Consider the following 72,089-nt stretch of genomic DNA (forward strand, 5'->3'; position numbering starts at 1 on the left):
TGGGTCAAAATTCTGTTCCTTTATTAAAGGGATACTCCACTTTTTTCGGAAATATGCTCATTTTACATCTCCCCCAGAGTTAAACAGTTGAGTTTTACCGTTTTAGAATCCATTCAGCCGAACTCCGGGTCTGACGGTACCACTTTTAGCATAGCTTAGCACAGATCATTGATTCTGATGAGTCCAGTAGCATTTCTTTCAAAATGACCAAAGAGTTTCAATATTTTTCCTATTCAAAACTTGACTCTTCTGTAGTTAAACCGTGTACTAAGATCGACGGAAAATGAAAAGTTGCGATTTTCTAAGCCTATATGACTAGGAACTACTCTCATTCCGGCGTAATAATCAAGGAACTGTGCGGCTGTACCATGAGTGCAGCAGGCGTAGTGATATGACGCAGCGCCTGAAAATAGGTCTAATAGGTTAGACAAACTTAGTCCCGGTCACGTTGGAAGAAGTTACCGAGCTGGGGACTATTTTCAGGCGCTGCGTCATATCATTACGCCTGCTGCACCCATGGTACAGACACACAGTTCCTTGATTATTACGCTGGAATGAGAGTAGTTCCTAGTCATATAGGCTTAGAAAATCGCAACTTTTCATTTTCCGTCGATCTTAGTACACGGTTTAACTACAGAAGAGTCAAGTTTTAAATAGGAAAAATATTGAAACTCTTTGGTCATTTTGAAAGAAATGCTACTGGACTCATCAGAATCAATGATCTGTGCTAAGCTATGCTAAAAGTGGTACCGTCAGACCCGGAGTTCGGCTGAATGGATTCTAAAACGGTAAAACTCAACTGTTTAACTCTGGGGGAGATGTAAAATGAGCTTATTTCCGAAAAAAGTGGAGTATCCCTTTAAGGGCCATATCATGCCCAGCATTCAACTTTGCTTCAAAAATTTGTTATTTGTTATTTTTTTCCTCCAAAATAAATGATACAATGTTTCATTATGTAGACCACAAAATGTACAAAATGTAGCCTATCAATATCACAGTTAAGTCTGTTAACAAGATAATAATTGCGAGACTGTCCTCCTACAAAAAACGACCATCAAGGTCGTATGTGCAAGCAGCTTATTACGACCTATACTTACGTTTTAAAGTTAACCGCCCTCTAGCGCTCCTTTTAATAATGACGGTGTCGTGTGTAATGAAATGGCGTTTACCGTCATTACCAATCAAAATAGTATTTGTTTTATTATTGCATTTACTTGAGATTAATACAGAAAACTGAGATGTGTAGGCCTAAATTTATTTAGGCTATATATTTTTTATGTATTTGATGTGCAATTTCTTCTTCAAAAAAACGTATTGGAAAGTAAAGAACCACATCAAAATAATTCAACTATTATCCTTTTTTTTTTAATAACTTAAGATAAACCTTTTGTAACAACAAAGTAAAAAAAAACGATGATTTAAAAAAAAAAACTACAGATGATAAAACCGTGACATATAATCATATAGTGATTTTAAAACATTTTCAGCATTTTTATATTGATTTTTTTTCAGTTCAGCTAAAGTTTTTAACATATCACCATTTGACCACATTCGTGTGGCGCTGAATAAATAAAAAAAAAAAAAATCAATGAACCAAGAAGAAGAAGAAGAAGAAGAAGAAGAAGCCGGAGGAGTGGCGTGGCCAGGTTTTTTCCTGACAGTCCCAGTGCGAGGTCGATATAGGTAAGGTGTGAAAATATATATTTATAAGTAGTTGTGTGTGTTTTTTGTCATTTATGTGGAACTAAATGAGTGCATTTTGACGTCTGGGTTACAAATCAGTTGCGATAACTGTTAGCCATTTTACTCATTAAGAAAGTAACTGTTAACGTTACGTTATTTCATTGCCACCTACTATCTAACGTTAGCTTCATCGCTAGCAGCATGTTGCTATTTCACATGCATCTGCAATTTCTGTCATATTGCCACAAAATAATTTCAGCCTAATGTATCCAAAACTGTAACGTTAAATGTTTTCTCTTAGAGAAAAAGGTAGTTTCAGCATTATATAAATAGTATGAGGTCACAACAGTTTTACAGCTATCCAAATTATTTAAATTCAGGGTATCAATTCAGCTAGGTATAACATTTTAAAGAATTAAAAATATGTAGTTATGGCAAAATCGGTTGACGGAATCAATTGTTCATTGTACATTCATTGTTATTGCCTATTTTAGGTTATAGCCACGATTTCACACTAAATACTAACTTTAAAATGCATGTGATCTGGTCAAATGATTTGACCCTCATGTTCAAATAATGAGAAAAATAACGTCCCTTAATGATTTGACACGCTACGTATTAACGTCAGGCCTATTCAATCTTGAATAGACGATATAGGCTAATTATGTCCAGTAACAATAATCCATCTCTTTTTATTAATGTTAAGTCGATAAATATGAATAAAAGCGAAGTTTAATGTCACCTGTGATGTTCACGCTGTAGGATAACTTTTCCATTTAACGTTAACTGTTAGGCTAACGTTACGTTAGATATTTCATTGTGTTTCTTATTTATTCTCAAGTAAAAACCTCTAACAAGTTAAAAAATCACCACAAAGCAAGATGAAACAGCACAAGCGCCTTGCACATTATTTTGTTCAAAAATTATCATATTATCAAGGTTATTATCAATATAGCCTACCTGTATTAGCCACGGATTAGGCATCTCGTAGAAAACCCACAATGCATCAAGGGCAAGGCGACTCTGCGTGGCATATCTCCCGCCGCCTATAGGGGCACTATTTTAGGAAATGATGCAGTGGGTCGTATTTAAGGAAAGGTGCAAACGACCATTATGGTCGTATAAGTTGGAGGACTTGATAATTGCATATGTAATATTTATAGCCTAAATGATTTTAAGCGAGATTTCTTTGATTGTGTTTGTGATTAAAAATGTATGAACTGCCAGAGTCACATGATTTCAGTAAACGAGGCTTCATTACGTCATAACTGTTTCGAAACACTTGGAAATTTCAATGTTTCACCGCTGGGGGCGATGATCTCTGTCCACCCATGAATCACTGAAAAAGTGTCTGTGGGTTTTACTTGATCTCTGATTAGTTTTATACATTTGTAGACGTTTTAATTAGTATAATTAAAATGAATATGGTAGTTTATAGTCTCGTATTGGCCTGTTTAGCTGAGCCATTCATAGAACAAACTAAACAAACCCTGCAATAAATAAAATAACATAAAGACACTTGATAATCTTATTGATTGGTGATCATTGCATTTGAAAGATTTTACTTTAAGTAAAAAACAATTGCAATAGATTTGTAAAAGGTGTTTTTTATGCATGTTTTAACCGGGGTTTTGTTGCATTTACACTGTTCTGTCCACTAGGGGTCACTGTGGAGACTTCACCGTTATTTTTAACCCTTAACTGTCGCAAAATACAGTATATCACAGATCATCAGGTCATCTGTATGTATCCGCTTGTTTTACATTCTTTAACCACCAGGTCGGATTGTGAGCAAATGAAGCCTGGAGAAATTAACCCTTTTGTGAACCACTTGGCTGAAAAGCTTCAGTTCTTCATGGGGCTTCATCTCACCATCACTACCAGGAAGAGGAGAAGAAGAGGAGCATCTCAAAGTGCAACAGATTGCAGTCTCTATTTATAATCTTTATCCTTCTAGCACCTACTGGTAAATGTTGTAACTTCTGGGAAGAAAAAAAAAAAACAGAATTTTTTGGAAAAAATAAATAAATAGGTAAATGTATAATGCAAGTATACTAGCCAGGGAAATAAGTTGTCACACACATCATAGTCACTACTTATCGATAACTGAATTATGAAAACTCTATTAAATCGATAACATAACATTAATTACTTAAAAATATTAAACAATAAAAAATCTTTACCTTCACTAAAAAACACATAACAATTGATTTCAACATTTGCATATGCCTTCCATACTATATGAGGGGGTGAGTTTTTACTTGGTGCATCCTTTGGAACATGTTGAATCTAAAATAAACTGTTTTACAAATATCATTTTCCAAAAAAAAGAAAAAAAAAAGGAGTGGTCTCTTGGCTTAACTTACCCCCATTGAGGAGTAGGAAGACGATAAGTTGAGCCACATGGGGGTAGACTGTGCCACTGATTAAGCTGGCTGATAACATGGCTTATTTTTAAATTTCAGAACAAAATAATGTTCAAATTGAAGAAAAAAATATATATATATTGACTGCAATTAACCTTACAGAACTGGGCTAAAAAATATATATATATTCCACTTATACAAGGCCTATTTAAAATTATCAGAACAAAATAATACAAATAATAACAAAAATTCATGAAATGCAATGTGGAATTGCAGTAAAATCATCAGAAATCATCAGAAAACCAGCTCAAATGACCCTACTTCTACCATTTTATCAAACTTGTATCATCCAGTAGTTTAGAGCTAACACAATGCTTAGAATATAGCCTCATATTATAACATGTAATTTTATGTAATTGACAAGTAGCATGTAACATTCATAGTATCCAGAAAACAGCAGGCAAAAAGTACCTGGATGATACTACTTCCAGTGAGAGGTGAGAATAAGATGTTCACTGTAACAGTGCTGGCATGGAAGCAGATGAAGACAATGGTGAAGAGAACCCAAGTGCAGTTCATTTACAGTGTCCAAACATCCAAAAACATGAAAAAAATAATAATATATAAACAAAATGCAAAATTGTGAAACAAACCATAAAAAAAAAAACTTAACTATGAACAGCCCTGGCACATTGAATCATGTAACAACATATATACTTCAAAAAGATATGAACCATGACCAACAACAGACATGACAGTCACTATACACACACATACTATAATATACAGTAGTATATTGTGGATAAAGTCCATCTGAATTTAATTCATACTACACACGTGTAGTGAGGTAAGTTTTAAACCAAATGTATATTACGTACGCAGCATTACTCTCGTATCAAGCAAAGCATGCTGGGAACTAGATTGACTGTCCAGTTAGTTATGAAACCAAAAATAATTATAAATAAAACAAAAAGATTAAGTTAGCCTTAAATATAAAAAAATGAAAGGTATAGTGTAGGTATTTTTTTACATTTATAAACACTTTTTGTTATACTGATTGAAACCAAGTGACAACCTTCTGGTCTTTTTCTTGAGTCCAACACCATATTAAACATATCATACACATTAAAACAGACAAGAGGAATAAAATGGACTAAAATGTCAACCCATTAAAGCTCTAATATACATAAAATCATCATTATATATATGTGTCATGTGTGACAGTGTCACAAACTCATCCGTTAAAATGTTATTAAGTCTTAAAGTTCTGCATAATTAAGGGCGTGGCCACTTGAGTGACAGGTGGATTGCCGCTGCTGTCACTACTAATAGTTCGTCTGCTGTCTGTTAGCGTCACGTCACCTCAGCTAATCCCGCCTCTTTGCCCGTTTTCCGTTATCCGGGACTGACGCATGGTAACAGGCAGCCAAGATGGCGACTGCCTGCACCGCTCACTTTGGGCTTCAAAAATGCTCTTCAGAAACCTGCAGGTGACGTCATGGACACCATGTCCACTGAAACTCTCTTCACAACCTGATATTAAAGGGGTGGTATAATGCCCCTTTTTACAATATGTAAAATAAGTCTCTGTTGTCCCCAGAGTGTGTATGTGAAGTTTTAGCTCTAAATACCCCACAGATAATTTTGTACAGCATGTTAAAATTGTCCTTTTTGAGGGTCAGTAAAAATGTGTGTGTCCCTTTAAATGCAAATGAGCTGCTGCTCAGAGGCACAGAGGGCGGAGCTTCAAGAGCATGTGTGTGTGTGTGTGTGTGTGTGTGTTAGCAGCTCCAATTACCTCAGACAAGCACTAAAATGTCAGAAACTGTTCTGCCTTTTATGTTTAAACTGGAGTCAGACAATGATGGAGAGACTCATGACAACATGTAGAATGCAACAGGACATTTCTGAATGATTAGTTGATGAATTTACGTTGCTGATGTGGAGTTAACTATCTTCAATTAGCATATTCTGTCATGATAATCTATAAATCAATTATGTGGGTACTGTTGTAGATGCATACAGAGTGACATGCTGTTGCATTTGTGTTACGTACTGTATTGCATGTGAAAAGACGGATGTGAAAGCTTGAGCAGACTCACAGATGTGCTCGACTACAACAACTCTTACTCTTCTCAACATGGACTGCATGTTTCTGGGGGGCGGGGTTTATGTACATTTTAGGGTTAGTGATGTCACAAACCCTTGTTGTAGTCCTTAAAAAATATTTCTTTAAAAGCAAATATCTCCCTTTGTTTTGAACTTTGAGCAATGTAACTTTGCAGATATTGTTTATGCTCAAATAGCAACATTACACACTAACTAAAGTTTGAAAAGTGAAATCATAATCAACCACCCCTTTAATCAATAAAAGAAGTGGTCTAAATAAGGTGCTGTATGAAAGTTTTTGACTGTACTAAAGCATAAAAATAGCATAATATGTTTGCAGTTATTCAGGAAACATGCTGAGTTCACATACTCATTTCTCTGCAGTTATTCTTCTTTGAAATGTGTGTTCCGTGTTGGAATGTCTATTTAAGTTTTGGTCTGTGTGTAAAACACCGCATCAGCCATGGAAGCCAGCGAACAGACTGGGTCAGAGATCACAGATTTTACCTGACCTGAAAAAGCCTCAGCACCCAAAAATCTCTATGAATGGGAGCATATTAAAATATCAGCTCATCATGAATCAATAAATCAACTCATCAGCTTACAGTGTGTAAGTCTCCTCGCCTTTCATCGTCAATTCAGTGTCCTCAATCTGGCAACCCGCGTGAGCATATGGAGTCTGAGGAGGGCAGGGGAAAATAACTCTCTCCAATACATTTTGAGTATGGACTGCAGTACCCATTTCAACCACTAGCTGTTAATCTGACATACTGAACCTTTAAAAGATGTACATATATCCTCTACGTTCCATAAGGCTATGCAGAGTTGTAGACAGACCGAGCTCCGCAAACAAACAGCAGCCGACTTTTACAGTTCTTCCTGAACCTAAACGATCTTACGACCTTATGCCTACCCGGAGCTGTTCATGTTCTCAGACTCGGATTTATGCATTATGTCTAACAGTATCAATGGCTAAAAGAATCTGCAGCAGTCAGGTGGTATGAGTAGAGCTCTTTAAGTTGTTTACGTTCATTATTATTGAAATGTTTTGTGCTTTGAGACATGAGGTAATTTGACGCTGTCTATCGTGACGCTTTGCAGACTCTGCTGTGTGTGTTCATGTGTTTTGAAGGAAGCGTGGCTTTAGAGACGCTCTGAAAGGAGGGTGGGATCTCGCACTTTCAAAGCTAACTCGCTATTGCTAAACTCTGTGAAATTGCCTACCCTACCTTTAAGTGAATTGAACATACTAAACATTCTTTGACAAAATAATATATTTTTAACAAAATAATAAATTGAACAAGCAGCTAAAATCCTCAATTTCACTGCATTATTTAGTGTGTTTATCTAGACTGGACTATTGTAATGCTCTCTTGGCAGGTCTTCCAGCATGACTGTCAAACCTCTGCAACTGATCCAGAATGCTGTAGTTATAGTGATGTTTAATAAGCTGAAGAGAGCACATGTCACACTCTCCTCATAAACTTAATTAATTGAATCGCATTCAATTGAAGGCACTGATGTTTGCCTACAGAACAACCACTTGCTCTGCACCTCCAGAAGCTTGCATTATCTAGTGAACAGCGTTTTGTGGTGACATCATCCCAAAGAGGCACAAAATCACTTTCACTGACATTTGACTGTTCCCTGCCTAACTCAACAGAACTGCTGAGTCTTTATTTTCAAGAAACTGCTGAAGATGCATCTTTTCGGAATCACTTTTATCTATTTTTTCTTTTTCTTTTTTTTCTTTTTTTTAAAAATGCATTTGATGCACTGATTCAGTATTTTATTTTACTGTAAAGCAGCTTTATCTAGAGAGGAAGTCAGACTTTGAGGTTCATAACAGCAGGACAGGAAGAAGCCCTTCACCTACAAACTAAACACACAACAAGTGGCCACATTCAAGATGTTTGTCCATCCAGCAGATCAAACCACGTTTCTATAGAAATCAGACCACAGGTTTCAGTTTGACTCAGATGTTGCACTGCTAGAGTCACACCTCAATAATACTGGCATTGTGAGATAGCAGACAGTTTTACCTTTCTGTTTTGATTTTCTATAAAAACAACAATTGATTGGCTATATGGATAACTTTAATTGAATGATAAAACCATTTAGATTATTATAATTTTTTTTTTTGTACCGATGTAATTCAAGGAGATTCATACATGTACTTTTGTGTATTAAATGCATAACATCATACATTCAACATTACCAATGTTACATTATTGTTTTAAAATCCATTATTAAAACAGTTAAAGTGTTAATAATAGCCAAAAGATGATTTTGATTTAACTATAGGCTATATGACGTGTTGAGATTGTGTGAACTATAGGAGGGTTAAACTCTGTCGTGGGAGGATTCACACCAGCTTGAGTGTTTTCAGTGTTCGGTCAGTCATTTGAAGAAACAACTGAATAAAATGTTCCACATGTTTGTTTTGTTCTGTTTGTGCTGGTGGAGACTGACAGGTAAGTTTTAATATTTAATATTTATAGGCTTAATATTTCAGAACAGTGTAACAAACTACTCTTTATTATTGTACTGTAGTTACAAACTACTACATTTTCCTCTGATAGATCAAATCAAAGTGAGATATTATTGTGTGATCTGCTCTGCAGTCAGGACTCTGTTTGACAAATCAATATAAAATTGTGAATTACAGGTCTGGACAAGTCAGGGAAAAGTATTAAAATGTTAAAAGTCAGGGAAAGTGGCTCGGGGTCAGAAAGTGAGCTGTTTATCAAATGTCAGGCGGGTTTTTTGTGGTTTTAAAAAGTCATTTTAATGATTGTTTCTGGACATACAAATACAAATAGCAATCTCTAAAAAAGATTTTAAAGATAATTCTGCAGTAATCATGAACAACAACAAAGACAAAATAAATTCAAAATTGCCCATTACCGTATAATTTCAAACTAAAGTTGACTTCGGGGTTTGTAAACCAACAGAAGGCTAATCTGTTCCTCTTCATGTTCTTCAGGTGTCTTTGCTGCTGAAACAAATGAAATACAGTCAGTGTCAGTGATGGAGGGAGATTCTGTCACTCTAAACACTGATGTTACTGAAATACGTGAAGATGAAGACATACTGTGGAAATATGGCGCTGAAAAGTCTCTCATAGCTAAAATCAGCATTGAGAACCGAATCTCCTCCACATATGATGATGTTCCTGATGGGAGATTCAGAGACAGACTGAAGCTGGACGATCAAACTGGATCTCTGACCATCACAAACACCAGAACTGAACATGCTGGAGTTTATAAACTAGAGATAAGGGGAATGAAGCTGACAATAAAAACATTCAATGTTTCTATCTATGGTGAGTAGAGAGCATTTGTCTCGTCCTTCACATGATTACAAGTTAAACTCAATCCGCAGCATTTATGGCATAATGTTGATTGCCATAAAAAATAATTTAGACTCATCCCTCATTTGGAGGTTACGGTGAGGCACTTATAATGGACGTGAATGAGGCCAATATTTGAAGGATTTAAAAGAATATCGGAAAGAAAACTTCAGAAGCACTTTAATATTTTTACATGTTATGGTTTATGCCATTGTTGTCATGGCAAACAAGTTGTAGAAATTGGATATAACTTTACACAGAAAAGGTTAGTAGGTGTTTTTTTCTTACAAAAATCATGTTAACATTATTTTTCACATCTTGTGGCTGTTGGCTCAGGCTGCTTTTGAAACAGTGAGTAATTTAACATTTACCGATTGGCCCCGTTCTATGGAAACTTGTTTAAAAATAAAAACGGTAATTGTCACCTTTATCTCACAATTCTGACTTTTTTTCTCAGAATCGCAATTCTGTGAAAAACAAAAACAAAACAAAAAACCTTTTCCTCAGAATTGGGCTTTTTAGCTTGCAAGAACGTCAAGGAAAAAGTCAGAATTGCGAGATAAAGAGTCAGAATTATCTTTTACATGTTTTTATTCCGTGGAAGAAACAAGCTTCCACACCATTCAGTGCTTCACTGTAACATAGATTTTTGCTTTTCTGGTGGACAAATGGAAATACATTTTTGTGGCAATTAACATCATGTCAAAAATGCATCACATTGAGATTTACTTGAAATTAACCCACAATATTCCTTTAAATATTTATATACTGAAATGTTTCATTGCTTTTTGAGAAACACTCACTGACCGTCAACACACTACACTTAAAGTAAGCTTGATGTTCAGATTTATCCATATTTATGTTAATTATCTTGTTTTCCAGCTCCTCTGCCCACTCCTAACATTACCAGAGATTGTTCATCATCATCATCAAATTGTTCATTGGTGTGTTCATCAGTGTTGAATGTGTGTGATGCAACTCTCTCCTGGTACAAAGGAATCAGTGTATTGTCCAGCATCAGTGTGTGTGATCTCAGCATCAGTCTCTCTCTACCTCTGGAGGTGGAATATCAGGATAAAAACACCTACAGCTGTGTGCTGAACAATCCCATCAGCAACCAGACCACACATCTGGACATCAACACACTCTGTCACACATGTACAGGTATGTTGGTGTTAATATTAACATTGATTAATAAGCTGATCTATTAAGTTATAGTGCTGATGATTTGATGCATGTGTGCAATTTGTCCTTTGGCCAAACCAACAAAAATTCATGAACGTTGTAGTATAGGACAGATAAAACAAGCCCTTCTAAGATTAGACACACACAATGGCGACAACTGTCGCATCTGTTGTAGACACAGTGTAATATATGGCCGGTTGCAAAGGTTGCCCATCCGAATGAAAAATTTGACTGGAGACCAATTTCCTTAACTTCTTGCATTCGTAAAAGACTCCATATATCAACCCGTGAAGTAATTTTCAGTGATGCACTAGACACGGCTTATGTAGAATATCACGTGCTATGAAGTTAAAAGACAAAGAAAGAGACAAAATAAAATAGAAATGGAGGCACATGCTTTGTCTTTAGAAAAACTATGCTTTGTAAAATTTCCAACACAACCAGCACTACGCAAATTGGATGGTTACTGTGGTATTGTACACCTTGTCAACCAACTAAATGGAAATGATCAAGCACTGTAAAAAAAAAAAAAAACTTCTAATTTTACACAAAATAACACATTTTTTCCACTCTTATTATTTTTTTAAATTGTACTCAAAACTCTGAAAAATTACAAACATTATCTGTAAATTAACTCAGCTGTTATTTTAAGTATTAATGACATTAATGACAAATTACAGTAATTCACATTTTCTATACATAAAATATTACAGTATTTTTTACATACAAATGTATTTAAGATGACAAAAATTATCTGTAATTAAACAGTAAATTATTTTTTGATTAAATGATAAAACCGTCAAATGACTGTCGGCCCCCCAAAAACCTGTAAAATTAACGTAAAACATCCTAATTTAAATAAACCAAAAAACACTGTTACAGTAGTTTACAGGTATTTTCTGAATTATTAAGATCAAACATCTTCGTGTTCATTTTTTTTTTTTTTTAATGGTCACATGACTGGCAGCAGCAGTGTTTTTCTGGAAAAAGTGAACATTTCTGTAAAAATTGTTTTGCGCTTTATTTAAATTAGGATATTTTACATTCATTTCACTTTTTTTTTTTTTTTTTTGCAGCCATAGCGAACAGTTTTTTTTTTTTTTTTTTTTACAGTGCTTAGTCAAATGTGTAAAAAAAGATATCCCAGTGTCTTTATTTCTTGAAAGTGTTGAAGTGTGGAACACAAAACTTCTGCTGATGATTTTGTTAGTATGCATTTTTTTTCACCTGATAAGATCCTGTCTATGCAAATGTCTTATTAGTTGATTGCACAGAAAAGCAAGCAGCTTCATTGGAAAGAGAAAAGAGCTCAACGGATTAGTGGATGAACTAATACATCATCTACCTGATCTGGAAGCTCGGAAAGAGCAAACGCAAATGTCTCAGAAAGTTCATCCCCTTCACAATGACCATATGACAATATTAGCCCGGTTCTGTCAACACTGCACTGGCTCCCTAGTAAACATAGTATACATTTTAAAATATTGCTGACTACTTACAAAGCACTAAATGGTTTAGCTCCGCAGTACTTGAGCGAGCTCTTAAAGGGATACTTCACTTTAAAATGAAAATTCTGTCATCATTTACTCTCCCTCAAGTTGTTTCAAACCTGTATGAATTTCTTTCTTCTGCTGCACAGAAAGATAGATATTTTGAAGAATGTCAGTAACCAAAAAGTTAACTGGAACCATTGACTTCCATAGTAGGAAAAAAAAGTAAAGAAATTCATACAGGTTTGAAACAACTTGAGGGTGAGTAAATGACAGAATTTTCATTTTAAAGTGAAGTATCCCTTTAACGCATTATAGTCCTTCACGTCTATTGCAATCTCAAAATTCCGGCCAGTTGACAATACCTAGAATATCAAAATCGACTGCTGGCAGTAGATCCTTTTCCTATTTAGCACCAAAACTTTGGAACAGTCTTCCTAACATTGTCCGGGAAGCAGACACACTCTGTCAGTTCAAAGCTAGACTAAAGACACATCTCTTTGACCTAGCATACACATAATACATTATAGACTTCTATAATTCAATGTTAGGCTGCATTGTTTAGGTCAGCCGGAACCGGGAACACTTCCCATAAATCCTGATGTACTTGTTACATCAAGAATGGCGTGTACGTTAATATTGGTCTCTCTGTTTATCCAGAGGTTTAGCGCAGTCCGCCAGATCCAGGCTGTATCCAGATCTGATGAAGGACCTTCGCCTGGACGCAACGACAACGCAGTCCTGAAATTTCAACTAGTCTCTTCCCTGTGAAGGCCTCCTTCCCCTCCCTTTCCTTTACCTATCTACAGATAAAGCGTTGTCGGGATAATTCTGGTTCGCGTGGCTACGCAAGCGTAACAAAAATGTTCTGTATTATACATTTTTAAGGCCAGAGAAGTAGTTTATTGAGGGTTGATTTGTAAAGAAGGACTACACTCCTGTGCTCATATACTGTATATATTCAAACGTGCATACCTTGGGACTGAACACGTAATGCGCATGTGCGCGAGATCTGCGTTTCGCTGAAGTTTGCGCAGAGATAATGGATAATCGTTTGCACCTTCAAACATATTTCAGAGAGAGTGTGTTCTCGAGAACTAGTCTAGTTATCACAAGTAGATGAGGAAGACATACCCGTTTACACCTGGTGTTTTAATCCGTCTCTTTTGTCCACTTTCAACCACTTCCGTCCTGATTTCTTTGAGGGGAGGGTCTATGAGGGGTTAAATGTATGGGCTTTTCAGATGTTTAAATTAATGGACAAAAAAAGCTCCTCTTAGGTGGTCTTTAGTGGCTTTTTGAACGCATTCGACCACATGAGCATTTACACTATGAAAGCAATCCGGTTGAATGTGTTTTCGTCTACCTCTGAAAGTGGACGAAAAGTTTTATACCCAGTTTACATCTGTATTTAGCGCCAACTACTTGTGATCCAATCGACAAAAGCGCATCTGAATACCATTTGTAAACAGGGCCTTAGGAATCACAGCAAGGACAACACATAATGCTAGGTCTACCATTGGTATTAGATAGTTCAATGAAAATAAGGTAGTTATTATAATAGGTTTTTTTGTTTTTGTATTGTACCCCTGAGCATGTTTTATACATTTCTACATTTATTTACATTTATTTTATATATAAATGTGTGTGTGAATGTGTATATATGTATCATTATTTTTTGGTATTGTACTTCTGACCATGTTTTGTATATTTGTATTCATCTGTTTTTATACTTCTATTAGTATTTGTATCTGTATTCATTTTACTTTTTTAATGTACATTCTGTATTCATTCAATCCTAGTACTGCTAAGCAGAAAAGTAAACAAACTTTAAACTTCTAACATAGTGTTAGCTGTAGATCAGATGAACAGATTCACTCACACTAATGGCTCATTTTGTCCATTACAGATCAAGGCCTACCTTTATTGTACATAGTGTTGATCTCTTCTGCTGCTGGATCTCTGATGATTGTTGTTATAGTCGTGATCTTCTGCATCTGCAAGAAATGTAGAAAAACAGGTCAGAAGAGCAAGTAATTATCTGTATAAATATCTATCTTTTTTATGACAGAAATTTCAATATAATATTGTAACTGTCGTTTTAACATATCTGTGGTGTTGTTAATGCAGTTGAGACCCAGGAGGAAGACAGAACTGATTCAGCATTGTGTAAACCAACAACACGACAAAAGGTAAGACGTTTTTGCAGTCAGTTAGTGTGATTGAAGTTTGCAGCATCAGACGCTCAGTGAACAGACGTTTGTGGCCTTTAGACTCAACTGTCATTATTACCTTCAGCAGAGAGCCGAACAAAAGGAGAGTTTTTTTAAATGGTATTTACACTAAGCCTATGAAGGCCACTATTTGCACCTCTGTGTAAGTTTTTCCATTCTGCAGATCTAAAAAAAGATGTGTGGCTCAAAGGTGATGCTCACTAGCACGTGTGCCACCAGCATCGGTCCATTCCCACGGCTCTCAACTTTGCCCTGCTTGCCACAATATATAATACATTAAAAATTTTATAGTTTTACAGTGCGTGTCCACTGGCGAGGAGAAGAGTGAGCATTTTCAATTAATTCCTACTAACATGAGAGCGTGAAGCTCAACTTCAATTGGAATAAACTGATAATGCTCGCTCTGCTCCTCACACCATAAAACTATTACATTTTTAACGGATTATATGTTGTGGTCTTGCTCTGTCAGTCTGGTGTCTACACCGGTGAATCGTTTGACTGAACTAGACCACTCCTCTTATAATCAATGGAGTTGCATCGTTACACATCTTTAGTTTTTTTGCTCATCATGTGATCTTTGGCCTAAATGATCTTTTGTTTAAAATCACATGTTATAGGCTGTGTGGTTTGTCATTTTTAAATAGCCTAACCCATACAAAATCAGGTTTTATTTATACCATTAGATTTTAATTGTAGAGAAAGTAGGACATTAGTTCTCTGAAAGTAGTTATTAGCTTGTCACCTCTGCTGAAGTGTGTCCTCTCTGCGGTTTATCATTATCTGAGGTTAGATGCAACTTTAGCAGCCATTGGTTGCTTTGTAGACGTGATGCAACAAGTGTCTTTGCACTGTTCTCTTAATCTGTTTGATGATTTAACGGTTTGAAAAGTCATGACTGATGTCATTTCCTCTTGCTGCTCCATGTTAGCATCTAGTAGTAGTTTTTTTCAAAACAAAATTGTCAGTATTTGTATTAAGATTTGCACAGAGAATGCTAAGTTTGTGCTCTTGTTGCCTGTTGCGTGAGCAGTTTCCTGAAAGTTTGTGTTTCCTTTCAGAAATCGAAGACGGAGTCTGTGTATGAAAATGTCCCCAAAAAACGATGATCAAATACTTATCTACTTTAACTTTTGTAAGAGCTCAAATGGGACAATTGCTCACATTTTGGGTTTTATTTACATTCATTCTCTGACAGGATGTCTATATTTGATTTTGCACATGCTACTATTGTATTGTTTAAAATGTTGTTGCTTTGTATTAGTTTAATAGCATCCAAATGTTATGGGGAATGATATATACTCAACTAAAATGTTATATTTTCATCTTGTGAAATGTATCTAACTTTAATTATTAAACATTGGACCATGTCTGGTTTACTATCTTTGTGGGGACTCTCCATAGATGTAATGGTTTTAATATTGTACAATCTGTATATTCTATCCCCTTACATTTTTACATACACAAACAATGCTGGCAAATGTTACACAAGCACATTACATCATCACTCTGGAGTCTCTCTAAGAATAGCGCTCTTTTTACCGATAGGGTGCGCTATAACATATTGTCATACTGTTCAGTTCTCATAGAAAAGCTGCATGCTAATAATAGACACATTACCTGATCATTGCGCTTCCTCCTAGCCTGTTTGAATAATAATACAGTTAGGCATAGACTATATCAGCTTTATACAACGGGCTTGAATGCTTGATTCTGATTGGTTGGTGCAATTATTTTATGGCCACTGGCTGCATTGTTTTTCTAATAGCCTATAGTTCAACGGCTCGTTGTCAATTATTCCTTATATAATGCTTACTATCTGTCCTGCTTGTGTAGTTTCTACGGTGATAGTTATCAGCAGTAGACCAGCAGAACAACACATTCCTGCTATAGAACCTGAAGACAGTCCTGAAAATATCAATATCATCATTTAGTGAACGGATGATATTGGGTTATAGGCCTTTCATTCAGTCATTAATTGGCTGATTGTATGTTTCTATTTCAGGCAAGTTTATTAATAAATATCATACATATACATAAACATAACCTAGCCTACTGATATTTTTGACTGATAGCCTACTTAACTTCCTTAATCACTTTTATGATATTGATGATACACCTGACAAAAGGCGCCATCTGTTGTTGATAAAACAGCATCATATAGCTCTCAGGGGCGTTTACAGGATAATTTAAAAGCATCATGGACTATTCTTCTCTGTTGTACATTGTGAGTCGGCCCATTGCTACGTAAATATATAAAAATTAATTATGGTAAGTACAGGCTATCCATCTAGCGCTCAAGCTCAGTTTAGCGGTCTAACCATGGGTCTAACAGCGCTCGTCGATGTCAACATGTTTAGCCAATCATTTTGAAGGAGGCGGGGTTTATTGTTCACAGAAACTGGCCTTGCATTACCATTGCGTGTGCAAAACTGCATTATTTTTCTAACAATTCTATGGCCCGTCGTCAGTTATTCCGTATTGTTCACAACATAGTTTGAGATTTGAAACTAAATGGCAATGAACAAAATGTAAAAGACAGGCATGCTGATCTAAATTTGGAAAGTTCTGGTCCAGTCGTACACTTGAAGCTTTTGCCATCACACCCACTGAAGCTAAGCAGGGTTGAGCCTGGTTCGGAAACCTCATGGGGAAACCAGGTTGCTGCTGGAAGAGGTGTCAGTGAGGCCAGCAGGGGGTGCTGTTCATCCTGCAAGTGTTGTGTAGCCAAGAGTGGTGTCCCATACTCGGAATTTGTGCTGCATTTCACCCATCCAGGTGTGCACACACACACACACACACACACACACACACACACACACACACACACACACACACACACACACACACACACACACACACACACAGCAGTGAGTATTGAACACAGTGGACACCTCATTGTAGTTCTTGGAAAGTGCATTATGTTTAATAAAACCAGAATATATTATATATCACATAAAACCATCTATCACATAAAGAGAGATATTTCATGTTTACTTCCATTGTTAGAAAATGTGTGTGTGTGTGTGTTTATTCTTCAAAAGTGCAAGGCATACAATTATTTTTCTCTTATGTCGTGTTTTTGATTTAGAGGAGTTTGAGGAGTTTTGGCAATATTGCAGTACTTATGTTCTAAAAACAGATCTGATAAAATTAAACAGGATAAACCTGTGAAAGAGAGAGAGATTTGCACAATTAGAAATATTTTCCATATAGTTCAGTCAAACAGATAATGTTTAAAACAAGTCAACCATACTTTACCTGTTCAAACTTCTCTCTGCAGCTCTTCAGGAAATGTGGCGGTAGAGACCAAACTGACCAGTTAATTGCAGGTCATCATTTCCATCACACAGTGATATATTCTACAATACAAACACATCAAGGAAATATAAATCACATGATAAAATCACACAGAAAAAAAAGTTAAGAACTGACACAGACAAAATGGAGGTAAATAGAGGGATAATGTTACAGTATGCTTTACCTTGAATGTCCCACAGGTCTCCATCATCCTCACATCAAATACAAGAACTTCACTGTAAAAAACTAATCAGCAAAACTTACAAAAGGCAGAATGATACACTTTACAGATTTTTTGCAACAAAGGAAAACTCACTTTTACACATTTCAACATTGAATATATGAAATCTATAATAACAATATTGTTTTACCATGAAAATCATTCAGATGCTTAACACTATTAAAATGCTTGTGCAGCAGTAACAGAGTATATATAACAATACAATACACAATACATAAAAAACATATTTGACATTTATGTACCTGCAACAATTCACAATTCAAGTCGTTCAGTGCATTTTTACAGGTTCACTTCCTGAGATTCAGAGTTTGATCAAGGACACAATGATAATTCGGATCAACTCTTACTGAATTTGAACTGCCTTTTTTAACCACAAAACTTTGTTAACCAGACATTCAAGCATCGGTGTGGAGAATGTACAGAGAAATGTATAATTTTTCAAGTATTCCTGGTAAAAAACCCAGTTAAAAGTTAACAAAGCTGGTTGAACAAGGGAGGTGGTTAAATGAGCTGTTCCGTGAACGATGTATAAATAACGTTTTTGTGCAAACATTTGGAGAACAATCATTCTATTACCAATACTGGAATAACCCTGAGAGAACCTTTCAAGAACATTAGCTGAGTTCTGAGATTAACATTCCCTGATAGTGTAGCCTAGATGACAATGCTAAAACTGTACAAATGTAACATAATCAGGCATTCTACAGTGTCAATAGTACAGACTGAATTGCATTTAAATGCTCATTTGCACGTATAGTCTATTAAGAGCACTTGCATCTTGAAAACATATAAATTTTCCTAACCAGTTCTAAATGAATGTAAACAAACAGATGATATGTCAAGATCACGTTTACATGCACCCAAATGATCTGTTAGTAATCGGACTGATGGCTCAGATGGATTGACAAGCCTTCATGTAAACACCTCAATCAATCAATTTCCATCAGACTGAAAAAGGGTTGTGTAGATCTGAAATGCTCGTATCAACAGGGAAAAAAAAACATACTAATAATAACTTATTACTTGTCTTGAATCTTATGAACTAGTGATGGATGAGAATGAATATTTAGTAAACCTTAGCTCTTCTATGCTTTTCTTCTTTCTTTTTTTGGTTTGTTAATTCTCAGGAATTATACTTGAGGCAATATACTTGAGACTTTCTCCTGTTCTGAAAACACATCAAGGACCCTCTGCACATTTCCCCGCTTCTCAGAAGTGGAAGTACTCATGGTTGAGTAAACATGTATAGTGAAAAGATCTACGATAGCGTTTCCACGACTTTGCGAAATAGGAAAATAATGTGGTATTTTGACTGTTTTTCAGATTATCTTCTTCCAATTCCTTTTTCTTAACTTTCTCATCTCTCTTAATGTTCCTTTTCAGTGCCACTGTTAAAATAATAATGTTACTATGGAATCTCATTATCAGCTCCAGTCAGCGGCCCATCAGTCTGACCAGTGGACGTCCCGTTAGCAGCACCGTCCTGTTGATTGTGGATCGGTTGAAGGGGCAATGTTACACCATTCTGATAAAAAAAAAAAAAAAGTTTGCAGAAGGTAAAGCAAATGTTCAGTATTGATGATTCAGTTACACAAACACAAAACAGTGATTTTTCTCTCTGATGTTTGCTGAATGTCAAGAGCCCTGTTCTTCATTCTGAAGTCGAACAGCACAAGATCAGCGCTCTCTTAAAGTGTTACTGTGCTGATTTTCAACCTGCTTTGTACTGTTATAATGACGGTAATATATGTAAATGAACAAAGTTTACTCGTTCTCCATGTTACCTGGACCGAGAAATTCATGTTTATTTGTCAGCAAAAGTCCGCCGGATGACACAAAGCACTTTTGACAGCTCCAGGGCTTTTCATGACAACTAAAGATTGTACTTCTGGATGTTTGTATCCGTGCCCATCAACAGTCGGACTGACATAGGGTTATTAACAGAACAGTTATTGTAAGGGTTTATCACTGAAAACAGTATTGCACTATGTCTACTCTTATAGTTTTTGTATATTTTAGAAATGGTTTCTATTTTTCTGTGATGTCGCGCTGGAACAACAAACACAAAGTGTGGCAATGATAATCTCAAGTACTGTTTATGTGCTTTATTTAATGTTAAAAGCATGCAATGTGACTTTGAATATCATTTAGTGCTCCAGCTTTGTAGCTGTAAAAGCAACAGTGGATAATTCACCTCAGATCTTGAAATTAAACAAATGGAAACAAGAACGTTCAAACAGTGAACAAACAAGTGTATTCTTTGACAATGATTGTTTTAGTAACTCAGTAGCCTATGTATTTGAATAATGTTTAAATGGTGTAATATTTGTGAATTTGATTATGTAGCTACTTATCCATTTTCTTGCGAGGGCCGTCAAGATTACTCTCTGGTGCCGTGCACTCGCCAAGAGACTCCGCCCACACGCTGTTCTGACTGGCTGGGGGTTTTGATTGATTTTGACGTATCTCGCAGTCGCGCCGCTTCAAGTGTGGACAGACAAATTATTTGTCGCTGGAATCTTATCGCATCGCGTCTGGTAAGGACAGTGTTAAGGCCTCATTATACTTCTGCGTCGGACCTACGCCGGAGCCTATACGCCGTAGGCAACGTGTTGGTTTTAATTTATACTTCTGTGTTGTTGTCCGCGTTGACGCGCACCTAGGGAGCATGTGAAACCCCGAGGGAGGGGTTCTGGCAGACCAATCACAGCGCTGGCGTCCGCGTAGAATTGACGCGTTGTTACATTTTTGGAGAGGTGCACGTCAGGTTACGCCGGAGGGTACGCACGCTACACACAGCCTACGACGTAGCTACGGCGGCAGTTCGACGCAGAAGTATAAATAGGCCTTTATGGTATAAATTATTACTATGGCTTTGTATGCATTGTATGTGATGCAGTTTTGCTTCGGGCTTTAAGTTTTCAGTTTTTTTCAGTTTTTCCCTAGTCTCAGCCTCAGATGTCTCGCCCACAGACTGTTGGATGAACGTCTGATGCATTCGGCACGCTTTTCTAAAAACACTTCAGGAGTTCACGTTATAAGTGACTCAAACTCACAGTGCTTTCAGATGAAGCAGCCTTTACAGGGCCATACATCAATGACAAGCTGCGCACAAAAAAAAAAAAAAACATGAATCGCATCCTTTGCGGTATCATAATCGCGATAAACCAACTAGATTTAAGTGCTATTTCATGTAAATTGCAAATAACCGTGCAGCACTATACCATTATGACTACTAAGTTTGCTAAGTGTTTCTTCCTGTCAGTATTTGACTCCGGTAAGCGTATCCATAACAGACGGGTGGGAGTGGCCTTTGATGGCAACATGCCCAGTGCATTATGGGTTTTTCTACCAATTTGGCAAAACTGAAGACAACAGACTTTTCCCTACATTTTCTCTAGTCAGGTGGTACCCAATAAAATAACAATAAAATAAATAAATTGCCTTTCTGTATAGGCAACAAGGTTTTATTGAAAGCCCATTTTGCCAGCGGTGAAGTACCCCTTAAAATAACTCAATAATTATTGTTTTTTATCTGTGTTGATTTCTGAATGAGACCACACTGGGTTTCAGACACACCACCTACAGATCTCTATCTGTTATAAATTCAGTTTTTGCAGACAGTTTCAGAGCTCACAGTATCTCACCTGATCACAATCATGGCTCAGTGTCCAGTTTCCTGTTTAAACAACAACAAACTCTTACTTTGGTCAATTAGAGTAAAAATACACACTTTAATATTTTTAAAGATTCTTTTTGTAAAATACATCTAATTTAAATTATGAAAGATAAGCTGTTTGTAATACTTGCCTTTTTGTTTTGATCTGTAGAGATAGTAAATCACAGCAGCAGCAGCCACAAGCAGAACAGCTCCACCAGCAGCAGCACATATTACTTCTACAGCAGCTGAAGATAAACCTGCATCTGGAACAGCTGAAGACAGACACACATTATTACATTACTAGAGATCAACTGATAATCAACTCTACCAATCTACCTTATTTTTCAACACAGAAGTAAGGTGTTTTCTGTGAATGTGTGAGACTTGTGTTTTATTACCCGCTATAAGGTAATAAAGAGAAGAAAATATCAAAGTGCAGTAAACTATAAAACTGTTTGCGCTACAAACCAGCTTTTTTATAATAAGACAGTACATTAAAATAATATGGTTAGAAACACCAGTTTTCAAGAGGCATGATGAGTATAGCGGTAGCCAGTAACCGCTAAGAGGCTGAGTAGAGGGATTAAATATTGACGCGTTTCCACTGTTGATCTAGGTAATTTATTATAACATTGAAAAGAACAGCAACATCATGATGATGACAGTAAACAAAAAGAAATTAAATGAAATAAATCTAAATGAAATGAAAACGGTCAACAGAAAGTGAGCGTCCCAGCTACTCACCCCCTTCCTCCATGCTAACCACACGCAAACTAACAGGTAATATACACCTAAAACAAGTGACGTAACAAACCGAAAGTAAAAATTTAAACATAAAAGACATCAACCCAAACCTGGCACCTACAATGAGTTTTTTTTATACAGCTAAAAATAACTGGAAGCGAATGACACCGAAAGCCAGACACATTGAAATTACAAATGGAAAATGGCTATATTAGTATATAATGGCTCATTACCTGAAAAATAAGGTGGATACTTTTGACTGACATTTACATCAGTACATATGGAGTCCAAACTCACTTTTTAAACAGGCCACAATGAAAACAATTACTTTTTGGATTTAAATATTGTGAACTTTATTTTGGAATTGCTCAAGGTAAAATGCACTGAATGATTAAATGAGACTCACCAGTGACAGAAACACTGAAGCTCCTAATGATGCTGAATCTGCTGCTGTTGATCAGTAGTTTATATTCTCCAGAGTCTGTGTTTCTGGTGTTTGTGATGTTCAGAGATCCAGTCTGATGATCCAGCTTCAGTCTGTCTCTAAATCTCTCTTTACACTGAACATCTGTACAGATCTTACTCTGATCTCCAGTGATTTCAGTGATGAAAATGTCATTAAAATACCATGTTATTGAATCATTCAGTTCTCTCATCACACCAGTGTACAAAGTGACCGATTCTCCTTTCATCACTGACTTTCTCTTCATTTTATCTCGTTCAGCAGCAGAAACACCTGAAACACAAACCAACAGATGATTGGAGGATCTTGTTTTGCGGTAAAAAAAAAAAAAAAAAAAAAAAAAAAAAAACCTTGAGATGAAAACAAAAAAAAATATGAAAGCAATAAAGATATGAAAGCGATAAAACAGACTCTCTTGACTTTCAGTCTGAAAAGCAACATTTATCCACATTTGTGATTATGAAAACATTTTACATGAAACATTTTACATGTCCTCTATGTTCTGGATTGCTAGTGAACTAAAAAAAAAAAAAAAAACGTTTAAACCGATAACAATAGAAGAGTGATCTGAGATGAGATGACATTGAGAGAAAATGACATCATCAGAATAAAACTGACAAATCTCACCACTACACACACAAAGAAGAGATAAACAATTAATTATGAGCCAAACAAAATAATACAACAAAGATCATAAAGATTGTGAGCTGAGAAATATGTCTGAATTCATATATAATGTACAAACAAACAGCAGAAGAACATCATTGATTTACTCATCAGACAAACATACATGCAACCATCATGCCGTCCACATCTGACTCATATTTTTCCCCGTTTCCCTTATCTGCGCATTCACACAACCAGATATTCAAATTCATAATAAATATTACTTATTATTAATATTAAATAGTGGAGTATTGCCCATTTTATTTTTATTCATTAAAGTTATATTTCCTACATTAAGGTAAAATGTCATGTTTTTCAACAAAACATTGTTATTTATACTCCTGCTGTTTGAACCATATTAACATGCCAAGGACAAAATGCTTTTGGATAATTCTTTCACGAAAAGCTACTTTTTAATGTTTCAATGACAAGAAGGACTGCTTGGATGGGGAAATTGTGTTCTATATTGCTGAAATCCCAGTCTGAGAGATTGAGTTTTAATTGAAATGTTGAACTATGAAGATGACTTGCTCGTTTGGCCGTTCAAACAGATGCAATGACGCTTTACATTGTGTACATTGTATTATTACAATACAACCGCATATGCTGTTGTTGGTGTCGTTGGATACTGTATATTGCACATTCCCGATCGCAAAGACCTTCACATTGCCTCTGTCTCAGCTTATCATCCGGGGTAAAAAAAAAGGTTGACATCTGATGCTGATGCTGCTCCAAATATTAGTACAAATTAAGCTTATGCTTACATATTTCTTGCTTCTAGCTACCTTTTCAGAGCGGCCCTTATGGAAATCACCATACAATGTGTCTGGTTGTCATGTGAACTTCACATACTGCTGCTCTACAGTCACAAAATTAATTGAATATTACTTACGGAGAAAAAAAGATTTTCAAAAAAAAGCACCACAGTCACATGCATGTTTATAGAGCATTTACAAAAGCTTTGAACGTGGCTCACACAATCATAATCAAGGACCGGAATTATCAATTTTATAATTGTAGTTAAATATTTTTCTTTTTTCTTTTTTTATCTATCCACAGCATGTAAAATACGTACTTAATGTGATTGATACTGGTCAGTGGTCAAAAGTTTTCGATTTTAGAAGAATCATTTTAATATGCTGATTTTATGCTCAAAATTATTATTTTCAATGTTGAAAACAGTTGTGTACAATTTAAAAAAATTTTTTTTGATGAATAGAAAGTTCAAAAGAACAGCATTTATTTAAAATAGAATATTTTCTAACATTAGAAATGTCTTTACTGTAACTTTTGATCAATTTAAATCATCCTTGATGAATAAAAGTATTGATTTATTTTATTTATTTCCCCCCCAAATAAAATTTTAATTCTTAATGACCCCAAACTTTTGAAGGGTAGTGTTTAATGTTTCAAAAGCTTTAGATTTCAGATAATGCTGTTATTTTGAGCTTTCTATTCATCATAGCATCATGAAATAAAAATGTAAAAAACTGTTTTCAACATTGATAAGAATCATAAATGTTTCTTGAGCATCAAATCATCATATTAGAATGATTTCTGAAGGATCATGTGACACTGAAGACTGGAGTAATGATGCTGAAAATTCAGCTTTGATCACAGGAATAAATTACACTTTACTATATATTCACATGGAAAACAGCTGTTTTAAATTGTAATAATATTTCACAATATGACCTTTTGTTTGTATTTTTAATCAAATAAATGCAGCAAAATCACTGAACACAATAATGATGATGTGATTTAAATGACAAGATTTTAATGACTCACCATGAACAGTAACATTGTAGATCGTTTCACTGTCGCTGCTGCTGCTGATGATCTTTAGTTGATAAACTCCAGCATCTGTGTCTGTGGTGTTTGTGATGGTCAGAGATCCAGTCTGATGATCCAGCTTCAGTCTGTCTCTGAATCTCTCAGTGCCTTCATTACACTGAACATCTGTACAGATAAAACTGAGATCTCCATTGAATTGAGCGATGCGAGTGTCATTATAATACCATCTAATCTTTTCTTGTTGGTTTGTTTCAACATCAGTGTATAGAGTGACTGAATCTCCATCCATCACTGACACTGCGACTCCATCTGTACCGACACCAGACACACCTGGAGAAGAAATAAACAGATAATTATGAGACAAACAAACTGAATGCGTCACATACACTAAGGTTCGGTGTTCTGACTGATATTATACACAGTCATATTTTACAAACGAAACAAATACAATGACGGATAGTCTTGGATTGATGATTTTATTTGCTGATTAACCAAAAAGATTTGTCAGTTAGGAACTCTTACAATTCAAATTAAATTTCTCTGGTAGCCGGCTACTGCGCACAAACTCGAAGGCGCGCTCCCTTTTTGATCTGTTTCTCTCACAGCCAATCACAGACACTGTTGCTCTCACAGCCAATCACAAACATCCAGGGGCGTTTCTAGGTTTTAAAAACATCAGGGGCTGAGCCTGAAACATCAAGGGCTGGTGTGGGTAATTAGATAACATGATTCGATACAGAGAATAATGTATATTTTAGGCCTATATGCAGGGGCAGACTGGTTAAAAAATTCAGTCCTGGCACTGTAGCCACACCAGCCCATATTACCACACAGACACACACATTCAAATGTGAGGTAGTTAGGGGGGTCCGGGGGCATGCTCCCCCGAGAAAATTTTGATTTCTCGGACCTACATATGTGCATTTTAAGGTGTTTGAAGGCCAACATTTTTTGATAACAATAGCTTTAAAAGCATGTCAGTGGGCAGTATACATAAATTATTTGTCAAGCAGATAACAGATTCTTAAACATGAGAATGAGGATAAATGTTGAAATGTATGATCCACACTAGAAAATGGAAATGCAAAATGTTTCTGCTTATAGTTGACAATACACAATCACATATTCCAAACAGGAATGGCCTTAAATGAGAAATCTTTCAAGGATTATTTTGCATAGATGTAAACTTTTCAGCATTAAAGATTGGTTTCAGCAACTTGTTTCTTTCTTGAGTTAATCAATGTTTTTGGCACTATTAAATCAGTTAAATTAAATTTCAATTGTTCACTCATAAAGACAGTCACTTGTCACCACCTACTGGCTTAATGATGCAAGTTGCGCAAACACAGACAAGCGGAGTGATACAAACTGTGAAAAGGCTGATGCTGGTGAAATATTCGAACACATTCGAGGACATTATATATAGGCTACATATCAGAGTTAAATAGGAATACATTGTAATAATGTTAATCAAGCAGCCTAAATCATACGACTGCGCAGCAATATTTAAGCTCATTATACAAATGAAATAATACAGATCTAGACAAATTGGGTTAAAAGGATGTCATGAACGATCATTTAGGCTAGATGTAGGCCTATTTTTCACATTTTTGGTCACAAAATAGTTAGTCAGTTTTGATGACTTTGCAATATTGATAAAATATTAGAATATTAGGCCTAATAATGAAAAATGAGTAGGGCTACGCCAAAATGTGTAACTTATGTAGCATACAAAGGAATACAAAAGCCCCGACATAGAGTTTTGACGCAGCTTTAATCTCCCTTTTGGTTATTTCAATACTTAATTGACGACAGAACACGACATTACATGCTAGTAGTTTATTTTGCGTGATACAGGGCGCGCCGCATTTGCGCGTGATTGAAGAGTGCGCGCCGCGAGCAAACGGCTGACACGACAGTAAGTTAGTTTTTCTGAGTTTTACTGACATATAGCCTGACAACATCTGGTCTGACAGAAGACTGTGCGGCGGTGCTGACTGCGTTTTTTTAATTTTTTTTTTTTTTTTCATTGCTGTGAGATATTTGCTGTTGCGCGCAAATCCTGGAGATGAACTTGGATAGCTAAATCGCTCACGTGGTGCGTCTCTGTGTGAGAGTAACCATAGTAACTTTGATCTGCTTGAACACATTTTAATCGTCTTTAATACATGATTGATTCCGAAGGATATATTAAAAGACCCGGTCAATTTTTTTAAATACAAAATTAATCAATAATAATTATCAATAAATTCAATTTTTTGAGATCCGGGGCTATAAAAAAAACATCCGGGGCTGAACCCCTGGATGCCCATGTCTAACGACGCGCCTGCAAACATCAAAAGTAAACTCAAATGAAAGTTAACAGTAATGCAAATGTACACCACAGACACTTATCAGGATACTAACACTATATTTCCCATGATGTGTGCAATGACTTAAGCTTGGTAACATCATTCTATCGAGTTTTTTACAGTCTATGGTCAAAACATTTCGCGCAGACTAACGGTTTAACTATAGCTCAGACACGGAAGAAACATACAGTATAGGCGTACATATCTTACCATGGTCGAAACAACAGCACAAGAGCAAAAAAAAGAAAGGTTTCATTTTCAACAGTTTGTCTAAAAAATAAATGGAGCTTTCGATACAAAAAAATAGGCTACTCAGTTTGAGTTTGAGTATACTAACAGTTACTTCATTTGAGTTAGACCTGACGCATTTTTTTTCCCTGGAGAAAGTGAAAGCAATAGGGTACTACAACTTCCTCAATCACTTCCTCAATTTCTTTTATCGAAGAAATATCAAAACAAACAATAGAGATACAAAACAATACAATACATTTAAAATGCTAGGGGGAGGTATAGACTAGTGGGCTATTATATAATAGGAATAATTTAAAGAGTGTAAACGCTTGTAAAATATTAATAGCTTTTTGGGGGGATTTTCTACGGCGGGCAATTTTGACTCAATATAATGCTTCACTTCATTTTTAAATGCAATAAAACGTTTTTTTTTTTTTTTTTTTTTTTTTTTTGTTGTTGAAAATGTGCATTTGAAATTTAGCCATAAAAATAAAATAAAATAAATAAATAAAATAAGTGCTGGGTTGTTTATCTTTGGAGTTTACAATACCTAGAACATCTTTCCACAGTAATGTTACATTTTCATCAACACATCAATCACTGGGCTTGATTCAGCAAATCACTGCATCTACTTGGTCGGTGTCGTGTCATAGCTGCGGGAAAACAATCCATGACCCCATTCGTCGAATCACTTCTGCCGCTCGACAGAGCAAGATAGCCAGCCTACATAGAAAAACTGAGCCTCGATGTTAAGGGATTTGTGGAAACTGTGGTTCCGAATTATTGTGATCCAAACATTTGCCTCGCATGTCACCTCCGAGTAAGCGGATTTTATGATCTGACTTATATTTTTTATTGTGAGTAGGCTATTAGGCTTATCATTATTGCTGATCACTGTTGATGCTATATGTTTACTATAAAACTATAAGGCCTACGACAACATGCCTTCTAATAGGCTATCTTCAATTGTTGCGTATTACCGCAATTATTTGCGGGGCAAAGCTACAGCGTGGCTTTGTTTATCTAAAGGCCGTTGAGCAGAACCGTTATGAATGTTGTAGTTTACTATTTTGTTATGTTTACTATACTTATTATAAACTATAATTCTTACATTTATAACTGTGGTATAATTTGGTGTTTAATGTTTTATTTATTTTTTACATTAAATTAAATGAAGCTTTCACAGACACGAACAAGAAAGTGAGAGACCACGGCAAAGTTATATATTCGCTGTAAAACTTACTGTGTAATTGAAGATTTTATTTCAGCCTGAAGCTTCATGCCAGTTACAAAGGGGAAGAGGAGCACCAAAGAGAAAACAGATTATGGTATTTGTGTGTAAGCTTTATCCAGCTATTACCTCCTGGTAGACTATGTAACACTCTAAATCCAATTAGCAAATTTCTTCATTGTAATATTCTTCTAAAAACCCTTACATTTTTGGTTTTAAAAAAAATACAAGACATAACTTGCATTTTAAATGAAAATACAACAACAATAACAATAATACCCTAACTTTATTTCTATACCATCGTTTACACTCCAAAACACATCATAGTCACTGTAGTTGTCCAACCTACAATCTAAACCCAAGCACCAAAACATAAAACAAACTCTTAAATCACCTACATAACACAGTTGAACACTAAAAAGTCTTTACCTTTATTTAAAAAAGTGCATAAAATAACATTTGATTTTAATGTGTACTCACCTAATGCAGTATAAAGTATATATATATATATATATATATATATATATATATTGAACAGGCAGCATCTTTATTTTCAGTGTATTAGTTTAGCTCAATCTGTGTAGTTTATCAATGATGCATGATGGGTAAGAATCAGTTTGACCTCTGAGCTGTGACTCTTCTTTGACTGTTTTTAGTTTTACAAACAAGACGCTTGTCCATCCAGATAATACCATGTTTCTATAGAAATCAGACAACAGCAAGTTTCAGTTTGACTCAAAAGATAAGCTGCTAATTTCACACCTCAGTATAACTGGCAGCGTGGGGTAGCATTTCAGTTGTTCTATCTTTTCAGTTGTTGTTTTTTTTCATATGCACAATTGATATAATTGATCAACCTATATGCATGAATCAGTTGAATTATAAAACCATTTTAAGGTCATTAAGTTCTTTCTATTTTATTGTATTGCAATTCAAGACGATCCACACAATATAAGACAACTACATTATGAATGATAAAATATATATACAGTATACATTTTCCACTATTATGATATTAAAGTTTCAATAAGAGCCAGAAGAGTATTTATAATGTCACTACAGGCTATATGACATGCGTTCAGAATGTGTGAACTAGGAAGGTTACACTCTGTTGTGGGAGGATTCACACCAGCTTGAGTGTTTTCAGCAGATAGTCTCACATCAGACACTGAACTGATGAAAATGTTTCACGTCCTTGTTTTGTTCTGTTTGTGCTGGTGCCACCTGATCGGTAAGTTATAAAACATTTTTATTGCTTAATATTTCAGAACAGAGATTGCGTGTGATCTGATTTGCAGTCAATCTCAGCTACAACATTTTTAAATTGTGATTTGCAAGCCTTTAAAAGTTTTTTTAAACATTAAGTCAGGAAATAATGTAAATTCTATACTGAATAAAGTCATTGCAGGCTCAAAAAGTGTCACTTTTCGGTGGTTTCAAATGATTTTAACACTTGTTAGTGTTACTGTACTCCTGCAGTAATCATGAGCAGCGCCATTAGTAAAATTTGTCAAAAAGAAATTAACGTGTACAACTACAGCTGACTTGAGGCTTTGTAAACACAACTCTTAATCTGTTCTTGTTTGTTCTCCAGGTGTGTTTGGTGATTCAGTGTCAGTGATGGAGGGAGATTCTGTCACTCTAAACTCTGATCTTACTAAAATACATAAAGAGGATGACATACTGTGGAAATATGGACCTAAAAAATCTCTTATAGCTAAAATCAGCGTTGGGAAAAATATGTTCTCCACATTTAATGATGTTCCTGATGGGAGATTCAGAGACAGACTGAAGCTGGATCATGAAAGTGGATCTCTGACCATCACAAACACCACAACTGAACATGCTGGAGTTTATCAGCTAGAGATAAATGGAGTGAAACTGACATCAAAAACATTCAGTGTTTCTGTCTATGGTGAGTAGAAAGATCCTCTGTCTCGGCCTTCGCATAGTTAAACTCCGTTCACAAGTTCAACCCAGGATTTTTAGCATTGTGTTGTTTACCACCAAAAAAATGATTTATACTCATCCCTCATTTGGCGGTTATGGTGAGACACTTATAATGGATGGATTATAATTTGGATATAAAGGAAACTTCAGAAGCACTTCAGAGTTTTTACAGTCATTTTACGGTTTTCTGGTTCAGCATTGTCATTAGCAAAGAAGTTGTTGCATTTTAAGGTTTACAGATCGGCCCCATTCTATGGAAGAATGTTTCCGCCTGTAACGCGGTTAGATGTTGTGGGAAGAAAAGGAGGCGGGAACCGGCGAACATTCATCACATTTTAACACCAAAAATAAAACAAATACAAAACGAAAGTAAAGTAAAAAACTAACCCTAATGGACGACTGTTACATCAAGTAAAACAGAAACATCAAATAAAATCCAGGCCTGGCCTCTCTCGATCTTCACTCTCGTCGCTCCTCCTTTTATGATTGCGCTCCTCCGTGAGAGATACGAGACCAGTGCGTCTCACAGGTGTCACTCATTAGCAATCACGGCCCTCCCATGGCCCTCAGCCTCGTCCTGCTCGCCACACTGCCACTTAAAGGGATACTTCACCTCTGGGAAGATGAATGTGTATTTAAAATAGGTCATTTATGTAGAAGAAATGTGAAATTATTTTTGAATTTGGAGCTTTCTAGACTGAGAAAAGCCAGAAAATGTATTTTTGGCTTATGTGGATGAAAGACAACAACTCCCAGAATGCACTTGCTTTGCTGCCCTAGGAGGCCACGCCTACCGGTAAGAGAGCGCAGTTGAAAACAACAATAAGACTAGGATACTAGTGAGACTTCGTGATGAGTTTGCTCGGGATTTCGAGATCGCCCAAAATGTCCGGGATTCAGCTTTTGCGTTCTACAGTCGCCATTCATTATGTTTACTGTGGCGAGCAGGACGAGGCTGAGGGCCGCGGGAGAACGGTGCGAGTTACTGATGAGCGGCACCTGTGAGACGCACCGGTCTCGTATCTCTCACGGAGGAGCAGGAATTTTCTTAGCAATGTAAAAACGCACATCAACCGATCACTTGTTTAGCGTTCATGTAAACACTACATTCAGATTCACCAATCGGAATGAATTCAGTTAGATTGAAACAAAAGGTGTGCATGTAAAAGGTGTCCGAATGGCGACTGCAGAAAGCAAAAGCTGAATCCCGGACATTTTGGACGATCTCGACGGCCGGACAAGTCCGGGGAAAAGAGGATGGTAACCCCTACTACTCCGCTTTCTCCTATTACTCAGCTCTCTCCACAGAACAAGAGCCTGTTAGCTTAGCTTCAAAAGAAAGACGGCTGACACTGTTTACATTCTGTGAGTGAGATCCCACCCTCTATGGGCGGGTTGAAAACATGCGGAACAGCTCCTCCTACTGGCTGTAGTCTTTAGCCTCTGGCCAAAAAATCCTCCGATGATGCAAAATGACGATTTTTGCGTCATCGGAGGATTTTTTCCAGACAAAAAATACATAAATCTCTCGTCTCAGAGGGATATGAGGGGGGAAAGCATGGTAATTCGAAAATACTACAGGTTTTCTACTAATACAAAGCTTAATGCTAAATCCTGAAGTATCCCTTTAATAAAAGATAAAAAGGTTATTGCGACTCTTTATCTCACAATTCTGACTTTTTTTCTCAGAATTGCAAGATGTGACCTTTCTGACTAAAAAAGTCTGTATTTTTACCCCTGCAAAATTGGTCTCGCAATTGCAGGGAAAAGGTCATAAAAATAAATAAATACATAAATCAGAATTGCAAGGTGTAAACGCAAAATTGTAAGAAAAAAAAGCAAAATTATTATTTCATGACGGAAACAAGCTTCCATACCATTCAGCGCCTCATTCTAACCATATTTTTGCTTTGTCTTTTTGGTGGGCAAATGGAAATACATTTTTGTTGCAATCAACATGGTCAAAAATTCATAAGATTGAGCTTAATTTGAAATTAGCCTGGAATAGTCCTTAACATATTTATACACAGAAATGTTTAATCATTTTATAGTTTGAGATACACTATATTGCCAACAGTTTTGGGAAGTCTGCCTTTACATGCACATGGACTTTAATGGCATCCCATTCTTAATCCATAGGGTTTAATATGGAGTTTTACCACTCTTTGCAGCTATAACAGCTTCAACTCTTCTGGGAAGGCTTTCCACAAGTTTAGGAGTGTGTTCATGGGAATTTTTGACCATTCTTATAGAAGCCCATTTGTGAGGTCAGGCACTGATGTTGGACGAGAAGGCCTGACTCACAGTCTCCGCTCTAATTCATCCCAAAGCTGTTCTATCGGGTTGAGGTCAGGACAAGGTCAAGGTCAAGGTGGCAACTGAATTTACTGAGCTCCCCATTCTTTCACAAATGTTTGTAGTAGCAGTCTGCATGCAATTGATTTTATACAGTTGTGGCCATGGAAGTGATTGGAACACATTAATTCAGTGATTTAGAGGGGTGTCCCAATACTTTTGGCAATATAGTGTACACTCAGATCATCAACACACTACACTCAAGATGTTTAGATTTATCCATATTTCTAATTATTCTGTCATGTTTTCCAGCTCCTCTTGTCACTCCTAATATTACCAGATATTGTTCTTCATCATCATCACCATCATCAAATTGTTCATTGGTGTGTTCATCAGTGGTGAATGTGAGTGATGTGACTCTCTCCTGGTACAAAGGAATCAGTGTATTGTCCAGCATCGGTGTGTGTGATCTCAGCATCAGTCTCTCTCTACCTCTGGAGGTGGAATATCAGGATAAAAACACCTACAGCTGTGTGCTGAACAATCCCATCAGCAACCAGACCACACATCTGGACATCAACACACTCTGTCACACATGTTCAGGTATGATGGTGGTGATATTGACGTTGATTAATTAAGCTGATCTATCAAGTTACAGTGCTGATGTTTTGATCCATGTGTGCAATTTGTTCTTTGGCCAAACCAACAAAAGTGCATGAACTTTTAAGTATAGGACAGATAAAACAAGCCCTTCCAAGATTAGACACACATTTTGGTTGATCGGATCACAAGTAGACGAGGAAGGCACATTCCTGTTTAAACCTGGAGTTTTACTCTTTTGTCCACTTTTCTTTTCTTTTTGTCCGCTTCTGTCCTGATTTCTTTGAGGGGAGGGTCTTTGAAAATAAACTTTAAACCTCTAACATAGTGTTAGCTGTAGATCAGATTAACAGATTCACTCACACTAATGGCTCATTTTGTCCATTACAGATCAAGGCCTACCTTTATTGTACATAGTGTTGATCTCTTCTGCTGCTGTTGCTGGATCTCTGATGATTGTTGTTATAGTCGTGATGTGCTGTATCTGCAAGAAATGTAGAAAAACAGGTCAGAAGATCAAGCAATTATTCTGTAAAATATCTATTGTCTATATCTATAATATAATTTTGAAACTGTCGTTTTAACATATCTGTGATTATTGTAAATGCAGTTAAGACCCAGGAGGAAGACAAAACTGATTCAGCATCGAGTAAACCAACAACACAACAAAAGGTGAGTACGACTCTTTCAGGGCCTATTTTGTGTGTACGCAACGGCTATAAATGAGGCCCCTGGCCTGGTCCTCTCTCGTCTTGCTTTGTCGTCACTCCTCTTATACTTCTGGAGCTCCTCCGTGGGACTCAAGACCGGTGTGGCTCACAGGTGACACTCAATAGCACGTGTGCCACCGTCCTCGCTCCATTCCCATGGCTCTCAACTTCACTCTGCTTGCAACGATATTTCATAAAAATGTTATAGTTTTATGGTGCGTGTCCACTGACAAGGAGCAGAGCGAGCATTTTCAATGAATTAAAGCTCAACTTCCATAGGAATGAACTGAAAATGCTTGCTCTGATTCACGCAGCATAAACTATTACATTTTTAATGGATTATATGTTGTGGTCTTGCTCTGTCATTCTCGTCTCTACACCGGTGTATCATTTGACTGAACTAGATCACTCCTCTTATAATCAATTGAGTTGCAACGTGGAGTTGCGAGATCATGTGATCTTTGGCCTAAATTATCTTTTGTTTTAAATCACATCTATGAGGTTTGTTATTTTTAAATATTCTCACCCATACAAAATCAGGTTTATACCATTAGATTTTAATTGTAGAAAAAGTAGGTCACAGAGTTTTTACTCATGTCACCTCTGCTGAAGTGTCTCCTCGAGCTGCAGCTGCTGTGGTTTATGATTATCTGAGGTTAGATGCAACTTTAGCAGCCATTGGTTGCTTTGTAGACGTGATGCAACAAGAATCTCTGCTGTTGCTGTTGTGTGAAAGACATTCATTCTCAGCACAGGCTGTCAAAACAAAACTTCAGAACTTAATCTGTTTGATGATTTAACTGTTTGAAAAGTCATGATTGATGTCATTTCCTCTTGCTGCTCCAAGTTAGCATCTATTAGTAGTAGTTTTTCAAAACAAAAGTGTCAGTATTTGTATTAAGATTTGCACAGAGAAACATAAGTTTGTGATCTTATTGCCTGTCGCATCATCAGGTTCCTGACTGAGTATGTGTTTCCTTTCAGAAATCGAAGACGGAGTCTGTGTATGAAAATGTCCCCAAAAAACGATGATTAAATACCAAATTTACTTGAACTTTTTATTAGAGCTCATATTGGACAAAAGCTCACATTTTTGGTTTTATTTACATTTATTCTTGTACAGGATGTCTATATTGTTTTTTTCACAATTGTTGTTATTGTATTGTTTAACATGTTGTTGCTCTGTATTAGATTAATAGCATCCAGAAACTCAACTAAAGTGTTCTATTTTAATCTTATCATATGGAATCTAACTTTAATTATTAAACAAGAGTGAAAAGTGGAACGAAAAAGAAATGTAAGAGAAGAATAATGTTATACGGTGAGATACCATTGACCATGCTATCTTGCTCGAATGGTTGAGTAACTGCGTAGGAATTCAAGGTACCGCATTGAATTGGTTTAAATCCTATCTCTCTGATAGAACATTTTCAGTGGAGGCTGGGAATTTTTCTTCCTCTTCTGTACCATTAACTTGTGGTGTACCTCAGGGGTCTATTTTGGGCCCACTTTTTTCCCGCTGTATTTGCTTCCTTTAGGCTTGATTTTTCGAAAGCACAACATTACATACCATTTTTATGTGGATGACACCCAGTGTACCTGCTTTTGAAAAATGGGGATAATTATTATGACATACACTCTCTGTTGAACTGTATTGAGGAGGTAACACGCTGGCTGGCAACCAATTTTCTAACATTGAATGACTCTAAAACTGAAATTGTAGTTTTTGGACAACCAGCTTGTATTATACAGATAAATAAACATCTGGGTCCTTTATCTGTGAATTCTCATGATTCTCCTCACTACATTACAGATCTTATTCTCCACCGGAAATGTTCTAGGTCCTTAAGGTCTTCACACAGGTTGATGGTGATCATGCCTTTTCTGTTGCTGCTCCATGTCTGTGGAATTATTTGCTAGGACACATAAGGCTGTCTTCCAATGCTGATAGCTTTAAATCCCCTCTTTTTTTCTTCCCTGGCTTTTGGTTCAATGTAATTTTATGAATTTTTGTGTGTTCCTGTGTGTTTATGTATTTTATTGTCTAGTTGTTAGATTGTACATTACTTTGGTCAGCAGTGGCTGTTTTAAATGTGCTCTAGAAATAAAAGTGCCTTGCCTTGCTTAATCTATTTAGCGATTCAGCTCAATCTCAGTGCAACGGTCTAACAGCGTTTGTCAATGTCAAAATGTTTAGCCAATCTAATCGAAGGAGGCAGGGTTTACTGTTCATATAACCTGAACTCACGTCGTGGCTGCGCATTATCATCGCATGTGCAAAACTGTACTATTTTTTTTCCGAATAATTCGGTGGCCGTTGTCAATTATTCCTTATTGTTCACAACATAGTTTGAGCTAAGAAACTAAATGGCAATGAACAACATGTAAAAGACAGTCATGCTGATCTATGTCTGGAAAGTTCTGGTCCAGGCGTATATGGGACGCCTGAAGCTTTCGCCTGCACACTTACTGAAGCTAAGCAGGGTTGAGTCTGGTCAGCACAGATGGGAAACCTCATGGGAAAAACAGGTTGCTGCTGGAAGAGGTGTCAGTGAGGCCAGCAGGGGGTGCTGTTCATCCTGCAGTCTGAAAGTGAAAGTGAAAGTGATGTGTAGCCAAGAATGGTGTCCCATACTCGGAATTTGTGCTGCATTTCACTCATCCAAGAGCGCGCACACACACACACACACACACACACACACACACACACACACACACACACACACCAGCCATCTCACCCTGTAGCCCAATACTAGTTGCCCATCGAAGCTAAGCAGGGTTGAGTCTGGTTAGTACCTGGATGCTGCAGGTGGTTGAGGAGAGGTTGATTGTAAATGACATGATTGTAAAGCGCTATATAAAAATGTCTCCATTACACACACACAAACACACACACACACACACTGAACACATTGTAGTTCTTGGAAAGTGGATTCTGTTTAATGAAATATCTCTCTTTGGAGTGGACTTTGAGCTTTGTAACGGCAACATTACAAGTATAATAGGACCCCTTTAATAGTGATTATTTCATTTGAAGTCACCTTTATGGTGTGTTCAGTGTTTTCTTTAGTTGGGCTCCTGAGCCTTGAATTTTTAACATAATTTTTTTTCTCTGGCTGCTGTAACTAATCTGGTGTTATTGGTGGTTAAGTTTTGACATAATCATCATATGGTGGTCTGAATCACTGGTCTCATTCAGAGCCTTATCTCTTATCAGCATATGAATCTCAACAATGGTGACAATCAACCAAATAGATATACAGATTGATTCTCAATATCACAAACCAAGCTATTAAAAAGCCACAAAAAACAACACCAAAATTAAATGCAAATAAAGAAAACAGTAAGACATTTTAGTTGCATAACTTATTCATGTTGCAATGCATGCTGGGAGATAGTTTTTTACTATACTGGTACTGAGCATGCAGTGCAGCATGAAGCTTTCCATTAGATTGTCACCATTGCTGAGGATCAAATGCTGATTGTTGATGTCTGTGTGTGTCTGAATAATGCTGGAGTTTTGGGCTAATTATTTTTGTGACCTAGATGGCAACAAACACAGTGTTGAAAAGCTTTGAGTAATCCTTTCACAATACACAAAGCTTTGTTTAACCATCTCATGATGCCCACTCATACAACCCTCCAGTCAGTTCAAAATTAAATTTATGTACACTTAAACTTGAAGATTTTGAGCCCTATCATAAACTCCAGGCGCCACGCAAGTGTTTTTTTTTTTTTTTCTAGTTTCAGCCCGACGCAGTTATCATTTCAATGTCCTGTGCCTCGTTGTTTAAATAGCAAATGCATTTGCCCCTATTTGTGCACTCATGGGCTGCTGGTCTGAAAACCAGGTGTGTTCAGGCGCATTGTTGGCGCGTTGCTATATTAAAGCAAATGAAATAGACTGCGCCATTGACTTTAGACCAGGTTTCAGGTCAACGGCGCAGTCTATTTCAGCAATATTTTTGTTGTTGTTATTTAAAGGCTGCATTAATAGGCGGGTCCACAACGCGTGTACACTCTGCTTATTACACATACAGGGACGCGCAGCAGCACACAAACATGCCAGATATTAAAAATAAAAGGATTACAATGTAAAAGATTAATATGGTGTACATAAAGATATGGTGGAATCCGGCTTGTCCCATAGATGGTCTGCTTGCGTGCCTTAACCTCGCGCACGAGCAGATCCGTTTCCTTTCTGGAGAAGCTTTCAGTTTTTTTCCGCTTGCAATTTCTGTCATGTAAATAGTGAATCCGCCATTGCGCAACCGGCTTTTAAAGGGAATGGGAGATGAGACTGTGATTGGTTTATTACACTTTATGCCCAAAACACACCCATTACTCATTAAGAGAATAGGGACAACCCTTTTAGACCGTGCGTTGCGCGCCGATCATTTTTCCCGTCATTAAACTAGCAAAAGTGCATTTAGACACGCACTGATTGCATGCCCTTAAAATAGGGCCCTTATAGTCCATCCTCAACCTCAGGCTCTACTGTTCACCACAACCCCTGCAAAACCAATTTAGGCCTAATAGATGATTAAATACTAACATAAATACTTATTCTCCTGATGCAGTCTGATGCAAAGCATGCCGGGATATACATTTACATACACATAAATAAACATTTTATTTGGTTAATATCTGTTACAGAGCAGGCTCCCGCACTGCCTCCTCTTCACCACCGGAGGGAACCTTCCCCGGAATATTAACTTTACCCATTGAACTCCATTTCCCATAATACCGCTTACCTGGGACTGATTGCATTACACACCTGCACCTCATTTACACACACTCATATAAACCACTTCCACACACACATTCAGTGCGAAGTCTTGATTCTGCCCCGGCCATCATTTCTGAGCGGTTATTCCCGTGTTTGATTTCTGTTATTGACCTTGGACTGTTTATCGTTTCTGATTCTCTGCTGCCTGCCCTGACCTGGATTGTCTATTGATTCCTGATTTTTGCTGCCTGCCTCGACCCTTGCCTGTTCACCTGGTTTGTCTCTGCCTAGCCTGCTTTGCCCTGTCTGCTGTGTTTGACCCTGCCTGTGTTGACTATTCTATAATAAAGCTGCAAATGGATCCCACTGTCTCTGCCTCATCACAACAATATCACTGTTTGAGTTGTGAAACGTTCCTTTACCCGGGATTATAAGTGGGGTATAGAACGAGACCCAGGGTTATGTACTGTATATGCACCCCATATAGGCCTATATAACCTTTTACGGGTTTCCATCATGGGATAATTTTGTGGATTTAGTTTTAATTAATTTAGTTTCATTTAATTTAAAACCAACATAAATGACAGTCATTCTACACGTTTGAATGGCAGAGATTATGATCAGTGTTTCTTCATCTGTGTCACACGCAGTTTCAGATCTCGCTTTTGTTACCGTAGATTAAAGCAGGGCAGGAAGAAGCCCCTCACAAGATGCGAGGAGACCCAAAAGATCAAACCACGTTTCCACGAAGCTGAGCATTTCAGTAAATCTGGTAATGCGGCATGGGAGATGGGGAGGGGTGTGTGTGGGGGTGTATGTGAATTATAGGAGGGTCAAATTGTGTCTTGGGTGGATTCACTCACTGTTCTGCTGTGCTTTTGGCAGAAAGTCTTATTTAGATCTGACTCAACAATCAAAAAAAAATTTTCACATGTTTGTTTTGTTGTGTTTGTGCTGGTGGAGTCTGTTTGGTAAGATATGAATGCATTTTATATCTTAATTTCTTTCCATTAAAAAATAAGAAAACTGCTGCTATTGTTGAAATATTAAAATATATATAATTATTATTAATTACATATTAAGTATTTTCATCTATTGCGTTCAAATTTCGAACTTCCTAATTTTCAAGGATTACAAAAGCAAACGCTCTGGAATTTTCTAACAAATCATTACTTCTGCAGTAATCATGAACAAGACTGAAATTCATTAGTCAAAAAAGTATGGAAACCCTGAGTGGGATTCAGTTTCATCTAATGATCTCCCATAAAAAAATAATAATATTGAAAATTTCCAGCAAAATTAAACTTTCAAGTAATTATCATCTAACTTAAACTTAAACACCATTAAAATAAAAGTATTACTATTCACATTAAAACGTTACAAACTGATTTCAGTCTTTGTAAACCATCAGGAGCCTTAATCTGTTCCAAAACTTCTTCATGTTCTCTAGGTCTGTTTGGTGCTGATGAAGTGAAGTCAGTGTCAGTGATGGAAGGAGATTCTGTTACTCTTTGCCCTGATCTTACTGAGGTACAAGACGATATACTGTGGAGTTTTGGAGCTGAAAAGTATATTATAGCTGAAATCAGTAGAACTGATGGAATCTTCTCCACATATGATGATGTTCCTGATGGGAGATTCAGAGACAGACTGAAGCTGGACGATCAAACTGGATCTCTGACCATCACAAACACCACAACTGAACATACTGGAGTTTATGAACATTATCATCAACTGTCATCAAAAACATTCAGTGTTTCTGTATATGGTGAGATCATTCGTCCAAACATTCACATATTTTTTATTTTTTTTTATTAAAGGGATATTTTAGGTCCAGCACAAGTTAGCTCATGAGGGCATGATAAACTTGTTTGGCATAAAGTTGATTGCCCAATTGCCTGCGAGCTTCTCCTCCTGTCTATACGGTAATTTCCAGAGAGTCGCGTGGTTATGACGCAATCGTTAGTTTGCGTCATAACCACGTATATAAAAGTATAGTTTGTACTTTACTTTTGTGAAAACGGTTTTGGCCTGTTTGCATTTGCTTCGCTGTCTGTCCGCACAAACGAATCTCGCGCCATGTCTGTTGTTTTGAAAGGAACTGGAAGTCGCTCGTGCTATTCGTTGTTGTCGATTTTGAGGATTCTGATTGGCTTGCATGGCTTTATCCTTCTCCCTACACTGCCGCCCATAGGTTTGGCATAATTATGATGTTGCTCGACGGCGTATTTATGCGGGTTGATGTAAACGACAACTTTTTTGAAAACTATGTTGTGTGCACGATGTTATTTTTGAAAACGGAGGGGGAGAAATATTCGTTTCTCTAAATACCCGGCTATGTGTAAATGTGGCCTAAACCGTGATGGGTAGGTTTAGGGGTGGAGTCAGGGGTAGGTCATTCGTATGAATTCATACGAATTGGGCAATTCGTAAAATATGATTTAGCAAAAATCATCAAGGTCATATGAATTTGTACGAATTAGCCACCTTGTAGAATTCGTACGAATTGCCGTGAGATCAGGCTGGCAAATCAGCATAAAACAGAAGGTCCATTCTGAGGGGTTTGAAGTATGATTTTCAGAGATTGATTAATGAAATGGTCTGCTAAAAAAAAAATATTGTGGCCAACTGGAGCATTTGGAGCATGCTAAAGAACTAATTGAGACCATGTGCATTACCAAATTCAAGACTATTCAGTGTTTAGTGTTAAAGTAACACTGAAGCAGTTTTGAAGTTAATGAGATAATTAAGTGATTATATGAGTAGTGTTTGAGCATTAGTGATGAACACCTGCTGTTAAGAAGCAGAATCACTGGAAAAGGAACAGCAAGAACAGAAAAAGAGAGACGAGCAGAAACACAACAAATACAACTGACGTCAAGCCACAGTACACTTAAAAAGCTCTGATAATATGGGTGATGCAGAGTCTCATCTTATTTTAACTTGAGGCGAACTTGTATGCTGTTCTTCAAATTGACATTAAACAATAATATTTTACTTCTGATTTTGTTCACATAATTAGAGATTGTGAGATAGCTTTTAAAACATAATATTTAGTTTTAAAGTACAAAAATCTATTGTGTTCATGTCCACAGCTGTGCTTCATTGATTGACTTTGCTCTCAAACTGTGTTTGGCATGTTTACAGCACATGTGAAGAACTGGTTAAAAAACACGGTTAACCTCTAACTAAGGTCAAATGTTTATCTATTTTATTTTTGGCTTTGTGATTGATTCTGATTGTTTGATTGTTTTTAAAGGCGGATAAATGAATGAATGATTAGCAAAATATTATATAGCTCTGTGAGGCTCAGCCTGTCTTAGCATTTACCCTTCCACGCATAGAGTTCATTACAGGACAGCTATTCAAAAAGCATTTTCTTGCATTTGCATGGGTTTTGATAGCAGTTTCCTCTACAGCAGACACTAGTGCATCATTATACACTGCCACCAAGTGGCAAGTCATTGCTTGTGGATTTTTATGTTCTCATCAAAAATGCCAAGTTGCTCTGGAATATACATCCATTCCTCTTGATAATTATGCCAAGTGTTGATTTTGGACTGGGAGGAAATTCTGATTAACCATCTGTCCACTAAATTGGACATCATGCATTAGATACTGACTATTCAACTGCAATTCATGCTATTACAGTGACTGTTGTTCTTGAAATGTTTTGGCTGTAAATAAATGTATTTGTGCTATTCAAATGTAATTTGCAGTTACATCCAAAAAGTAATGTGATCACATGTAGCCTTTGTCATGTAAATGCATTACTCTTACATCAGAAAAATAATCTGATTTTCTAATACATTTACTTGTAATGCTTTGTTACATCAAAAAGTAATCTGATTACTAATGGATGTTACTTGTAATCTGTTGCCAACACTGCTCCTTTCAGATGAGACTGAAAAAGTTTTTTTTTTACAGTCAAAAAACATAATTGAAAACATCAATAGATCAATGTAGATTTCAGTGAGAGAGAAGAAAGCTACGGTATAAATGTGTCCATTTTGAACATAAAAATAATTATCAGTTAATAAGGGTAAATCAACATACTCTGAGACTGGAGGGAGCATGAGCATTTTCTATATAGTCTGAGTTGGGTTTCCACAGAGTTGTAGATCTCAACAACCAGAGTACCTTAACTAGAGATCTTTGATGGAATCACATCCTCACATTCTGATATCAAAGACATGACAGAAATTCAATTTTTATGAATTTATTAATCTACAAGTTGAATGGGAACTCAATTGCATTTGAAATAACTGAAGCTGTATTATATTCCTTGTATGTATTTTATAGTTTTCACATGATATCATTTTATTAATGGATTTTCTAAATACACACAATAGCACTGTGTTATTAATGTATTATATTTAATACTGTATTTCTTCAATTAAAACCAAAAATTCATACTCAAGTGCACATCTGAAAATCTCTTTGAAAAACGTGACCCTGGACCACAAAACCAGTCATGGGTAAATTGTGATTTATACATCACATGAAAGCTGAATAAATATGTTTTCCATTGATGTATGGTTTGTTAGGATATGACAATATTTGGCCGAGATACAACTAGTTGGATACCTGGAATCTGAGGGTGCAAAAAAAAACGAAACATTGAGAAAATCTCCTTTAAAGTTGTCCATTTATGTTCACGATTGTGCTGCATTCACTCACAAAAATCAAAGTTTTATATATTTACGGTAGGAAATTTACAAAATATCTTCATAGGACATGAACTTTACATAATATCCTAATGATTTTTGGCATAAAAGAAAAATCGATAATTTTGACCCATACAATGTATTGTTGGCTATTGCCACATATATACCCGTGTGACTTAAAAAAATTAAGTTAAAATCTTGTTTTTCGTGCCCTTAGACCAATAAAAACACACATATGAAAAAAAAATCTTGACTGAGGTTATCATAATTCATGCTTGGAATGAACCACTATGCCTTCTTCATAATGTACAGGCCAGCCTTCTGCACACCCCAACACAACGTAGCGAGTGGACTTTTTCCCTTTACCATATTCACAGTTTGGTGGTCTCGACCCACTCTGTAATTTGCATGTGATCACAGGAAAAGGCTGGTTGCTCTTAAACAGGTCATCCCTCTTATGAGTTCCTCCTTTGCCACAAACTGCGTTAATCTGATTCTTATTTGCTTGTATGAAGGTGTTGACAGGTTTGCAGACTCCGTCCTTTCCAGTGATGTCTCTCTTTCTAATTTCACTGGTACACTTCTGCTCACTCATATCAGGACCGAAATGCTGATTGAGGAATTTTTGATACCGGTGCTCTATCTGTGCTGGTTGAGCATGAGTGAAGAACGACACACACAAGACCAGCAGCAGAATCACAGCAGACTGATGAATCTCCATGACCTGCTGAACAATACACACATCAAAACACCTTTACTGACATTTGACTTAATAAAGCAGTTTAGTTGTAATCAGTGAAGAAAATATGAATAGAAATGAATTGAAGAGCTGATATACCTTCTTTTTTTTTAAGTAAAGCGATATTAAATGTTCCAAGAGTTCCCTTTCTTCTTTTCTCCTAAGGCTGTAAATCAACGAAAAGCAAATGAATAATCAAAACCTCAACTAATACCAGTGAAACTTGCTCCACAGCACTTACATACTGGACTTAAACTAACAGATGCGAGTAAAAACTGGATGTATGATCTGTAGGCTAATTCTAAATGAAAGCAAAACTATTTTTCATGTTTAAGGGTATGTCTACATGACCACAGTGTACTAAAAAAAATTGATGACAGATGACAATGTTGTTAAATCTATCCCAGTTCACGCTGATAAAAACATCTAAAAACACAGTATTCTGGCCAGTAGTTGTCGATGGCCAAAGAGAACACTATAACATATACATTTAAATTTTTTTATAAAACATGAATATTAATAATTCAAAACATTATTAAAATAAATATTAATATAAAACTTATTCAATATAATATGGACCTTTTATTCTATCATATTAATAATCAAATACAATATCAAACATACATATATCTATTTTAGTAGTTTCAACAGAGAATCATCTATGTTGAAAACTAAGGCTGTGCGATTCCGAAATTTTTGGAATCGAGTTTGAATCCGAATACCAACACACACACACACACACACACACACACACACACACACACACACACACACACACACACACACACACACACACACACACACACACACACACACACACACACACACACACACACCTGAAGATAATTTATGCTCCCCATGTTGTAAATCAACCTCACAATGAAAACCCTGCACAATGAATTCCACATTGCAACTTGCTATTTATTGTTTGTTGCATATTTGTGTATTTTAGTTGGCTATTTGCCTAGTGTAACTATTATTAAAAGGTTATTGAAAAGAAATATGTTTTTAAAAGTAATATTAGGCCATGCTATTTTTTTACTTTGGAAAAATGCATTAAACAAAAAGGCCGCACTGATACAAACTCAGTAGGAAAAGCCATTTTTACTGCAAAGTATATTCATGTAACAAAATAAATCTTACTACTTCATGAACACATATATATATATATATATATATAATACATTTTTATTTAAAATGCATAAATGCTAAATGCCACAAGTTGCTGCGAGTTGGGATTTTTACCTACAGCATTTAATTTTTGCAATAGGTCTATGTTTACTTTTAAAGTCACTCACACACATATTGTAAGAATTAACTTTTATACTTGATTTAAAATGCATTCAGATCCACATCACTGGTTCTTCTTTTTTTTCTTCTTTTTTTTTAGTAGTGGTGGATAGTGGAGGAAATTACGATTTATGTTGGAAAGATTCTGTTTATTTTTACTTAAATTGCCAGTCCAAAATATTTTTAACCATGTATTTTATTATTTAACATATATGAGTTGAACAGTATACCTAATAGTTTGAAAAAATAACGATTACAAATGATATGCAAATTATATGAACCTGCTCAAAACATTCATATATAGATAAATAAAAATTAATTTAGAGTGAACTGGAATGGTGATAAGGTTCTCAGTCCAAAACCACAAATATGTCATGAGAACATGCAAATAGTGCACAAAAACAGCATACATCATGTCCAAAGCTACGCCTGTAATTTCTCAGAGGTGGAAATGACGTGACGGAGGTGGAAGTGATGGAGGTGGAACAGGAACAAGCCATTTGGGACAGGGCCTATATAGTGGATATACCCCCCCACCCCCCACCCCCAGGAGGGGTAAAATGCCCCCTTTCTTACCAACCAGTTTGCTTCATAGATCAACAGCAAAATGAACAGACTAGTTTTTAATATCTAAAAGTAAAAGGCAATAATGTATCAACATGTGTATATATATATATTTATATTTATTTCAGGAATGTCCAAAATAGCCAAATTTAACTACCTTCCATCAGTGAGCTAACTGTGCTAGCAAGCTAGCTAGCTAATGCTCACTTGAGGTATTTTTTTCATGTTTTGTTCAAATATTTATATTTTACCACCTAGTTATACTGCATTAAGTGTGAAACAAAGGATTTGATAGACAGAAATATGTAAAAATGTATCTTGACTACCTCTAGTTGTTATTTTGGGAAAAACAGGTGGGGGACGTTTTACCCCAGGGGGGCGTTTTCCCCCACTCTACCCTATAGAATGACAGGACACTTTATTAATCAGGAGAACAGCTCATTCAGCGAGTCATATGTCGTCCTTTCAGTTTCGGTTTTCAGTCGATCAAGTGTTTGTTCTCTCGATAAACCACCCCTTTCAATCCGATCGAAATTATTGGGTTATGTTATTACCCTACTTGTTTTTAATGGTTTAAAAAAAAAATAAAAAAAATCTGTAGTGACTGCATGATCATAACACTGTATGCGAGCCACAAATTAAGCTTGGCGAGCCGCGCAACAGTAACACTTGTATAAACAACACATGAAAGACAGGAAGGGAAAAAGCATAAAGGTAGAATGACACAATACCTATCGTCACGAATAATGCATATTTACTCGACTAACAGTACTAGAAACTGAAAGACAAAATACGTTAACTTGTGTATAGTGTAAAAGTCCAGCCTTGCACTTGAAAACAATCCAAACTTATTTGTTAAGATAATGCAGTCATCAAGGTAACTTACCAGCAGCGAGAGATCTGTGACACTGCCAATGTTGCCAGATCCAGTTGACGATTTCCAGCCCAAGAGCTCTCAAAAACCTGCCAAAATCCTTCACTAATAAAGTAATGTGATAGAATTATATTGTCATGACAACCAAGGCATTTTATTTACCTCCTTAAAACTAAAAACTCATAAAATAAAATAAAATAAAATAAAATTTACCTGCCAGGAGAACAATAAATAAGATATTAACAGACTTTAAGACTTGAACACAACATAAAAGCCAAAAATGTCATTCGTGTTCAAAATTAATATTAATAATAATAATAATAATAATAATAATGTGTTTAGCTTGTTGCGCTTAAACTTAAAAAAGATCTACAGTACGTATTTTTTAATGCACATACAAGAACATAATGCAAAACTATGCACAGTCAAAACTGATTAATCATTGATTCCAACCTGATCAGGCCAGTGTGTATGACGGTGGACAGTAGTCACATGTTTGGTTAAAATTATGTCATTCAAATATGCTCTCAAAGTTACGGCTATATTTTCAAAGAGCTTTCGAGACTTTTCCCACCACAGGTGTAATCCACGTTTGGAGAGACATTGCTCTCTCAGCTGTTACTAGCTACAGCTTACTTATTGCTAAATAACAAAACCAGCAAACCCTGCACTGTGTGTGTGTGTGTTTATTAATTTCATGATGACTGATTTTATGGAGTACATGCATGCACACAGTTTTATTTAACCAATTAGCCTATAAAACTTTGATGTTTGAAACCTCCAAACTGACCCTGAACCAGTCCAAATTTTGTCTGCATGCCCAATTTATTATTATTTTTTTTTACCTGCACAACCAAATTCAAAACCTGCCCAATCTGGCAACACTGGACTCTGTTGCGATTTTATAGCACCGCCCCATAATATAATGTATGCAAATACAAGCAGTGCAACAATATATAGACAATATATAGATAGCCTATATATGAATCAATTGTCAATATATATATATGCCTGTAATTATATATATATATATATTATCAATTTTGTCTGTAATGTTGGAATGAAGCTTGCGTATATTTACATATTACTGTATGTATGAGGCTATTTAGGCACACTAGAAAGCCCTTACAAAAAAAGTATATGTGAGATTGAGCTGGAATATCAGATGGATCTCCACATCAGAAATATCAGATTCGACCCCTGACGCCGAACCTTGTCAGATGTATCTTTTTTGTCTCGTGTCCAAAACCAGTAAAACCTGTTAACATCTGCTTTAACAGCCTTCTGTCAGCTCGAGAGCTGACTGAGAAATAATCTTATATAAACAATAAAACAATAAAAGTGTACATTTTACACCTGCAGTGGATGACTGCCATCAAGCCAGCTGCAGTTTGAAAATACACGGTAAATTAGATGCCAAAAATATTGCAAGGTAGGCCTTTTTCCGAGACCGGAACTAGGGAAAACTCTTTTCCGGTGAAAGCGCTAGCAGTCACAGAACAATGGCGGAGACTAAAAGCAGTCAGTCCTGTTGCGTTTCAACTCTAAGAAGAAACAACCATATAATTTCACAGCTTTTCCAGCGATGAAATGGTGAAAAAGTGTTGGATTTGGCCTATACGAAGAAAAGAGGGGCTGACATTTACAGTGAGGAAAGGCAGCACTTTTGTGTGTGCTAAGCACTTCACGGAGGATGAAGTTCGTGTACGAGAAACCGGTCGTAAATATCTTACACCACAGGCCGTGCCTTCCAGGTTTTCATGGAACAACTGGGGAGAAGTTAAATCACGCCAGACACGGACGGCAAAAAGAGGTGTCTGTGGTGCACAGGAAGCAGCAGATGTTGAAATGGAGAGTGTTGATGCGGTGTTGCTGGTGTAGGAGCATGATTACGACAGCCGACCTCCCCCAGGTGAGTGTAACGTTGTTAGCCAATACAATATTTTATATACAGTGGGGCAAAAAAGTATTTAGTCAGCCACCAATTGTGCAAGTTCTCCCACTTAAAAAGATGAGAGAGGCCTGTAATTTTCATCACAGGTACACTTCAACTATGACAGACAAAATGAGAAAAAAATCCAGAAAATCACATTGTCTGATTTTTAAAGAATTTATTTGCAAATTATGGTGGAAAATAAGTATTTGGTCACTAACAAAAGTTCATCTCAATTGAACTTTATCTGATATTGGCGGGCCAGAGGCGAGCTAAACAGATGACGACAGCGATGTGACGTTGAAGTCATTAGTAAACATTGCAAGATGGCTATGGATGAACACCAGTTGTTTGAAACGGCTTTGTCCGCTACAATGATCCTCTAAAAGAAGAACAGAAGACGGCGCTCGAATCGTTCCTTTGCAAGAAGGACGTTTTTGCTGTTTTGCCGACCGGATACGATAAGAGTGTTATCCAATTGCGTGCAGTGAGTATTACTTTTATGAAATTGCATATCCAAAACTCCACTTAATATATTTGGTTTTTAATCACAAGCTCTCATTTTCCCATTTACTTATATCATGCAACTTAATTCATTAATGAAATGAAATAATCACAAAGATCAAATATTGAATTACTGGCCCACATATAATCTCACAATGTCTGTTGATCTATATCCTGTCATCAGAAGTAGCCTAATTCTTCATAATACTCTTTGTCATCAGCTTATACCGAAAATGAGGAAGCAAAAAGAAGTAGTCTTAAATAAATAACCGTTACAAGTCATGCAACACAGTGGTCAGGAGAAATCTTACATCATTTATCTTTGAAAAACCCTGTTTAGAAAGTTTCCATTTAGAAATACTCTTAACTTCAGATGGTGTATTTTCTTCAGTTTAATTGATTCACTCCCGTGCTTCACATGTCAGTGGAACATATGGCTTCTGTGGTGTCCTTCCATGCGGGTTTTCTTTAGAAATAAGCAGATTTTCTTTCAGATAGTTTTTCATTGACACTCAAGATGACGATGACGATTATACTACAAAATTATTTTAGTGTAAACAAGAGTGGGAGAGGCCAATAATCAGTACAGTATTATTAATGTGATGACATGCTAAGGCACATGAGGCAAGAAAAAAAAGAGGATAAGATCTGAAGTACAACCCTCTACTGGCACCGATTGAATCAGTTTTCATATCAGTAGACTCTCTACAAGACTTTTAAACATTTCCCCTTTTCTGAACTGCTGAAGAAAATGTTTTGCTCACTTGTTTTTTGCTCTTTGTGCTTTTGGCATCTGATTGGTAAGTTCTAACCATTTCTATAGTTTTATAAATCTATTATAAATCTGTATAGTCTGTGTTTGATCCCACATTCAGTGCTTTATTTTGTATCTTTTTGGCATATTAAATTATGAATTTGGAAGTCTTAATGTTCTAAAGGTCACTCAGCTGATTCCATCTGACAGTACAAAGTATCAGCAATATAAATAAAGCATATGTTCCTTCTGAATTTCAAACTGGGGAGAGCCTAAATCTGATTTACACAAGACAAAGCGAGAGCATCAATACGTTGCTGGATCCAGTTCACCCAATGGCCATCAGTATTTCATGGGTTGCTGAATTATACATATGCCAAAGCCAAATCTAAAGATAGTTATTCTTACTTAAATGTACCTGCTTAAATGTGCTACTGATGATGAACTCCCTCTGTTCTGCAGTGTTTGGTAATTCAGATGCGGTGAAAACGGTGTCAGTATCAGTGACGGAGGGAGATACTATCACTCTACAGAATAATGATTCTCAGATACAGGAAAATTATCTGTTATCATGGACATTTGAACGTCCAGAGAGTGTTATAGCTGAAATCAATAAAAGGGCTAGAACTTTCCTCACACATGATGGTGTTCCTGATGGGAGATTCAGAGACAGACTGAAGCTGGACAATCAAACTGGATCTCTTACCATCACAAACACCAGAACCTCAGACTCTGGACTCTATGAAATGACCATCAAGAGCAAGAAAGACAACACATACAGATTCACTGTTGCTGTCTATGGTGAGTCACAATTACAGGTTTGCTTGTTCTGCCTATTATTTATTACTAAATCAGCTTCTTAGCAGTGGCATAACTATGATGCTGTAGTACTTATTCACAGTGAAAATGTTGGATTGTTTCAACCAAACTTGGGTAAAATATGGACAAACACAAGTGTACGAATAAAATTTAATTAAAACATTTAACCCAACTGATGGGTCTGTCCATATTTTAGCCAAATCCTTTTGATTACTGCGAAGGTTGTGTGATTTCTGTGAATGTGGCTTTGTTACAGCATAACTGTTTCGAAACGTTTTGAAATTCCAACGTTTCACCAATGTCACCGATGGATAACTGAGATCGCTCTCCAGCGGCCAACCATTGAACAAGTGTATAGTTTTTACCTGACCTCTGATCAGTTTTTAAAAATTACATACGTTTTAATGAGGAATTTGTATATTTAAAAGGAATAACAGTAACCTAGTTAACTGTCTATTGGCCTTTTTATTGTACCTAAGCCATCCATAAAACAAACCAAACAAGCCCTGAAAAATAATAAAAGAACACACATTATACAGACACTTTAATATTAGATGTTAATTGCATTTGATAGATTATACTTTCAATAAAACATTTGCAATGGGTTTGTAAAAATGTGTTTTTATGCATGTTTTTGTTGCATTTACACAGTTCTCACCAGCAGGTGTTCCGAGCGCTTCGAAACAGTGAATCATTTTGTGAAGCAATTGGTTTAACTGATTTTAAGCTTTGATAACGTTTTTAATTAGCTTCAATATTATTTATGTTGAAGGGAAAAAAAAACATACAATTTAATTATATTCAAAAATATAAGGCAGCAACTGAACTTAAGTTTTTTTTTTTTTTTAAGTTGAAATAGGTGTTTAAGTGTACAGATGCTCACATGAACTTTATGTAAAAATCCAGTTTTAGTCATTTTAGAATTTAAGTTTTAGAGAAATCTGGGAGTTTTCAGGATTTAAAGAAGTGTCACAATTATTGAGAAACATTACCTAATAAATCAAAGCAGACAATGAGATGAGAGTGATTAACAGTAGAACCAGTCCTTTCCTTTTAATCATTTATTATTTGTTGTTAGTTATTCCCTACATATTTTTAATTCTCTTTATTTCAGCTTATCTGATTGCTCCTGTCATCAGCAGTGGCTCTTCACGATGTTTTTCACCATTATCATCGTGTTCATTGGTGTGTTCATCTGTGAATTTGGGTCATGTGACTCTCTCCTGGTACAAAGGAAACAGTTTGTTGTCCAGCATCAGTGAGTCTGATCTCAAAATCAGTCTCTCTCTACCTCTGGAGGTGGAATATCAGGATAAAAACACCTACAGCTGTGTGCTGAACAATCCCATCAGCAACAAGACCACACATCTCAACATCACTCAATTCTGTCACACATGTGCAGGTACGACAGCACTGTTATTAGTTGCATTTATTCACTGAATTAATCTGCTGATTAATTAGCTTCTGTCATCATTTACTCATGTCTTTCTAAGCTATTTTTTTCCTGTGGAGAAAAAATGATATATTTTTGAGTTCATGACAGAGACTAAATTCAACTTCTTGAAAATCTCAATTCTGTTTTAGTTGATTCTTCAGAAGGCCACGCCTCCCGTTGTGATTCTGTTGAAGCTGTGCTCCGATTGGTCGTCACTGCACTGATGGGCGTGGCTGCCACGACTGCTATGCTCTTCTGATTGATGACGTCAGATCGCATAGAATTTATTCAGTTAAGCATGTTTTGGAGAGGTTTAAAGTCAACATTTCTGTCAACATACCTGTGGATTTAGAAAGATTTTGCATCTGTTTTATCACTGTATCTACTCTACTGTTTTGGAAAGATTTAGACATGTATATTAATAGAAAACTGGGAGGAGTGAAATGGCAAACATGAAATGCTTGAATTACTGATATTTCAGTTAAACTAATAAAATAAATAAATGAATAAATAATTATGTTATGGTCAGTTTACTTCTGTTGAAAATTATGCCATAGATCTAAAGGAAGTTGAGGCCTACTTGAGCTTAAAATGCCAATTAACATTGACATTAACGTGAAATGACATTTACAATTATCCATTTGGGAGATGCTTTTATCCAAAGTGACTAACAAAGATGTCTAATAGCGTCCAAACACAGCCCAGACGTCTAGGCTAAAACAAGTAAAAATGTAATAGACATCTAAACCATAGCCCATAGACTAGTCATCAATTAGATAACTAAGAAATGAAATGAGTGAAGAAAGGAAACCAAACACCTTTTAATCACTGTTTACTTTGCTTACATGATGGAATATCATACATCGCACAAGTTATTTTGGCAAAAACTGCAAACTACCAAATTCAAGGTTATTTTGGCAAGTGGGTACTCATAGCCGGACCATATCGGGTTTATAGTTAATCTAGACGGTCTTTTTCAGAATTTTTTTTTTTTTTTTTTTTTAGGAGTTTGACTCTAAATAAATACATTTATTTTAGCTGCTCTGACACTGAAATTACTATTTGTATTTTGTAAAGATAAATTTTGGATTGGATGGCTGCGGGAACTGAGGATACTAACTTCTCCAAGTGGAATTTTTGCCCAATCTCGCCTGATATAAGGCAGCTGCTTAACAGTCCATGGTCGTCATTGCCTGATTCTCTTTTAAATTATGTGCCATACATTTTCCATAAGAGACTGATCTGAACTGCAGGTAGTCAGGCACATCCACTCCATAGTGTCTAGAAACCACTCAGTTTTAGCATGTGCAGAATGAGGTCTGGTATTGCCTTGCTAAAGATGTCATCTTGATGGCACATGTATGTCTCTGTACAATCCCACAATACACATCAATGATACCTTCACACACATGCAAGTCACCCCTGCCGTTTGCACTGATGCACCTCCGTACCAGGACAGATGATTGCTTTTGTTCCTGTCGTTAATGAAAGTCTGGATGGTCCCTTTTGTCCTTGGGACTGAGAACCCAGTGTCTGCTTTCCCAAAACATGCTGAAACTCTGACTCATCAGTCCGCAGCACACATGTCCACTGTGTTTTAGACCATCTAAGAACTCAGTGGCATCTCTGCATAGAACTGATGTAGCTTTCTCTTTGCGTAAAAGAGATTTGAGTGGCATTTCTTGATGCAGCAGCAGACTGTGTTAAGTGACAACGGTTTTCCAAAGTACTCCCGAGCCTGAAGACTAAAAATGTACCGTTTAATGTTATTTTTTAGTATTATTTTTCTTTATTCATTTTCATAATAATTTCATAATGGATTTTATGAGTCAGAGTATGTTTAGGTGGATGGTGTAAGACATAAATTGTTTGCAATCTTCCATTGAGAAATGTGATTTTTTTTTAAATTGTTTGACAATTCTCTCAAAAAAGCCATGACCCATCTTGCAACCAAAGACTGAGATGCTCATTTTATACCCAATCGAGATACCCTCAGCTTTTGCCAATTCACATGCTTATTGTGGGCTGTTTCTAAACAGTTTAACTTGGATATTCTATAATCTTATTTGTATTTTGCCCATCTCAACTTTTTTTGGAGTGTGTTGCAGCCATCAACATCCAATTTGTTTATCTTTACAGAATACAATTAATTTGGTCTGTGAAAACATTGGAAATCTCTTCTTTTGTACTTTTTTTTCAGTTAAATAAAGGTTTCAGAGAATTAACAAATCACTCATTCTTGATTTTATTGCACTTCCCAACTTTTCTGGAATTGGGGTTGTAGATAAATGTTTCATTATGATGTATTTTGGTGTATTGATCTTAATCTTCTGAACCTTTTGAAAGTCAGTTAAGGTATCATTGGACCCCAAAGTGTTGTGCTGTACAACTACAGCAGCAATGCTGCAAGATATTGTGGTGTCAGGAAATAAGAGAAGGAGGTTGTGGAAGAGGAGGAAGTTTTGACAAAACAGACTTCTGCAAGACATGCTTCTTTTCCATGTGCCAATATTGATAATCCTGGTGTCTTTTAGCAGGTTAATGCTCTCCTCAATTTACTAATCTACATTTATCTATAAAATATCACTGTATGTAATGCAAAATATCAATATCACTGACTGATAGCAACGTCTGTGAACTAATGTTATGAAGTACAGAGAAAAGTTTCTTAAGTATTTATCTTCAAAATGGTGTTGTTGAGATGCAAGACAATCAAGCACACGAGTTTAAGGGTAGTAGAGAAGTTTAATTGAGGATTACACAAAGGTGGAAAAACATCTGTGTCTTTCTTCCCTCATTTTGCTCATTCACTAGTTCTTGTTCAAAAAGATTTCAGTAGACTAGCTGAGTAAGCACGATTACACAGAGACATGCATGAAGAAGTGCAGGATATAACATCAACTTCAAGAAATAACAAATTTGTGTGAACAAATAACAAATGAAGTGAATAAATGTTTGGCAAATAAAGCTCTGTAAGGTTTTTTTCAGCCTATATCTTCTTTGCATCAGTTATGCCTTCTTCATAATGTACAGGCCAGCCTTCTGCACACCCCAACACAACGTAACGAGTGGACTTCTTCCCTCTACCATATTCACATCTTGGGGGTCTCGACCCACTTTGTAATTTGCATGTGATCACAGGAAAAGGCTGGTTGCTCTTAAACAGGTTACCGTCCTGATGAGTTCCTCCTCTGCCACAAACTGCTTTAATATTATTTGAATTTGCTTGTATGAAGGTGTTGACAGGTTTGCAGCCATCGTCAGCTCCAGTGATGCCTCTCTTTCTTATTTCACTGGTACACTTCTGCTCACTCATATCAGGACCGAAATGCTGAATAAGGAATTTTTGATACCGGGGCTTTATATTGTCTGGTTGAGCATGAGTGGAGAACGACACACACAGGACCAGCAGCAGAATCACAGCAGACTGATGAATCTCCATGACCTGCTGAACAATACACACATCAAAACACCTTTACTGACATTTGACTTACTAAAGCAGTTTGGTGCTTGACTGTACTTTGTTTCCCTCTGAATCAAGACAAATTTCTTGTATATCCTATACGTGCTCAGAAAAGTTCTAAAATTCTTAACATTTAAAAACAAGATAAATCACAATCCCCATAAAATAAATTTGCCACCAGAAAAACACATTCTCAATGTATGTTGAATGCTTTTTTATTCTTATTACTCAATGCTTTGAAGATTATTGACCACCTTTTCCCCCAAAAAATGTCTATACATGTTACAAAAATATAAAATGTGATTCATGTGAACTGATACTCACGCAAGTTGCAGTAAATAGTCTGGGATAGTAAACCTCTGGCCTGTATTACGATGCACCTTCACAAAGTCCAACCGAATGCAGTCAGGCTTGATCTTGGGTTTAGATGAATTTTCAGATGCAGATCTCGAAGTTGTCAGTCATCAGTTAGAAACAGGTTTCTCAACATCTGTGATGCGTATCAGATCTCGGGAGAATGATCAAGCAGACACAGAGACAGTGTAATACCATAACATTCTCAAGGTTATTAAGGAAGAGGGGTCATATTTATACACAAGATAAAGCAGAATCATCCATGATGTCCAGGCCATCCAATGATAGTACTCCAAGGTCAACCCTACCATATATAGCATGTTAAGAAATATAATAACAACGGTTAGATGTTCAAATGTATGTGCGTGTCTTGAGTTCCTGTTTGTGTGACAATGTTTAAGTGTGTTCAAGGCCTAGTCCATGATGTGCACATAACATAACGAAAATAAGTTACACAAGGGCAGGCTTAAGAATTGTCAAAAGTGGAGCCTAAGAAATAATAAAATATTAAGACTTTGTATCATGACATTGGCTTGAAAAAAGTGAACATGTGCAGTTGTTAAGGAGGTATTTCTATCTGATTTCACCTATAAATTCTAATTGTATTGTAGTAACCAATCAGGTTTATTAAACAAAACCAGGGAATGCTGTTTTAACTTAATTGAGTTACATTGACCCATCATTCAATTTCCATTAAAGCTCAGGATGGACACATTCGACACATACTCCTTGAAGATTGGGGAATTTTGCTTCACTGAGAAATTGTGATTTGAGGGTTCTCATAAATAAATATGAAAAACCCATAAAGCAACACTTAATCCCCACATTTACTCTCCTAATGCTGTCTCTTGCAAAGCATGCTGGGAACTACAGATCAACTGCCTAGGGCTGCATTTCTCAAAAGCATCATTCCAAGGAATGTGGCTGCTGGTGATCGGGTATGGAGGAGCTAACATTTTTTAAATACCCATCTCACCTCCTGCCTTAAGTTGTCCTCTGCTTGGCCAAAAGAGGATCTTACCCATCATTGAGAAATCACCTCATGCACACTGGCAACGATCTTTCACATTACCAAACCTTTGACAGTTTTCTTCAACAGAGTCAAGTATTTTCAGGGGTGTAGCCATCATTTCAGAAGTGAGGGGACAGAAATATCAGGTGTAATAGTTTTATCTGAACTTTGTCTAATTGCGGATTAATTTTTTTTTATCCCATCTCCTGCTTTTAATTCGATAAGAAATCAAATCCACTGCTTAACAACCACTAACATCTATAGTATCCCCCCCCCCCCCCTATATTTTATGACTACTATATGTACTTATGTACCACAAACACTTGTGCATTAAGTCCTCACGGATTTTATACAATGTAAAAAAAAAAAAAAAATCACACAATAAGGAAGAAAATATACAGTATATAAAAAAACTATAATTTTTTTTTGAATAATATCTTGTACTTTAGTGTGAAAAAAAAGGTCACACTTAAGATTTTGGAACATCATAATGTTTTTTTAAACAAATGTAATATGTCTCACTTTATTAATGTTTTTACTCTATTTGTACAGTGTTGAAGGGATTTAAGGTATTTAAAAAATATAAACAAATAAATACTTATTCATAGACATCAATGGGAGACTATGAAAATAGCTTTTTGTTACATAATTCATCTAAAAAATTCAGTTGCAATGTAGAAAACACACACAAAAAAATTAAGGACCGACGCCACAACACATCCCTGACAAAGTAAACACACATTTTGCATGTGAATGAATAACTTGTAAGGGTTAATAGCTGTTTTCTTTGTGAATATATATTATAATGTTATTTATTCCTGGATCGAAGATTAATTTTCAGCATCATTCCAGTCTTCAGTGTCACATAATCGTTCAGAAATCATTCAATATGCTGATTTGCTGCTAAAAATAGTTTTTATTATTATTATTATCAATGTTGAAAACAAATGTGCCACTTCATATTTTTATGTTTACATGTAAATATCAGTGTGACATGAACAGGTGACCTACTACAGTACAACTACACCCCAGTGCACACCGCCGTCTAGTGGTTGAGTAATCATTACATTTGGCTCCTTGTCTGTCAGTATCGCTGGAGTTTTTATTGCAAACCTCACGTGTTGAGCTGTGCTTCATTATAGACTTTGCTCTCAAACCGTGTCATGTTTACAGCACAAGAACTGGTTAAAAACTACGACACGTTAACCTCTAACTGAGGTCAAGTATTTATTCATCTTTTGTATTTGCTTCGATTGATTCTGATTGTTGTTGTTTTTGCACTTGAAAAACAAAGAAATACAGAAAATGAGAAATGAACAAATGATTAGAAAAATATTGTAAAGCTCTGTGATGCTCTATTCAGCCGGTCATCTGTACATCACTTAAAGGTTTTCATAATGTACAGGCCAGCCACCTACACACCCCAACACTATATATCGAGTGGACAACCTTCCTCTACGATATGTACAGTTTGGGGGTCTCTTCCCAGTTTGAAATCTACACGTGACCACAGGAAAAGGCTGGCCGCTCTTAAACAGGTTTCTGTCTTTGTTCAGTTGATTCTTTTTATCACAAACTGCTTTAAGCTGATTTTCATTTGCTTGTATGAAGGTGTTGACAGGTTTGCAGCCATTGTCAGTTCCAGTGATGTTTCTCTTTCTGATTTCACTGGTACACTTCTGCACATTCATATCAGGACCCAAATGCTGATTGAGGAATTTTTGATAACGGGGCTTTATCTGTGCTGGTTGACTATGAGTGGAGAACGACACACACAAGACCAGCAGCAGAATCACAGCAGACTGATGAATCTCCATGACCTGCTGAACAATACACACATCAAAACACCTTTATTGACATCTGACTTACTAAAGCAGTTTAGTTGTGATTAGTGAAGAAAATATTGAGATAAATTAAATGAAGAGCTGATATATACCTTGTTTTCTGAGTAAAGTGATATTAAATGTTCCTATTTTCTTCTCCCAAGGCTGTAAAACAATGAAAAGCAAATGAATGAGCTTTCCTGTAGCTCAAACAGTAGAGTGTTGGGCGCTTGCAACCCCAAGGTTTGATTCCCAGGGAAAGCAAGAACTGATAAGAATGTAAATGTGTACCTTGAAATGCAATGTAAGTTGCTTTGGATAAAAGCGTCTGCCAAATGCATAAATGTAATGTAGGCTAAATGAATGATCAAAACCTCAACTAATAATATTAAAACTTGCTCCACACCACTAATGTACTGGAATGAAACTAACTGGTTTTAACACAGACTTACAGTGATAGTTCACCCAAAAAATTTACATTCTGTCATTGTTTACTCACTCTCAATTTGTTCCAAACCTATGTGAATTTCTTTATTCTGTCTTACACAATGGAAGATATTTGGAAGAATGTTGGTAGCAGATTTCAGGCCCCATTGACAACCATATTATTATTTGTTTCCCCTATTGTCAGTAGTGCCCAAGATCTGCTAGGTTACCAACATTCTTCCAAATATCTTCCTTGAGTCAAGACAACACTATTTATAATGCACTGTAATTCAATTACTAGTCATCAACCCCTGTATAAATACTTTACAAAGCGGACATTCATCTGAAATGTTACCCGAGTTTCTGTAGGTGTGTTGTTTTTGAGACCCACTACACCAGTACACTCAATATGATTATTGATACACAACCTCATAACCAAATTGACCGCTTAAAAAGAACAGAAATCTACAATTGAAATTGAAAAAAATACATGAACGATACTTACTGTCTAGTTAGCAGAAAGAGCCTTCAGTCCTGTCACAAACAAATTCTGTTCAGCTAACTTCAGGTATCACCTTTAACTCAGGTTTTTAATACTCAGATATGAGCAAATAAAAGTGTGATGTTTGCAGTGAACAGCCAATCACTGAAGAACAAGAGATAAGATAAGAGATTATCAAATATAAAAGCACTTGTGAAAGTGAATTTAAATTAGCCCTCACAAGGTAAAAATAACATATACGCTTAATTAAAAGCTTAAAATAAAATAATAGTATTATCAAAATAATATTATTGCTTGCATATAATGCATTCTTCCATCATTGGTGATGATTATAATCAAATCTTTATGTTTTAGGCCAAGCCTCTATGTTTTAGTGAATGATAAGATATTTCTTCCCAGGGATGAATGACCAATGATCAATTTGTTTAACCCTAATGGAAAAGAAGTATACTTCAAGTTTATTTTGTGAAGTAAACTTAGGCTAAGTAATGTTCAAGTATATTTTAAAGTATACTTTTATAGGAAGTATACTGATTTCAATATACGCGTAGTAAACTTGAAAGTTTACTACACTGTAAAAAGTTTAACTATTATTTACTCAATTTTATTGGTGAAACATTTTTACACTCAAAAAAATTTAGTAAATTTTAAAGCTGTGAAATCAATGAAATATACTGTATGAATTGAGTAAATGCAAGTAAAAAAATTAAGTAAATCTGAGTAACTGCATCTGGTACATTAACAAATAAAATTGAGTAGAAATAATTTAACATTTAAACATTAAAAAAACAATATTTATGAGTAATATTAACTGTTTTTATTAATGAGTAATATTAACTTTTTTATTTTCTCTAAACCTTTGTAAAATAGTACTCCAGACAACCACCAGTATACATTACATTGGCCTTTATTTTCAATGAGTACAGCAATACAGCACATTTTAGACATTTAGACCGGGGCATTGTTTTAATTGAGTAAACTTACTCAATTTTAAGAGCGTGTTAAATATATTAATAATATTGATTTGAATTAAGTAATTTTTTTGTTTCTTGAAACAGATCAGTTTAATTAAACATTCTCAAATATTTTGATAGAAATTTCACATATATATTAAGTATATTATAAAGAAATAATTGGTTAGTCAAATACTAAATTATTTTATTGAAAAAAACTTAAATATATCTGTAAATTTTAGATAAAATTAACTGTTGGATTTTTACTCAATTATTTTGGTATGTTTAACTCAAACAATCAAGTAAACGATATACAGAGATTTTATTAAGTTAATAAAGTTAAAAATTTCTGTAATATTTACTAAGCCACAGAATTATTTTTTACAGTGTATTTCAGTAATGCTTGGGACTAAATTGGCCCACTTTTTATATAAAAGAATGTTTAAGTGTACTATAAGTGTAGTAAACTTTTAAGTGCACAACTAGTTCACAACTACGTTTCTCATTTGCACTGCATCTTCACTACAAGTGAACTTATAAGTATACTGTACTAGTAGTTTACTATTTTAATACTTTGAAAAAAAAATTGTTTATGAAAGCACACTTTGAAGTATACGCAGAGTAAGCTACTAGTTTATTAGTTTTATACTGAATAGTCATTGAGTCGGTGCAAAACTTTCTATATAAAAAATAGAAAATATTTATTTTCACAGTAAAGTAGAAATGTCTCAGTAGTAGAAATGCACGAAACTCTTTACATTCCCGTATCTTACAGATATAAACACACTTCACACAACAGGTAATCAATAAAATGTCAATATTTGTCATGGGTTGCTCAGGGAAATGAGTTGAGGCAAGGGTATGGGTGCAGCTGGGTCAAATAAACAAAGGGTAATCAAAAACAACGGTGAAGGAACAAGGAAAAAGAAAACTGTTTTATTTGTTTTTTATCAAACAGACAAAGTTAATGTACAGTCAGACTGCAATTATACATATAAATATGAAAAAACAAACAGCAGGGGGTATAACCACTATGTAAAAATGTGAAAGGTCTCACATATATTAATGATTATAAATTATTTTTTATTATGTGAATAAAAAATTGCCCTGATATACATATATTTCAAATTAAAAGTCAAAACAAAGGTTGGATTTACTTTATTTACATTTATGAATATGCATCAAAGATACTTTAACTTGGAACACACACACACAAAAAAAATGTTCTTGGATTCGAGGAGTTTATGTGGTCGAAATTCAAAAAAGTAACAAATCATTTCCTTGCGGGACAGTTTGACCCAAATTGGAGTGAATGTAATGTGAGGATTTATTTTTTATTTTTTTTATTTGGCACAATCCAGAACAAACACACAAATGAAGGCATGACACCTCACACACGCACACACACACCCCTTTTGTTGCCATTTAGCAGGCCGAATAGAAATTATGCTGAAGGGAATGCTGAAGAAGAGGAAGCAGACAGGAACTTGGGAATCACAGGAAGTACAGTAATATTAGCAGATGTATTTTTTAAAGAAAAGTAACTGTTATAAAATTGACTGTTATTCCTTGTGAGGTGTAAAATAAATATATTAGCAAAGATTCTTATTTTCAACCCTCATTTTGACCCTCTCTTAGAAATGTTCCAATTTCTGGGGAATCTCCCTTAAGGCATGTCAGTAGCCTATAATAACGGTCAGTTTTATAACGGTTATTTTACTGAAATGAGCAAGAGGTCATCCTTGATGATGTACAGTATGCAGCTGACATGCACAGCTTTCAAAATGACAAAATGAGACACAGCCTCTGTTTTGAATTGGGTTTGAAAAACTTCAAAATTCCAGTGGTTTGCTGCTATACAGCTTTGATTTGGTAAATAGCTACATGAACCAGTGAATAATGCATTTTAACTGATCTCAGGTTGAAGAACCACTTAAAATAATACATTATTTTATAATGTATGTTCATTTTTAATTAATTTGATGAATTTTAATACTTATGTGACACTTTATAATAACATTTAGTTATAAGTTATTAGTTAATGTGGAACTAATCAATTACAAAACATATGTTAATAAATTATTAATAGGTGATATACTAACATTTTATGAATGTTTTGTTAATTCAGTTACAAGTAATTTATAAATTTAGTTAATGATGAACAAAATTTTTAAATGAAGATTACAAAAACACATTATAAAGGTAAAATCAATAAAATAATCAAAAATTATCAAAACATAATTCCCATAACTATTTAACTACCTCTAAAACTACACTCTAATAAATAAATCCGTAAAATAACAGAAAAAGTAGGCTGATACCCGGACTTTGTCCGTAATTAAAAAATGGAAATGTTCTGTTAATTCACAGTGTGCCCACAGTAAATAAAACAAAAAGTATGTTATAATGGTGTAGCCTATAGTAAAAAAAAAAAAAAAAAAAAAAACAGGACACTTTCTGTCATTTAATGGTGTATCTATAGTAAAAAATAATAATAAAAAACCTACTTTTCCTACAGTAAAAATAAAACTTATGAATTTAGGCAATATAACCTACCTACAGCAAAGATTCAGTTTATTTTACCTCAGAAATATTATGTGTCAATAAAGCCTACATTCGGTGCTCGCGTGTTCGACGAGACATCCTGTTGTATTTTGTCAACGATGTTTATTCATTTGGGAAAGGGAGTTGCTTGTCGGCATCTTATCGGCATATTAGTAATGTTCGCACGGGAGCGCTAGAGCATCTTACACACTTGTGTAATCTGACACCTCTTGTTAGCAGAAGCGACATCTGCTGTTTAATGTATCTGCATTTAGAGCCCCATATCATAGCCCAGTAAGCTCTGGTTTGCTATTACTTCATACAACTTTAATATCTCTGTGTATATTTATACAGGTATTATCTGTGTATATTCTGTCATGTCATATTATCATTTATATTTATCATCCTTATTTTGTTCTCTCACAGAAACCACTTTTATATCCACGCAAACCTTTTGACAATCAATGACAAAGCTTTTGGCATCCCCTAATCTAAAGTGTATTAGACTATTCATCACTTGTAAATGTGTTACACATATACATTTTTAGATTAATTAACATCGAAGATCTGAAATTGATTACTGGGCAACCAAAAAAAACTCTTGGCGCAGGTGTTTTTATGGTTTACAAATTTCATGTGAACAATGAATCTAATCACAGCGCCCCAGTGGTCACCAGGGGAAGTTCACAAATACATAGGTACTTTATGGTTCTTATTTATGTACAAAAAGTTTTTATGTGACCATATTAAAACAGGAAAATAATATTTCTGTTTGGTCTTTACCAGCAGATAAAATCACAACCAACAGAACTGTCAATAAAAGCAATACGTATAACCACAGAAATCAGGTACTTTATTTGTCTTCACAGATAAATTTTTCTTTATGACAAGATGTTCCATGTTCTATAACCTATCATCTATGTGACAATATACCCCTCTAATAGATCAACATGTTCGGTGATCAGAGGGAAGGTGTCAGAGGAAATTTCTCTTCCCAACTCATTAGATCCGAAGTTCTGGGTTTCGTTCACGTCTCTCAGTTTTCGGGTTTCAGCACGAGACGAATTATAAACATTGATACCAGGATAATAAGAAATATAGGGGCCACTGCTGTAATGCCCAAACCAAGAAGAATCTTAAAACCGGTCATCTGGAAAATGGGGAGGGGGGAGGGGGGAGGGGAGAGCAAAATCATTACATTAAGAAATTACAAAACCAATTGCTATAATAGTGGATGTACAGTAATTGTCATTTAACAGATACTTTTATCCAAAGTGAAATAATCAAAGGGAAGCAATACAGAGTTAAATGTAGTGCAGAGTAATCACATTCATATTCATTTTTTTTTTTTTAATGAAACTTAGATGTTGTTACATTACATAAACCCTTTTTTTGTGCATGTAAAAATGTAAAGAGATTCAGTTACAGCAGAATAATTTGTCTGTATGGGAGAAAATGTGCTAAATCTGTTTTAAAAAGTTTGACATTACATTTCTGAAGATAGCATGAATTCTGACTTACCTGTGACTCAGCAACAAAGCCCAGAGTCAGAGCTAGTAGTTCGGTGTCATTTTTTCCAGGAACTGATTCAGTCGGTTTACACCATTTGAAATGGTGCTGATCATCATAAACATACAGTCCATTCCAGTATGTTTTTTTACAGGCAACATAATCACCGTCAAGGAACACAAGAGTGATCCACACAAGAGGTGGAAGCAGGCAAAGCAATACAATTTTGACCAATTGAAGTCTAGAATCTATTTTGGAAACACTAATATAAAGAATTAAAGCAAAAACAAAAACAAAAGGTCCAGCAAAAATGAGGTTGATCATTACTGCATTCAGCTCAACATCGCATGGGCATGAAAAATCTTTATCAAAAAAAGCTTCCAAAAGCATTAAAAAAAAGGTAAATGAAAGACAGGTGAGAAGAGCCTTTTTGTCTTGCTGACTTTCAAATAGTCCACTGAAGTCATCTTCTGAAGACATATTCTGAGGTCTACACAGCAGCACACAACAGGTACTGTAAATCTGATGATGTTTTGACTGCTCTTCTGTTGTACGGTCTCACGGAAAGCTCTTGAACCTCAGATGCTCCGGAAGTGCTCAAGGCTGGACAGGTCCCTACAATTAATGAATAATTTTTTTTTTCACATTGCAATTTTTAATATTTAAAGAGCATATATGCATATCTGTCTGTGTGTGTGTGTGTGTGTGTGTGTGTGTGTGTGTGTGTGTGTATACAATGGACATCAGGTAAAAATATGCCTTTTTCTTTTTCAAAAAATATAGGAGACCAAGATTTTTGTCTTACTCTTGTACTTGCTTTTCTTGTCTGCTGTAATGTGTTGATGATTTTCAATTTCTGCTCACAAAAAAATATTACATGCAATGAAGGCTAGAATAAATCACGCACACAAAATGAGAGAGAGAGAGAGAGAGAGAGAGATAAAAACGATAAGCATTTGATTGTTTAAAACACAACTATCTTTGCAGGAAACACATTGTAATTTTAACATATATATACATTTATCTTTTACCTTTTTCAAAAGTGTAGTTAGTCAGATCTTGCAGATCGGTCTCTTTTCGTCCTTTTAGAAGTTTTAGAAGTCACTATGAACCTGTTAAACAAACTACTGCATCATTATCAGCACATGCAAGAATGAAAGGAATCAAACCGCTTTATATGCTGGCAACCCTCGTGACTCACATGTAAATTGGTTTCACTTTATGAACAATTCTGTAATATGTATGTTCTGATTTGTTCTGTTTTACTATCATGGAGTTTTGGTTCTGTTTCCATGTTCCTGTTGTTATGGCCCGGCTCAAAGGTCACAACAAATATAGGAAACCACGCTCCAGGGATTACCGGAAAAATATGATACACCAAATGCAACTGTTTGTGCTAATAATGTGGAATCTCCCCTAATGTATTTAGGAAGAGGTACCAGACAAGGTCGCCCTCTCTCTCCATTATTATTTGTTATTGCTTTCGAACCGTTTGCTGAGTTGATTTGAAATAATCCTATGATAAAGGGAGTGACCACAGGCACACAATATCATAAAATTTCACTTTATGCGGATGATACTTTATTGGTTGTCACTGAACCTACAGAATGTTAACTTTGCGCCACGTGTTGGCAGATATTCAAACATTTTCTATGATCTCAGGGTATAAGGTTAACTTACAAAAATCAATTGCTTGCCCTCTTAATATTCCAAATGAAGAAAATGTTAGGAAAGAATGCCCCATTTCTTGGTCCGTATGGTTTTAAATATCTTGGAATACAAGTGACACTCGTTTTGGATAAACTATTTAAGGACAATTATAACCCTTTACTGGAGAATTGTAAAAAGAAACTTCAGATATGGTCTGTTCTTTCTCTTATTTGGATAATCAGTGTTATTAAAATGATTTAATATGTTACCATGTTATATTTATTTTTCTTTCTTTAAACTAATCAATAGATGTTTAACAAAGTTTATATGTAACAACAAGACTCCGTGAATTAAGCTGTCCACTTTAACAAAATCATGTCTAAAAGGGGGCTTAGGACTTCCAAATTTTCAGTGGTATTACTGGGCCTGTCAAATTAGAAATATCATAAATTGGAAGCTGGAAAATATTTCCCTGTGGGTAACTTTGGAATCACAAACATGCTATCCATTGGAGATCACAACAACACTTTATGTTAATAACTTGCAGTTTCTAGTGAGTGTAGAGGGGTTGCCCCCCTTACAAGCCACACTGAAAGCTTGGCAGGACTGTAATAGGTTTTTGAACACAAAAGGTCATATAAGTAAAAACTCTCCTATTGCATTTAACCCTGACTTTTTAGTACTTTCCCAAACTGATTTTCGAAACTGGTCACTTCATGGGCTGAAAACGTTTGCGCATATGTTTGATGAAGACTCTGAGTCTGTTAAATCTTTTACTGCTATTTGTGTTGAATATCAAATTCCTAGAACAGATTTTTTTTCCTAGAACAGATCTCTACATAAAAGGGACAACTTAGATTATATCCTACTGAGTTGGAACAATCTATTATCTCTGCTACTTCGGTTAAGGGGACGATGTCTCATCTGTATAAAATTTTGTCAGAAAGCTCCCAGAATTCTTTTTCTTCTTTAAGAATAAATAGGGAATTAGAGCTTAAAAGGAAGTTTAGTGAAAAAGAATGGTTAATTCTGTGTACCGATTTGACCTTACCCTTGAGTGTGAACATTAAAGTTAAAGAAACTAACTATAAATTTCTGTATACTATTTAACTCCAGTGAAGCTTAATAAATTTAATGATACAAATTGTGTAGAAAATGTGGAACCGAATTAGGAACATTTATGCATTTATTTTGGTATTGTAAAGCTGTTTTTTCTTTTTGGGAAAAGATTCATAAAGTAATTCAAGATATGTGTAACTATACATTTTAGCTATGCCCTATGTTATATTTATTGAATTATGATATGGAAAATAAGTGTCCCTTTATAAGAAAATGTGTGCTTACAATGTTTTCTTATTTTGCTAAAAAAATGTATACTTAGTGCATGGATTTCCCAGTCAGGACCCACATTGGGTCAATGGCTGGAGCAGATAGGAGATTTCTTGTCCATTGAAGAAATTACAAGTAAACAGCGTTCAAGATTGCAAGAGTTCCAATTTACATGGGCCTTAGTAAACTATACTAAACTATATAGAGACTATAAAATGATAAACTCAAATGGAATAATGGATAACCCACAGACAGTGGTACTGTGGAATCTTTTTTTTTTTTTTTTTGTTGCAACCACAGCTGCCAGTATTTTACCGTAAATTGAACAGATTTTTTTCTTAGTTTGACTCAAGGTTTGAAGACATATGCCTGAGGGTGTTTTCATAAGTGAGATGAAAAAGAGAACTTGCTGAGTAAAATTGAAAGCAAGAATGGGAAGAATGATGAGATAGAATGCTGGTGTTGCGACACAACACACATGCTGATGTGAATTCGGAGAAGACTGGTCCAGAGTCCTGGTATTTATAGCTATGATACTTGGGCAAGAACATAGGCATGGGAACTAAAAATCTATACCATCCTTTAGCTGCCTATAGTAACAGAGAGACCTTTATGAAAAGGACAGAACCAATCACAGTGATGTGTGCTTACTTTGACCATGCTTTATCCTACTGTATAAACTTGTGATTCCTTAGGTGGGTGAGTTTCTCTGATGTGACTGAGAAAGCTCCAGCAGGCCATGAATAAACACAAAGTTACTGCTATGCAGCAAGGTAGGGCACTAGAGATTATTGGTTTAAGTGATAGCCTAAATGTCCATAAGGGGGCAAGATCCCATCCGGCTCAGATGTGGGATGCATCCTATAGATTCTAGCCAGCCTGATCTCATGAAATGCGTATATATAGCACGCATTTATGTACTGTATCGTGCAATTTATACACGAAAATGAGTTTTTACGCGCATACCCGGTTTTTGTGTATGATACTTATGACGTGTTTTTATGACAACGCATTCTCATCCTAGGGCGTCATATACTGACGCTTTTGACATTTCGTCTACATCGAACGCACATGGCACCCTTTAGCGTCAATATGAGACGCACAGAGCTTTGTTCGGTTATGGGTAGGTTTAGGTCTGGGGTAGGGTTAGACCGCTAGGAGGCGCCTTCTGGCCCATATCTATCTGCGTCTCATATTGACGCTAAAGGGTGCCATGTGCGTTCGATGTAAACGAAATGTCAAAAGCGTCAGTATATGACGCCTTGGGATGAGAACTCATGCACCCCACCCCAATAATCCTACCCAAACGTATAATACGCACGTACCCCACACCTCTAATACTACCCAAGGGGTTTACAGTGCGTATCATATGCACTTAAAAACTAATTTTCACATATAAATTGCACAATAAACACAATGCCCATCCCAGTGCTGAAGCGGCCTCAAATGAGTGCGTTGTTGTGGGACTGAGTGCGTTGTTGTGTTTGGAGCTCCGTCGAATTAATTCAGAAACCTTGTTTTTCTTCTTTACACTCTTTTACAAACGAACTTTTTCATTTTTATAGCGTGTGAACATATCTGGAATACTATTCTCCTTAAAAAAAAAAAACAATCGGATTGCTCTGATATCGCTACATATATCCAACCTTTCGAACTTCCGCTACTAGCCTTAGCCCGCTAGCATTACACGCGTGGTCGCGCCTATCGATCGACTTATTTACACCCGTATCACTGAAAGCTATAATTCGCCATTATAGCACATCTGCTATAATGGCGAATATAACGGATGTGTGTCTAACGTTACCTTTGAGTGCAGGTGAGGACACCTTCGAGCTGCATTCTGTGCAGTTAGAGCTGGAATCCGTGGAGAAGCAGATCCGCGACCTACTAGAGAGACAGGCCGAGCTACGAGATCGACGTTTCGCGCTTGAAACATCACGCGCCGATGCTCAAAAGTCAGTGGTTAGTAACCTTTTGACTCCGACCTCGTCTACTCCATGTGTTTCTCTGCCCAGGATGCGATCATCCCTGGTTTCATTCACTCCGGCACCGACACAACAACATGGACCCTGGATGATTCCACAGCGGAAGACGCGGGCCAGGACCAGAGCTAGGACCTCTCCGCCCCTCCCGGCCTTCGAGATCTCCACCCGGAACCGCTTCTCCCCTCTACGCGAGACGGAATGCGACGCTGTGATCATCGGCAGTTCCATCGTCCGGCATGTCCGTGCTACCATAGGTAAAGGTAAGGTTCGCACTCACTGCTTTCCTGGTGCTCGTGTTCTCGATGTCGCTGCACAGGTTCCCGGGATTCTGAACGGTGACGAGCCCGTCGGAGCTGTCGTGCTGCACGCGGGAACGAACGACATCAGGCTACGGGCAGTCGGAGGTTCTGAAGAAGGACTACAGGAGCCTGATCGAGACGGTACGCAGCACATCGCCTGAAACAACGATCATCGTGTCTGGACCGCTTCCCACCTACCGACTAGGACACGAAAGGTTCAGTAGATTATTTGCTCTAAATGAATGGTTAATGTCATGGTGTAATGAACAGAGACTGCTCTTTGTAAATAATTGGAATCTTTTCTGGGAGCGACCTAGGCTCTTCCGTGCTGATGGCCTTCACCCCAGCAGAATCGGAGCGGCTCTTCTGTCGGACAACATCTCCAAGACGCTACACACCATATGACTAGTAAGTCAAAGTCCAAATCACACTCTTTGCTGTCCAAACTTAATTGATATAAGTACCAATGTAGAACATTATATTGAAACTGTGTCTATTCCTCGTTTAGTGAGATCAAATAATAAATCTACTGCAGGATCTAAGAAAAATCTAATTGTGATTAAACCAGAAAATCTCAATATTAGTGAACAAAAACAATTTATAAAGCTAGGTCTTTTAAACATCAGATCGCTTACACCTAAGGCGGTTATTGTAAATGAAATGGTCACAGATAATAGTTTCGATGTACTTTGCCTTACTGAAACCTGGCTTAAACCAAATGATTATTTCGGTCTTAATGAGTCTACTCCTCCTGGATACTGTTACAAGCATGAGCCCCGTCTGATTGGTCGTGGCGGTGGTGTTGCTATAATCTATAAAGATATTCTTACTGTTACTCAGAAAACAGGTCACAGGTTTAATTCGTTTGAAGTACTTGTGCTAAATGTTACTCTCTTAGATGTAAGAAAGAAATCCATATTATCTCTAGCCTTGGCTACCGTATATAGACCGCCTGGGCCTTACGCTGATTTCCTAAAAGAGTTTGCAGACTTTCTCTCAGATCTTTTGGTCAATGTCGATAAAGCATTAATTGTTGGAGATTTTAACATACACGTAGATAATTCAAATGATACTTTAGGGGCTGCGTTTACAGATTTATTAAACTCCTTTGGGGTCAAGCAAAACGTAACTGGTCCCACTCATCGTCTTAATCATACGCTAGATTTAATTATATCACATGGAGCCGATCCAACCGATATAGATATTATACCGCAAAGTGATGAAGTCACTGACCATTACATGGTCACTTGCATACTACGTACCGCTGAAATTTGTCATG

The 72,089-nt window shown here is 36.1% G+C and overlaps 4 protein-coding genes and 4 long non-coding RNA genes across 9 annotated transcripts; 3 read left to right on the plus strand and 5 right to left on the minus strand.

Annotated features, from left to right (window-relative positions):
- Nucleotides 1-8,528: 8,528 nt before the first annotated feature.
- LOC311294686 (SLAM family member 5-like) lies at nt 8,529-15,797 on the plus strand. The gene is made up of 6 exons (XM_084415689.1): nt 8,529-8,632; nt 9,145-9,483; nt 10,393-10,674; nt 14,095-14,205; nt 14,316-14,377; nt 15,478-15,797. The coding sequence occupies exons 1-6, from the start codon at nt 8,584-8,586 to the stop codon at nt 15,523-15,525; spliced, it is 891 nt and encodes a 296-aa protein (XP_084271815.1). The 5' UTR covers nt 8,529-8,583; the 3' UTR covers nt 15,526-15,797.
- Nucleotides 15,798-16,787: 990 nt separating this feature from the next.
- On the minus strand, nt 16,788-28,037 carry LOC311295120 (uncharacterized protein). The gene is made up of 9 exons (XM_084416331.1): nt 27,847-28,037; nt 25,280-25,615; nt 22,769-23,098; nt 21,768-21,890; nt 21,605-21,636; nt 17,901-19,482; nt 17,678-17,778; nt 17,209-17,584; nt 16,788-17,162 (listed from the first exon to the last, which is right to left on the minus strand). Exons 1-6 carry the CDS (start codon nt 27,890-27,892, stop codon nt 19,366-19,368), a joined length of 984 nt encoding a protein of 327 aa, XP_084272457.1. The 5' UTR covers nt 27,893-28,037; the 3' UTR covers nt 16,788-17,162; nt 17,209-17,584; nt 17,678-17,778; nt 17,901-19,365.
- Nucleotides 27,199-36,779, plus strand: LOC311295128 (SLAM family member 5-like). Its single transcript, XM_084416345.1, has 6 exons — nt 27,199-27,203; nt 30,693-31,013; nt 33,656-33,946; nt 34,334-34,450; nt 34,554-34,615; nt 35,638-36,779. Exons 2-6 carry the CDS (start codon nt 30,719-30,721, stop codon nt 35,683-35,685), a joined length of 813 nt encoding a protein of 270 aa, XP_084272471.1. The 5' UTR covers nt 27,199-27,203; nt 30,693-30,718; the 3' UTR covers nt 35,686-36,779.
- A 7,092-nt stretch (nt 36,780-43,871) lies between these two features.
- LOC311296097 lies at nt 43,872-47,566 on the minus strand. The gene is made up of 3 exons (XR_014628492.1): nt 47,529-47,566; nt 44,888-44,954; nt 43,872-44,776 (listed from the first exon to the last, which is right to left on the minus strand). It is a non-coding gene; the product is annotated as an uncharacterized lncRNA (long non-coding RNA).
- Nucleotides 47,567-49,793: 2,227 nt separating this feature from the next.
- On the plus strand, nt 49,794-53,884 carry LOC311295131 (CD48 antigen-like). Of its 2 annotated transcripts, none has more exons than XM_084416349.1 (4): nt 49,794-49,936; nt 51,170-51,508; nt 52,641-52,928; nt 53,111-53,884. In XM_084416349.1, coding segments are annotated over exons 1-4 (738 nt in total). In that variant the 5' UTR covers nt 49,794-49,935; the 3' UTR covers nt 53,221-53,884. The 2 variants fall into 2 exon arrangements, with proteins under 2 accessions (XP_084272475.1, XP_084272474.1); XM_084416348.1 differs by lacking the exon at nt 49,794-49,936 and adding an exon at nt 50,349-50,753 and having other exon boundaries at nt 53,111-53,883.
- Nucleotides 53,885-55,686: 1,802 nt separating this feature from the next.
- Nucleotides 55,687-57,127, minus strand: LOC311295142. Its single transcript, XR_014628186.1, has 2 exons — nt 56,749-57,127; nt 55,687-56,409 (listed from the first exon to the last, which is right to left on the minus strand). It is a non-coding gene; the product is annotated as an uncharacterized lncRNA (long non-coding RNA).
- Nucleotides 57,128-58,328: 1,201 nt separating this feature from the next.
- Nucleotides 58,329-60,596, minus strand: LOC311295147. The gene is made up of 3 exons (XR_014628192.1): nt 60,545-60,596; nt 59,727-59,778; nt 58,329-59,613 (listed from the first exon to the last, which is right to left on the minus strand). It is a non-coding gene; the product is annotated as an uncharacterized lncRNA (long non-coding RNA).
- Nucleotides 60,597-64,871: 4,275 nt separating this feature from the next.
- On the minus strand, nt 64,872-66,702 carry LOC311296299. The gene is made up of 4 exons (XR_014628556.1): nt 66,579-66,702; nt 66,353-66,436; nt 65,560-66,162; nt 64,872-65,188 (listed from the first exon to the last, which is right to left on the minus strand). It is a non-coding gene; the product is annotated as an uncharacterized lncRNA (long non-coding RNA).
- Nucleotides 66,703-72,089: the final 5,387 nt, after the last annotated feature.

Source organism: Rutilus rutilus (assembly GCF_951802725.1).
Source record: "Rutilus rutilus genome assembly, chromosome: 8".
Lineage (NCBI taxonomy): Eukaryota > Metazoa > Chordata > Actinopteri > Cypriniformes > Leuciscidae > Rutilus > Rutilus rutilus.

What these genes read in the sequence shown, in the direction of transcription:
- LOC311294686 (XM_084415689.1), top strand. Translation starts at nt 8,584, where the DNA reads ATGTTCCACATGTTTGTTTTGTTCTGTTTGTGCTGGTGGAGACTGACA. An exon ending in GTGCTGGTGGAGACTGACAG is followed by an intron (nt 8,633 to 9,144) that starts GTAAGTTTTAAT and finishes CATGTTCTTCAG; the next exon opens with GTGTCTTTGCTGCTGAAACA. An exon ending in ACTCTGTCACACATGTACAG is followed by an intron (nt 10,675 to 14,094) that starts GTATGTTGGTGT and finishes TGTCCATTACAG; the next exon opens with ATCAAGGCCTACCTTTATTG.
- LOC311295120 (XM_084416331.1), bottom strand. Translation starts at nt 27,892, where the DNA reads ATGAAACCTTTCTTTTTTTTGCTCTTGTGCTGTTGTTTCGACCATG. An exon ending in CTTCAGTGTTTCTGTCACTG is followed by an intron (nt 21,891 to 22,768) that starts GTGAGTCTCATT and finishes GTCTGTCTTCAG; the next exon opens with CTGTTCCAGATGCAGGTTTA. An exon ending in TGAGCCATGATTGTGATCAG is followed by an intron (nt 19,483 to 21,604) that starts GTGAGATACTGT and finishes TTTTTTTATCAG; the next exon opens with AATGGTGTAACATTGCCCCT.
- LOC311295128 (XM_084416345.1), top strand. Translation starts at nt 30,719, where the DNA reads ATGGAGGGAGATTCTGTCACTCTAAACTCTGATCTTACTAAAATACAT. An exon ending in CAAGAAATGTAGAAAAACAG is followed by an intron (nt 34,451 to 34,553) that starts GTCAGAAGATCA and finishes TTGTAAATGCAG; the next exon opens with TTAAGACCCAGGAGGAAGAC. An exon ending in AACCAACAACACAACAAAAG is followed by an intron (nt 34,616 to 35,637) that starts GTGAGTACGACT and finishes GTTTCCTTTCAG; the next exon opens with AAATCGAAGACGGAGTCTGT.
- LOC311295131 (XM_084416348.1), top strand. Translation starts at nt 50,705, where the DNA reads ATGTTTTGCTCACTTGTTTTTTGCTCTTTGTGCTTTTGGCATCTGATT. An exon ending in GTGCTTTTGGCATCTGATTG is followed by an intron (nt 50,754 to 51,169) that starts GTAAGTTCTAAC and finishes TCTGTTCTGCAG; the next exon opens with TGTTTGGTAATTCAGATGCG. An exon ending in ATTCACTGTTGCTGTCTATG is followed by an intron (nt 51,509 to 52,640) that starts GTGAGTCACAAT and finishes TCTTTATTTCAG; the next exon opens with CTTATCTGATTGCTCCTGTC.